Source organism: Pleurodeles waltl, chromosome 9 (assembly GCF_031143425.1).
Source record: "Pleurodeles waltl isolate 20211129_DDA chromosome 9, aPleWal1.hap1.20221129, whole genome shotgun sequence".
NCBI classification, from domain to species: Eukaryota; Metazoa; Chordata; class Amphibia; order Caudata; family Salamandridae; genus Pleurodeles; species Pleurodeles waltl.
Genome location: NC_090448.1, coordinates 206,649,092 through 206,721,180, shown reverse-complemented (window position 1 = coordinate 206,721,180; position 72,089 = coordinate 206,649,092).

The window sequence follows — 72,089 nt, the reverse complement described above, 5'->3', positions numbered from 1 at the left end:
GATTTAAAGAAGGGAGGCTGATCAGGAAGGCAAAGAAAAGCCGACAGTGCAGATAAATAACCCTTGACTGTGGCAACCGCACAACCCTTCTGTGCCAGGCAAATAGCAAATGACAATATGTAAGACAAACTAGCCTTTAAGGGATCAATTCTGTTCTCTCCACACCAGCATACAAATTTAGCCCAACGACTTGCATAGATCGATTTGGTGGAGTGTCGCCTGGCCGATAAAATAACATCCACCACTTCTGATGGGAGTGAAAAAGCACTCAGATTGCCCCGTTCAATCTCCAGGCATGAAGGTGCAGGCTCTGGAGGTGGAGGTGTAGAATCTGCCCCTGCGACTGCCAGAGGAGGTCCACCCTGTAAGGGAGACGGAGCGGAGGGCACTGAGAGAGTTGGAGAAGGTCTGAATACCACACCCTTCTTGGCCAATCCAGAGCTATTAAGATGACCTGGGCTCGGTCTTGGCGGATCTTCCTCAGAACTCGAGGAAACAAGGGTATGGGGGGAAACGTGTAAAGCAACTGACCCTTCCAGGACATCTGAAACGCATCCCCCAAAGCTCCTTGCACCGGATACTGGAGGCTGCAAAACAGCGGGCACTGCGCATTCTCTTGAGTTGCAAACAGATCTATCTGTGGATATCCCCACATCTGGAATATGTACAGGACCAGATCTGAATGAAGAGAACGTCCGCACGCACGTTCAGAGCCCCGGCCAAATGATGTGCTACAAAGCAGATCTTGTGATCCTGAAGCCAGGACCAGAGACGAAGAGCTTCTCTGCAGAGAATATAAGATCCCACTCCTCCCTGCTTGTTTATATACCACATTGCGGTAGTATTGTCCGTTAGGATCTGGACTGACTGACCGCGAATGGAAGGGAGGAAGGCCTTGAGAGCCAGACGTACTGCCCGCAATTCCAACAGATTGATGTGAAAACTCTGTTCCACTGGAGACCAAAGGCCTTTGACCTCCAGGTCCCCCAGATGAGCTCCCCACCCTAGAGTGGAAGCATCCGTTACTACTGTGGCCACTAGTGGTGGCAGCGAGAATGGCCTTCCTTGTGACAGGTTGTCGACCGCCGTCCCCCACTGAAGATCCACTGCAGCGTCTCTGGAGATCTTTATCGATTCCTCGAGATCTCCCTTGTGCTGAAACCACTGCCTGCGGACGCACCACTGAAGAGCCCTCATGTGCCAGCGTGCATGAGTGACCAGCAGTATGCAAGAAGCGAACAGACCGAGCAGACGAAAGACCTTGAGGACTGGAACTACCGCTCCATTTCGAAACATTGGAATCAACGCCTGGATGTCCTGAACCCACTGTGGCGGAGGAAAGGCCCGATTCAATGTTGTGTCCAATACTGCCCCTATGAACAGGAGACGTTGAGAGGGCTCCAGGTGAGATTTGGGCACATTGATTGAAAAACCCAGGTCGTACAACAACTGAGTTGTCGACTGGAGATGACGCCGCACGAGCTCCGGAGCCTTGGCTTTGATCAACCAATCATCCAGATAGGGAAATACCGCTATTCCCCTTCTTCTGAGCTCTGCCGCTACCACCGCCATCACCTTCGTGAAGACTCAAGGTGCTGAAGTAAGACCAAACGGGAGGACCGCAAACTGATAATGCTGCGATCCCACCACACACCGGAGATACTTCCTGTGCGATTTGAGGATTGGAATATGAAAATATGCGTCCTGCATATCGACAGACACCATCCAATCTCCTTTGTTCAACGCCAAAAGAACCTGTGAAAGGGTCAGCATTTTGAACTTTTCCTGCCTGAGGAACCAATTCAAAGCCTTCAAGTCCAGAATCGGTCTCAACCGACCATCCTTTTTGGGGATCAGGAAGTATCTTGAATAACAGCCCTGACCCCTCTCTTGCTCGGGAACCAACTCTATTGCGCCTTTTGCCAATAGGGACAACACTTCCTGTTGTAATAACAGAAGATGGTCTTCCGAACAGAAGGATGGGCGGGGAGGGAAGGGAGGAGGGAATTCCCAAAAGGGAAGAGCGTACCCTTTCTTCACAATATCGATGACCCAGGAGTCCGTTGTTATAACCTCCCACATCGGAAGAAAATGGGCAAGTCTCCCCCCTACTGGAGACAAGTGGACAGGGAGTGGAGGAGGACTACGGCTGCTTTCCTTGCTGCACCCCTCCCGAGGAAGAGGAAGAGGCAGAGTGCTGCTGGGTGGCTCCTCTTGTTCAGACTCTGCCCCTGCCCCTGAAAGATCTGTATGGCAGGGTGCTTGCAGCTTGTTGTGGCCCTTGAAATCTGCCACGAAAGGAGGAGCCACGTCCAAAACCCCTAAACCTCCTATAAGCTCTAAAGGAGGATGAGGCAGCTGACTGAAGCCCTAGCGACCTCGCTGTGGCTCTGCTCTCCTTAAATCGTTCTAGAGCAGAATCCGCCTTTGTTGCAAAGAGCTTCTCGCCATCAAAGGGCAGATCCAGGAGAGTCGCCTGTACATCTGATGAAAAGCCAGACGAACGCAGCCAAAATTGTCGTCTGGAAACTATGGTTGTGCCCATAGCTCTTGCCACTGAGTCTGAAGTGTCTAACCCAGACTGGATCACCTGGGTCGCTGCCGCCTGAGCGTCCGTCAGCAACTGCAACATTTCCTGGGACAAGTTCGGATGGCCTTTCGCTTCCTCCAAAAGGGCATGGATATAACGTCCCAAAATGCAGGTCGCGTTGGTTGACTTTAAGGCCATACTACATGAAGAAAAGGCCTTTTTGGCAGTATGGTCTATTTTCTCCGATTCCCTGTCCGCAGGTGTTTTCCGGGAAACAAGCCAGGAGAGGACCTGGATGAACAGGAGGCCTGAACTACTAAGCTCTCCGGTGTCGGTGCTTGGAGAGTAAAACAGGATCACTTGGTGCCGCCCGATAGCGTTGCACCACTGCTCTGTTGACAGCAGCTGTAGACACAGGTTTTCTCCAGATGTCTTTGATAGGATCTAGAAGAGCCTCATTAAAAGGCAAGAGAGGCTCTGCCCTCACTGATGTTGGATGCAATACCTCTGTCAACAGGTTCCTCTTTACCTTCGCAGCTGGAAGAGGGAGATCTAAGAAGTCCGCAGCCTTCCGAATTACCGCGTGGAAAGATGCAGCTTCCTCAGTGTACTCCCCAGTGGAAGCCAGATCCCACTCCGGGGAGGTATCTATGCCACTCGCAGTATCAAGTCCTTTAAAGTCACCGGAAGGCTCCAAAATCTCACCCTCTTCCAGGTGCTGTCTGCTGTATTCTTCCTCCTCCAGAAGGCGCAAAGCCAGACGTCTGGATCGAAGTCTAGATCTCCGTCGGCGTTGAACCTCGGATCCGTCCGATGCCGGACCCTCTGGCTCCACAGGAACCTTGACTGTGGATTGGATCCGAGGCGAATCCATCAGCGCCGTAGCAGGTGTAGTAGGTCTCCTAGGCGACGTCAAGGGCATTGGCGCCACTTAAGGTGCAGCAAACAAAAATGGCGTGAAAGGCGTCGATTTGTAAGACGCCGGAACGCCCAAATTAAAGGCCAAAGGGTCAGGCGGACCTGCTTGACCTCCACCCGGCACCATGGTAGAATTTTTTTTAAACATGGCGTTCAAAAATGCCGCAGGATCCGTTCCCGGAGTCGGGAAAGCCGGGTATTGCTGTTGCACCGGCGCCAGCATAGACCCCGTAGAAGGGCCAAGTAACTCCTGGCTAGGAGAACCCTCTGGCCTCTGAAGAGGCTCGACCTCAAAAACCGACCCGGGTGAAGTCGGGGTCATAGGAGGTGGAGGGGTGACGGTCGGGCTAATCTCCCACGTCAGACGGCGCCGAGCTGACGGAGATGCTGATCTGGACCTGGACCTGGACCATCCCTTACTCGATCGGCGCTGGGAGTTGTGACGGCGGTGAGAGTCACCATTGCGATGATGAGTCCTCGAGGATCTTGAAGAGGACTCCCTCCGATGACGCCTCTCCTTCTTTTTCTTGGAACAGGCCAAGAACAATTTTGCCTCCATTTCCTTGAGTGCCTTCGGGTTCATGCGCTGGCAGGAGCCGCATGACTCGACCTCATGGTCGGAACTAAGGCACCAGTGGCAATTCTCATGGGGATCGGTAACCGACATCCAACTCCTGCACTGGTTACATGGCTTAAAGCCGGATTTCCTTGGCTGTGACATTGTAACCGTCGATTCGAAACTGTAGCTCCCTGTGAGCCTCGAAGAAAAAACCTTACTCGGAGGCACGGAAAAAAGGGAACTGACGTCTGCACGTCAACGAGGGCTTCTTATTGCCTAGATGACGTCATACGGCGTTGCGTGGAGTCGGGCGATTGTGACGTCATCGTCGACGTGCAGAGCTAGAAGAAATTTCCGTTGAGGCTGGCGCAAGGGGAGAATTCTTCAGGTGAGGAATCCACAGGTAGGTCTATCCATCAGAAATGCCCTTACTCACCCACCCAACAGACACCCACCACCCACAAGCATACCTCCCACAAGCATGCATCCAAAACATCCACACCAACACCTCTTACAACCACTCCCTCTCCCTCCACATCCAAACCTTTTGTTCTGACTGTTCCTGTGTGTGTAAACAAAATCCTTTGTTCTGAGTTTTCCCTTTTCCCTACTCCGCTTCCATCATGAAACCCCTAAATGTTCTGTTTCCCTCCCCAAGGCCATCTCTTCCACCTCCAAGGACTCCTCTGCTCCTTTCAAGTACCCATACCCCTCCCCCCACCAAGAAGTCTACCCCTCCCAAGAAGACCAGCCCCGCCCCCAAGCCTAAAACAACCCCCACTCCCAAGCCAAATCCCAAACTCCCCTCCCAAATCTAAGCCTAAACCGCCCCCTCCGCAACTACCCCCGCAGATTATCCCTGAGGTGCATGCATGGCCCGTTGATGCCCCTACCTGTGGATGTTACATGGCAGTAAGAAATCAAGTTGGGGCACCAAATGGTGCCTTTGGTAATTTACAATTGCTTTGATATTGAACTGGCTAATGGCCTTATATTTATCTATTTCTTGCCTTAACTAATATTAAAATACCAACCTTTTGCTGTTTTTTTAGGATACATCCTTGTCCTGCATTTCCTTTCTGGGATTAAAGTTGTTCCTGGCTGACATTGGTTGTGTGCGAGTATTTGTGTGTGTGTGGTGCTTGTGTTAACTGTATTGTATGGGCAGTATGTGAGGGTGTGTGCAGTGCTTTTGTCCCCCAGGGATAGGGTGTGTGTTGTGTGATGGACATGTGTATGTAGAAGACATGTTGTTGTCAAGGTATTGTGTGGTGTTTGTGTTGACTTGTGTTTGTTGTTGTGGTGTGTGGCTTTGCTTTGTCTGTGTGCGTGTATTGTGCATGGAATGGTAGGTACGATGTGCTGTGTGTGTCTGATGTGTGTGTCGATTCACAAGTTGTATGGTTGGGTAATTGTGTGTGTTCATTCACTGTTGGTTGTAAATTGTGTTGTATGTGTGATGTGTCCCTGGGTAGTGTCTGCTGTGAGTGATTGGCAATGTGTTTATAACTGTGCAGTTGAGGTGTTGTTATGTTATATGGTATTGTGTGAGACTGGGCCTGTGCTGTGTTGACGTGTGTGTGTTTTTGACATGTAGTGTGTGTGTGTTTGTATGGTTGTCTTTGTTGTTGTATTTGAGTGTGCATGTCAGTGTACTGTTATGTGTGAGTGTAGCCCTCACACTCCCTTACCCATAGTATGTTATGTAAGTGTAGAAAATGTTACAATGTACAACAGTAACAGAAGATTCAGTAGTCTTTTGGCGAGCTGGAGAAGCGGGATGACGTCTAGCTGTGTTTCCATGGCGGCTCCGGACAAGTATGGCTTCCTAAAGGTGAGTGTCTCCCTTTCTACAGTTTGTTTCCCGCCAGGTTTCCGTGGTGGTGCGACTACGGCGGAAATCTTGGTGGTGTGCAGCCTCGTCATAGGTCCGATGGAAACATGGTCTCTGTCAGCCTGCTTGTGCCTTCATTCGTCCTTGGCGGTCTGACCACACTGGCGGTGCCGGCGGTGCTTTGGCTGTCTTGTGTGGGAAATACAACCAAAGTCAGAATTTGGCAGTCTTCTCCACCAGCCTGTTGGCCGTCTGACTGCCAACATGACGTTCATAGGACCGTACAGTTGTAATGATGCCCATAGTAAATATTAAGGGTATTTCTTCAGAAGACCTGTCCAACTTGATACAGCAACTGAAAGCTGACAAATATTTCTGATACACAATCAAGGCCTACATTTCAAAAACAAACATCTAGGTGTTCCAACAGATATGGTTTTAATTATTGTTGGAAAATGGGTTATTGGTAAGGGCAGGTAGGTACCTACACCTAGCAACAAGCCACTAACCTCCACCTAGGTACAGTTAGGTCTCAGTAAATTAATCCCAGCTCAACCCTTGGTAGCTTGGCAACGAGCGTCAAGGCTTAACTTAGGAGACAAAGTGTAAAGCATTCAAATATCACAAAACAGTAATCAAATAAAACACAGGAAACAGTTTAAAAATCCAAAACCAATTTATAAAAATAGTTTATATTTTTATCTTTAAAATGACACAAAAACGATTAAAATCGGTTCAGGGGAACCGGAGATATGAATTTTTAAAGAATTACTATTTTTCTAGCGCTTAGAAACAAAAAGCGCCAATCGAGTCATCTGGTTGCACCAGGACCGGGGCAAAGTCAAAGTTTCAGGCCGACCACGATGGAGCCCTGCTCGGCTACAGGTCGCGGGAGGCCTCGGTTAAAAAGTTACCTTATGACTTAGGGGGTCATTCTGACCCCGGCGGTCTTAGACCGCCGGGGCCAGGGTCGGCGGGAGCACCGCCGACAGGCCGGCGGTGCCCCGCAGGGCATTCTGACCGCGGCGGTAAAGCCGCGGTCAGACCGGCAACACTGGCGGTCTCCCGCCAGTGTACCGCCGCCCTTTTGAATCCTCCAAGGCGGCGCAGCTAGCTGCGCCGCCGAGGGGATTCCGACCCCCCCTACCGCCATCCAGTTCCCGGCGGTCCGCCCGCCGGGAACCGGATGGTGGTAGGGGGGGTCGCGGGGCCCCTGGGGGCCCCTGCAGTGCCCATGCCACTGGCATGGGCACTGCAGGGGCCCCCGTAAGAGGGCCCCTACGAGTATTTCACTGTCTGCTTGGCAGACAGTGAAATACGCGACGGGTGCAACAGCACCCGTCGCACCTTCCCACTCCGCCGGCTCGATTACGAGCCGGCATCCTCGTGGGAAGGGAGTTTTTCCCTGGGCTGGCGGGCGGTCTTTTGGCGACCGCCCGCCAGCCCAGGGAAAAACTTAGAATACCCTCCGCGGTCTTTCGACCGCGGAGCGGTATTTCGGAGGGGGGAACTCTGGCGGGCGGCCTCCGCCGCCCGTCAGGGTCAGAATGACCCCCTTAGTCTTTATTTTGAAGTTTTTCTTCACCGGGACGAACCTGCCAGTTGAATCCGACCTCCTGGAGCCCTTGTCCGGATACGCGATGTGGGTTTCCTCGGTGGAGACTTTTACCTTCGGACTTAGTCGTTTTTTCGAGATGAAAATCCTTCGACCGGGGTAAACCTGGATCTTAATCCGACGTCCATGGAGCCTTTCTCGGATACGATGGCTGGGAGGTCCCGGTCAACTTTTTACGTTCGGACTTAGTCTCTTTTTTGGATGTTTTTCTTTACCGGGACGAACCACGAAGTCAGGCCGGGTCGCGGTTGAGGCAAGCCGGCTAGAATTTCCGCGGCGGGTCGGTCCCTCTCTGGAGCTTTTTTCCAAAAATTCTCAAATCTTTTCCAAACTTCTGGGGCTTCACCCAGATGTTCTTTTAAGGTTCTTTTGGGGTCCACAGCTCACCCCAAGGGTCCAGAAGTTCTGTGATGGTCCTTGGGGGGTGCGGACTTCAACTCCCAGAATGCACCTGGCGCAAACTCCTTTTTGGCCACTGGACAGTGGTCAGCTGGTCGCTTTCTTCAGGAGTTGGTGCAGGGGACTCTGGTTTAGCAATTTTTCACCTGTAGCAAACAGGGAGTCCCTCCTTGAACCAGTTGAAGCCAGGCAAAGTCCTTCTTGTGGTGAAGCCCAAGTGTGCAGCTGGTGCAGTCCTTCTGAGTGCAGGGTCCAGGTGCAGGCCAGGGGTCCAGCAGGGCAGTCCTTCTTCTTCTTTAGTTCCTTTCTTGTTGATTTCTGGAGGGGATCTGAGGCGTGGGTGCAGGTCTGCCAGTTTTATCCTTGCTCCTGGGTGAAAAGCAGGGGGGCCCTGGTTCTCCAATCAGGGACAGGGTCGTCCCCCTGTGATGACCACTTCCTGGGAAGTGTGGCAAAAATCCATCCCAGAAGGCAACAGTCTCTAAAAATCCAACATGGATGAATCTGATTTTTGGAGGTTACATCTGGCTGAGCCCACCCACTGGTGTGGCTAAAAATCATAAACACACCCCTCTCCTGCCCTCTCCTAATCTAATCAAGGGGGCACCTAATTGTCTGGGGTTGCAGGATGTGGGGGTGTTGCTGGGTGCTGCAAATGTCCTTCTCTGCCTTTGAAGACCAGTTTGGCAGCCCTCCCCCTTCCTGCCTCACCATCTGCTGAGGGGAGATTCTCTCCCCCAAGCACATTCCTTTGTGTGAAGCCTGGCCACTTCACACCTCATCAAGGCAGCCTGGCAGAAGCTGCTGCAGGCTGGCCAATCAGAGCACAGCAGCAAAAACAATGCAGAGCTGAAATTGGCAACTTTTTAGGTAAAGTCTAAACTTTTTACCTGAACTAGTTATATTAAATCCAACAAATGGAAGTTGTAGGATTTATTACAACAATTAATTTGATACCAAATTCTTGGTATGCAACATTTAAGGAGACTTTAAAATTTAAAATAAAGTCTGCCCATTCTAGCCTATGAAGGCCATTTACTTCAATGAGGGAAAAACGAATTTGGCTGTTTTTACCTCACCAGGGCTTATAAATCTATTTTTATAAAGTCCCTGCTTATAGTTACATCGCACCCAGCCCTAGGGGCACATAGGGCACACCTTAGTGGTGACCTATATGTAAAAATAAGGTAGTTTAAGACTTTGGAAGTACCTTTAATTCCAAAGTCGAATTTGCATATAACTTTAATTTAAAAGCAGCCAGCAAGGCAGGCTTGCTTTTAAAATGACACTGGGCACCTCAGCAATGCACCTAGGTGTGCACCACCTATGCTGTGGTCCCTAAAGCTACATGCCCTACCATATACTAGGGACTTATAGGTAGGTTAACTTAGCCAATTATAATTAGCCTAATTTGCATATCCATTTTACACAGAGCACAGGCCCTGGGACTGGTTAGCAGTACCCAGGGCACCATCAAAGTCAGGAAAACACCAGCAAAAAGAGGAAAATGGGGGCAAAAAGTTATGGGGCCTCTGCAATCAGCCCTGTTTTCTCACACAACCCCCCCCCCAGCCCACACGCCCAGGAGACTCAGCCCAACCCTGGGAGAGTCTTCCTGGCTTGTTAGGCGAGGAAGACAGTGAAGAAAACTGTCTGTCCCTTTGCAGGGCCTACTCTGCCTTATATCCTCCTGTCAGGGTCACTCCCTATGGGTAGTGAAGCCATCCCAACAGTAAAAGGACCCAACTCAAACTGAAACTTTCCTCTAGGGGGGTCTTCCTCCTTTCTCTCTGCCAACTTGGGTAGTGAGGTGCCCACCTCCCCTACTCCAAACTTTGCTAGGGCAACACCTAGCTTACCCAAAGAGGTCACCCAACACTTGAGCAACCCCACCATGACCAATAGGGTCAGGGGGCCTACTTTGCTATTGGCTTTGGGGTCTGCCTCCCAGGCCAAGTACAGTGCTGCCAGGAAGGCTAGCACCCAGCAGAGGCTACTGACAGCTGTCAGTACCCAGAACCACACCCTAAGCTCTCCACTGACAGGTGGCTGAGCTGCTTTAAGGGCAACTTTGGGGTCCTGGCACCCCTCTTGCTGTCTAGAGTGGGGGGCTACCACCTCCTGTGGCAGACACCCTCCTTCCACTCTCCCTTCTGTCAGTGCAGGGGCAACACCTTGCATCTGGACAGCTGCCTGACTACTCAGGACTTCCTTGGGGTCAGGTGAGGCCTCACCAGTGCCAACTCTGGGCTCCCCCCCTACTGGGGCAGAAGGCCTTTGGCTCCCTGGAACTCTCTTTAAGAGTGGCCTACCCTTCCTTTTCTTCTTTCCTTTTCTTGGGGACCCCTGTCTCCTAACTGTAGGGACTGACTCCCCAGGACTTTGGGTTGGGGGGGCGCCTTGGGCGACCACCCCATCTGTGACCAGACTCACCTCTGGGAGGTCATTGCCCAGGATACAATCTAGGGGAAGGTCAGCACTGACTACCACCCTAATCCAGTCAAGGATACCCTCCCTCTCTAGGGGCACTATGGCTACAGGTTTGGAGGTGACCTCCCCTGTGGCTATCCTGACTTTCTTTGTCTTTCCTGGGACATACATGTCTGGGGTCACTAACCGGTCACTCACTATAGTGTGACTGGCACAGGTGTCTCTCAGGCCAGTGGTAGGGATCCCATTCACTTGAATGTGGTGGAAGTGCCTACTCCCACCCTCAGGGATCACCAGCTTACCATCTGGTCCTGTCTCCCAGCTCAATGCTAGGAGGACTTCATCATCTGAGGAATCCTCCTCTATGGCTACACTGGACAGCCCAGTGCTAACCACCTTCTTTGGACAGGCTGCATCTCCTCTGAAGTGACCTGTCTGCTGACAGTCAAAGCAAGCCCTACTGTCCAAGAGCTTTTTTAACCCTGGGTCTAACTGTCTCTGCTGGTCAGAGTGGGAGTGGGATTTACTCTCCTCCTTCTTAGGGTTCTGGGGTACAGAGGGAGTCTCTGTGGTGGGCTTACCACCTCCCTCCTTAGGTTTTTGGGGACCTGTCCCCCCCTTCTTGGAGTCTCCCCCCTGGGACTTGACAACCACCCTGGTTCTCAACCACTCATCAGCTGCCTCCCCTAGCTCTCTAGGGTTGGTCTGCTTAGAGTCCACTAGATGCTGGCGTAACCTTTCTTGGGTACAATTGGTCAAGATGTGCTCTCTCATGATCAGATTGTATAACCCCTCATAAGTATCTACTTTGTTACCAATAATCCAGCCCTCTAGTGCCTTTAGTGAAATGTCCACAAAGTCAACCCAAGACTGGGTACTGACCTTCTGGGTGTCCCTGAACTTCATTCTATATTGCTCTGGGGTCAGACCAAACTTCTTGGCTAAGCACCTCTTCATACTAGGGTATGAATCTGCCTCCTCCCCCCTTAAGGTCAGAAGCCTATCCCTCCCTGAGTTGGGGACCAACTCCCACAAAAGGGAACCCCAGTATTGAGGCCTAACCCTTCTCATTTGGAGTGCCCTCTCAAAGGCCCCCAGCCACTTATCTATGTCATCCCCCTCTACATAAGCAGGAACTACCCCCTTGGGTAACCTGGGGCAAACTCCCCCACCCATGGACACCTCAGCTTCTTTATCGCTGCTTCCATCTCTTTTCTCTTTGTATGCCCACTTTTTCTTTTCTAGGGCCAGCTTCTCTGCTTCCAAAGCTATGTATGCTAGCTGGGCCTCCAGCTCTCTTTCTCTGATGGATGGGTTCTCTCCTCCTGAAAGGACCCCCTTCCCACCACTAGCTTTGGATCTGCCCCTAGTGACTGTATTTACTGAGGACCGTTCTTCCTCATCCTCACTTAGGCTCAGATGCCTTCCCTCCCCTGAGTGGTTAGAGCTTGCATCCTCCCTTCTTTCTCCCTCCTCTGGAGCTTCTTCTGACTCTACCTCTTGGGCCTCAGCCCATGCTGTCAGGGATGTGATCAGGATTTGCTTCCTGAGATCAGTGGTTGCAGGCAACCCTCTTTCAATACACAACCCCCTAAGCTGGACTACTGTCAGTGTGGGTAGGCTAGCCAGATCAAGCTCCATGGTTCCCTGGTTTTGTGTCAACAAAAACTTTTTGCAAAAATTGGAAACAAGAATTTAGAAAAATTACAAAAATTCAATAATTGAAATTAATCCAAATTAAAAATTAAAAACAATTTTTGCACTAGGACAATTTAAAGGATTTTTAATTTGTTTTACCTAAAACTGTAACGTGATATTGAACACAAGTACAGGATCCCGTCGCTGCTTCCAATTATGTTGGAAAATGGGTTATTGGTAAGGGCAGGGAGGTACCTACACCTAGCAACAAGCCACTAACCTCCACCTAGGTACAGTTAGGTCTCAGTAAATTAATCCCAGCTCAACCCTTGGTAGCTTGGCAACGAGCGTCAAGGCTTAACTTAGGAGACAAAGTGTAAAGCATTCAAATATCACAAAACAGTAATCAAATAAAACACAGGAAACAGTTTAAAAATCCAAAACCAATTTATAAAAATAGTTTATATTTTTATCTTTAAAATGACACAAAGACGATTAAAATCGGTTCAGGGGAACCGGAGATAAGAATTTTTAAAGAATTACTATTTTTCTAGCGCTTAGAAACAAAAAGCGCCAATCGGGTCATCTGGTTGCACCAGGACCGGGGCAAAGTCAAAGTTTCAGGCCAACCGCGATGGAGCCCTGCTCGGCTACAGGTCGCGGGAGGCCTCGGTTAAAAAGTTACCTTCTGACTTAGTCTTTATTTTGAAGTTTTTCTTCACCGGGACGAACCTGCCAGTTGAATCCGACCTCCTGGAGCCCTTGTCCGGATACGCGATGTGGGTTTCCTCGGTGGAGACTTTTACCTTCGGACTTAGTCGTTTTTTCGAGATGAAAATCCTTCGACCGGGGTAAACCTGGATCTTGATCCGACGTCCATGGAGCCCTTCTCGGATACGATGGCTGGGAGGTCCCGGTCAACTTTTTACGTTCGGACTTAGTCTCTTTTTGGGATGTTTTTCTTTACCGGGATGAACCACGAAGTCAGGCCGGGTCGCGGTTGAGGCAAGCCGGCTAGAATTTCCGCGGCGGGTCGGTCCCTCTCTGGAGCTTTTTTCCAAAAATTCTCAAATCTTTTCCAAACTTCTGGGGCTTCACCCAGATGTTCTTTTAAGGTTCTTTTGGGGTCCACAGCTCACCCCAAGGGTCCAGAAGTTCTGTGATGGTCCTTGGGGGGTGCAGACTTCAACTCCCAGAATGCACCTGGCGCAAACTCCTTTTTGGCCACTGGACAGTGGTCAGCTGGTCGCTTTCTTCAGGAGTTGGTGCAGGGGACTCTGGTTTAGCAATTTTTCACCTGTAGCAAACAGGGAGTCCCTCCTTGAACCAGTTGAAGCCAGGCAAAGTCCTTCTTGTGGTGAAGCCCAAGTGTGCAGCTGGTGCAGTCCTTCTGAGTGCAGGGTCCAGGTGCAGGCCAGGGGTCCAGCAGGGCAGTCCTTCTTCTTCTTTAGTTCCTTTCTTGTTGATTTCTGGAGGGGATCTGAGGCGTGGGTGCAGGTCTGCCAGTTTTATCCTTGCTCCTGGGTGAAAAGCAGGGGGGCCCTGGTTCTCCAATCAGGGACAGGGTCGTCCCCCTGTGATGACCACTTCCTGGGAAGTGTGGCAAAAATCAATCCCAGAAGGCAACAGTCTCTAAAAATCCAACATGGATGAATCTGATTTTTGGAGGTTACATCTGGCTGAGCCCACCCACTGGTGTGGCTAAAAATCATAAACACACCCCTCTCCTGCCCTCTCCTAATCTAATCAAGGGGACACCTAATTGTCTGGGGTTGCAGGATGTGGGGGTGTTGCTGGGTGCTGCAAATGTCCTTCTCTGCCTTTGAAGACCAGTTTGGCAGCCCTACCCCTTCCTGCCTCACCATCTGCTGAGGGGAGATTCTCTCCCCCAAGCACATTCCTTTGTGTGAAGCCTGGCCACTTCACACCTCATCAAGGCAGCCTGGCAGAAGCTGCTGCAGGCTGGCCAATCAGAGCACAGCAGCAAAAACAATGCAGAGCTGAAATTGGCAACTTTTTAGGTAAAGTCTAAACTTTTTACCTGAACTAGTTATATTAAATCCAACAACTGGAAGTTGTAGGATTTATTACAACAATTAATTTGATACCAAATTCTTGGTATGCAACATTTAAGGAGACTTTAAAATTTAAAATAAAGTCTGCCCATTCTAGCCTATGAAGGCCATTTACTTCAATGAGGGAAAAACAAATTTGGCTGTTTTTACCTCACCAGGGCTTATAAATCTATTTTTATAAAGTCCCTGCTTATAGTTACATGGCACCCAGCCCTAGGGGCACATAGGGCACACCTTAGGGGTGACTTATATGTAAAAATAAGGTAGTTTAAGACTTTGGAAGTACCTTTAATTCCAAAGTCGAATTTGCATATAACTTTAATTTAAAAGCAGCCAGCAAGGCAGGCTTGCTTTTAAAATGACACTGGGCACCTCAGCAATGCTCCTAGGTGTGCACCACCTATGCTGTGGTCCCTAAACCTACATGCCCTACCATATACTAGGGACTTATAGGTAGGTTAACTTAGCCAATTATAATTAGCCTAATTTGCATATCCATTTTACACAGAGCACAGGCCCTGGGACTGGTTAGCAGTACCCAGGGCACCATCAAAGTCAGGAAAACACCAGCAAAAAGAGGAAAATGGGGGCAAAAAGTTATGGGGCCTCTGCAATCAGCCTTGTTTTCTCACAATTATTGAATGCCTCACTTACACATTGAAACTTCCCAGATATTCTCAAAATAAAGCAGAGCAGTCCCCTCCTCAAAAGTCAAACATGCACCCTAACATTTTGGTCAACTACGGACCAGCCCCAGTCCCTGTGTTGGGGAAGCTGTTGCCAGATGTTTCTCTAGCCAATTAACCACCTACATCAGTGACAACCACCTTCTGTTCATTCAGTTTTCCACACTACCTGCAGCTGTTAAACTACCACACTACAAATCATGTATGATGCTCACTGTACTGTATATTAGATGAGGGAAACTCTTGTTTACTGTCTACTCAACTCAGCAGCCTTCAATACAGCTGACGTGCTGAAATGAAGTCAAGAAGTAAGGGCCAGAAGTAGCAAAGGTTTTTACCCATTCTGTGTCTATGGGAAAAAGTGTTCGTACATATGGCCCTAAGAGACTTACAGCAATCCATAGCAGAATGAAACAAGAGATATAGCTGACGACAACTAAGCTCCCTCAATAGACACTCCAAAATGTATTGCAATTTAAAAAAAGATCAAAATCGACTAAAGGGTCATGCAAAAATTAATTCACAGGAAAAAAAACTGAATATGCAAAAAGGGGACCTTAGAAGAAATGCAAACACCAAAAAACCTCACCAAACTTTCCAAGAAAAACTGACAAAAGAATACACAGTACACTTTTATATAAGTGACTCCATTGGTTCAACCAAATGGCCAGTAAACTTTAAATGGCAAAAAAATGAAAAACGTGCGATTAATAAACACCACCAAGAATTCATCAGAGGATGACAAAGTCATAGACTCGCTGTGTGACGCACCAAGTTTTGCTATGTACAATATGCCCAGATATTCAGCAAAGGAAGGATGCCTTTCACTCAAAGATAAAGACAAACAGTAGCTACTTCACAAATTGGGGGATGGCACTGTCGAAATGAGTGATTTTCACATTGGAAAATAACTTAATTCAGGTCCAGGTTCCAGGAATGACTGCATCCTCGTAGGCACTGGTAAAACAAATTTGATCAAATTCATGCTGAAATCTGCCCCTCTTATAAACCCATTCCTAGAAAGCAGAAAACAAATGGTACAAAACATCTTCACAGATGCTAGGCAACATGCACAATCATTAGCATGAATACAAGCCCAAAAACAGAAATCTGGCATGCCTCACATAAATGACGTATTAGATAATCAGGAGCCCACCACGTTCCAACTTTGAAACATAGGAAGAAAAATGAGAGAGAAAACATCAGCACATACTCCTGTCTTTGAACATGGCTGACATGCTACTAAAACTAGGCGATGCAGACCTAATGAACTTAGTAAAACTACTATGAAATCCTGCTAATTTTGGAAACCTGGTCAATACCAGAATAAGAGATCTCTGGATATATGAACCACAGAAAATATGCTAAACTGATGCCTGCTACGGGGAATGGTGGGAGCTCCCAGATAGCCTGTCAAAATGACGATTGCTGTAACTTCAAGGCATGGGAAAAATGGTCAAATACATATTACTTTATTGGACACCTGCGAATCATGAACCATACACACAACAACAGAAAATGTAAGAGTTTGTAACTTTTCTCACTGGCATAAGAGAAGCAGTGTCCAAACCCATTAAAACAATGTTATGAGTAGTGCTTTGAACTGTAAGATGTGGGAAAGGGGAAATGATGTAGAAGGTACTCTGAAGCTGAAATCAGTATATGGCATCCCATCAATACAACAAAAATAGCCAAAAAATGATGCAAGGAGGAAAATACTTTAAAATTCTGTTTCAGTGAAGGCCTTTTCTCAGACCGAAACTCATCTCAAAATGAGTACCCCGAGATTCCAACATACAACACCCTTGGGGCTCCAATAGTGTTTGGTTAAATCCTCTTCCGGTATGAGGATTATCCTAAATTTAAAAATACATATTTACTAAGGAAAGTTGAAAGAGATCACAAAGCCTAATCCATAGATATTAAAGGCAACATATCTCAAGATCCCAAAGATAGCCAGTGCATGAACAGTGGCTGGAAATCCGGAAGGCAGATAAGATTAAAATGGAACCAGCTGATGGAGCCCAAAATCAAGGAATTGCAAAATAAAGCCAACACTGATGAACTGATTGCCAACAGACAGCAAGAATTAAACATCATATCATATCATGGGTATCATCATATCAGGAGCTTATGAACTCCCTTCATGAATTATAACACGTTTCTCCGAAAAAGAAAGAATTCCCAAACAAGGATAACACATATAGGATGGTTCGATGAAGAATGCAAACTAATAAAAGAAGGCCTGTAAACTCTACCACAGCCAGATCGGGCACCAGAAGAGATCTATAAAGCAAGATGCACCTACAAAGTGCTTATTACACAAAAGAAAGAAGAGGTCCTTCAAAACAAGTGGTTAACTTGGATACCAAACTCCTCTTCAAAATTCAGTTCATGTGATGAAAGTTACACTGAAGAACAGAACAATTTACACACTACAGGGAAAAAAGCAAAAATTGGCATGGCCACGAGAAACATATTCAAAAGTATTTTCATGGAGAAAAAACTGATACTAGTGATAAAAGATCTAGTCCCTGGTCGAAAAAAATATGAGTAGAGTTTTTCAAACAAGACCCTGAATGATGGCAAAGCATCCTAATAGCAACCATTATTGAGATTACAGTATCTAACTCATGCCCTTAACCAAGGCACAATAGTATAATTGTTTCATTATACCTTTGTATGAAAAGTATCCTAAAAGGAAACCTAAATCATAGAGGCCAATCAACCTGATAGGTATAAATGACAACATGTTCTCTAAACTGATATTAAAGGCCATAGATGACTGGGTACAAAATGAAACACAATTCAAGGTGTTTATAGAACCCCTGTCCACAACCAACCAAATATTCACTTTTCTACAGATCATACATATGTAGAGCACAGCAAAAAACATGCCTATCTTGATTTCACAACCTTTTTTGACCTAATATTAAGACACAGGCTGTGGAAAAAGTTGAATGCTATAGACCTGGACCCCTCTCGAATGTCCCTGATAGAAATGCTTTACTCCAATAGAACATAGCAGGTCATGTTAAAACAAAAAGGCCTCCTCAGCAAGACATTTGCAATCACAAGTAGACTGAAACAGGGATGTCTACTCATACCACTTTTATTTTCACTGTATGTAAGTTATATCTATTAGAGGTTTCCTGAAAGTAAGCATAGACATCTCTCAATCAAAGGCGTCCAAGTTCCTGCACCGTTATACACCAATGACTCCATCTTACTTGTGAACAGGGGCAGCTCCTCCACAGGAGGAGTGTCGCCCCCCGCTGAGCCAGCAGATGAAAAATAAAATAATAGCTTGCTATCATTTTATTTTTCATAATTTTTCATCTGCTGGCTCGGCCAGTGGCGTGTTCAGGGAGGGGTGGGGCTGGGCCACAGGAGATTGGAGGGCGAGGAGGAGAGAGTCCACTAAGTGCACATGTGTGTTAGGTCGGCGGTCTGAGGCTGGCCAAACACACATGCGCACTTAAGATTCTCCGGCCTGGCAATATACACAGCTGGGCTAGAGAAACAGCACAGACCCCTGGCTTGTATCTGAGTGGCAGTCCGAGCCACTGAGACCAATCCTGATGCTGCTTTCATGCTATGTTTAGCATGTAAGCAGCACCAGGATTGCTGGGGAGCTGAACTGGTGTCCCACAAGAGGAGCGAGTTGGCTGGAGGTGGCGGGAGACGGGAAGCGCAACGTAAATGCTGTTTTTTTTGTTTTTGTGAAACTTTGTTCCCCCCGTCGTTGACATATGCAGCAACCGCTGCTGCTCGTGAAAACCCCAAGGTACTTGCAATCACAATTAAATACAGTGGACAAGTACAGTCAAGAAAAATGGGATAAAAATAAATATAAGGACAACCAAAGAAATGTTTTTAACAAAGAACAAAATAATCTTTAAAACCTTTAAGCTTAGCGACTGAAACGATTTGAAGTGAACACATTCATTTAGCTGAGCCTATTTGCCAACAACCTCAATTGGAATGCATACAGTTCTACAGCATCAAAAAATTAAACATTTCCCTAAATGCCATATGTAGAATGTCACATGCTCATAGCAACTGCTTCTCATATGACATTGATCGCATTATACAGCCAAAGGTTCAGAACTAAATAACCTACGGAGCTGAACTCATGCTTTTGATAAAAAGACAGCAAAAATAGTGAGCCTTGAAATAAACTTATGGAACTCTATTGAGCTACCAACAGGTTTCTCCACCATCCCTTTGGAGTCTGACAACTACACCTTAATTCGGGATAGATGTGAAATTCCTGCAATAAAATATGGTATGAAAAATTTGAAAGTGGCAGGAGAAAACCTCGGTCACAAAACCTGAAAGAAGCATTTCACCCTCGAAAATAAGTAAAGGTTCTCTGCTGGATGAGGTAAAGAAGCCAATATACTAGTCCTAAATGCAGAAAATTATACTCTAAGGATCATGATAGCAAAACAATGCCTACAACAGTCAGCCTAAAGTTCACTAAATTACTAACAGAAAAAATGCTGAAATCCCTTGAGAACTTCCGCCCAATAGGCCAAGCAGGTCTTTTTGACGCCTTCCAGCATGATCAGTCCTACTTAGTGAAGCTATCCAACAGCAGAGAAAGAAAAACTTTGCTGTAGCCAAGGGCGGCAGGAAAGTACTGAATGCGCTCATAAAGAAAAGGATGCCAGTACCCTCTCGGACCTACGCCTGGGGACAATGTCAAGAACAGACTCTTTCTTTTTGCTGAATTACCCACTCTCGGGCAACACCAGATAATACATCTTTGAAGGCCCACTCAATCACGAGCAACTGGACAATGATGGAGAAAGTATCTTCTTTCTCCTTAAGTGAAAATCTCGACCCTAATGCATTATAGACTGTCACCCAGAGGAACAAGCATAGATGCTCCACATTCACATCAATAAATTGCATTAATATAAACAGAGGTCCGCAGTTAATTCTTATTACATTATGGCTTACAAACTGAGAAAACGAGACTTTTTCTCTGTAGTTAAATTGATTTAAGAGACTGCACTTGCATTAAATCACTGCAACATTTAAATGAATGTGGACACTTTATGCGATGCATAGCCAGTACACATGTGCTTACTCTTCACATTAGCTCCCTTTAATTGACCTTTTAATTTATTTAAAAAATACATAATCTTTTAAATTGATAAAATGTAAAACAAAATAAGAATAAAAAATCTCAATCAAAATATCTGACCAGCACATTTTCAAGCGAACGCCATCATAATCGCAATGACCCACCATTCTTATTGGAACAGAGGGTCTATGCCAGACTTTCCCAGAGTTTCAAAATGTTACTGAATGAGCCAGTTATTAATGCATAACACCTTTTCAATTCCCTTTCTCTCAGCATTTCTAATCTGCATTGATGGACTGTAGATATCTATCCAGTTTTCCATTTTTACAGAACTATTGACGTTGTTAAAAGTGTGATTATATATATTTTTTCTTATGGTTATTAGCTGAACCTAACTCGGGCGAATAGACAGTCAGAATTAACTGCAATTCGGCTCGAAACTCAAGGTTCCATACACTTTCACAGTAACAACGTATAGAGGTCCAGTACTCCACGAACATCCTAAATTCCCTTCCTTTCTCCACAGCATCGGAAACAACACGAAAAAAAATGAGAATGAATTCTATCCAAAGAAGCAGGTGTCTAACCATTTCATATTGTATGGGATCAAAATTTCTTCCTTTTAGAATAAAAAAATGATATACATTCATCACCCTCCAAGATTTTATAGTAATATCTAAGTCCTCTCAAATTTGCCATTTCTGGTGAACTCTGATGCTAACCTCTGTCTAATGTAGTTCAGTTAATCTGTTTTCCCAGCATTATATCAATCCACTTGTAGCCACCTAAATCAAATCTTCCACTAAAGCAGAATTTGTATCTTAACTTTAAAATCATGATCTCTCAAGAAATCAGCAACTTGATTAAAGGACCAGTGAATGGAGCTTTTAGCTATTCTAACCTCTGGTTCAATATCAATCCATTTTTTCCAGCCATCCGTTTTTAAAAAATCTCATGGTTATTTATAACCATTAATGTTCCATTTATCATGTCTCTATCCAACAGTGGCTGACCTTCTAATACGATATCTTACAATCTGTTGGAAGTGTGGAGCAAAGGGATATTATAATGGTGAAACGTTTGCTCTTTCCTTTTAAACTTCCAATACAATACAATACTTTGTAGCGTACGTTTTTCAGCAACTTAAGCGTGAAAAGTAGTGAATTTTGTATTTGTTTAACATTGACTCCAAGAATACATTATCTTGTAGTTTATCTAACCTTTGGTTAGTACGAAATCGATAAAAAGAATGTGCAAAACTCGCAAAGTAATTCTCTTACACATTTGGAAGTGCAAGGTCCCCTTCATTCACTGGTTTGAGTAGCAGGCACAAAGTCAAACTACGTGCTTTATTTGCCAAGATAAATGCTGGAAATAACCCATCCACCTCATTCACAAAAAATTATATTTAAGGAACAGGGCAACGCTACATATAAGAAGTGGAATAATGGTAAAACCTTCATCCATATTAATGCTATTTCGCCCATAATTGATAATGGGATATTGTTCCCTCTGGATAGTAAGGATTTAATTCTACCTACTAATGGGATATAATATAATTCAAGTTGTTTAACAATATGTACAGTAATTTAAATGCCCAGGTATGTTTTGGGTTTATAATGAACTAATGGCTGGAGGTTGATGAGTGACGTTTTGAATGTGCAAGTGCATAACAAAAGTTCTGTTTTTAACTTATTGATCTTGAAGCCTCCCAACATCTGAACTTGATTGAAAATAGGAAAGACTCTGTTGAAGTTTGATAGCAGGTTTTTAACAAAAGTAAAATGCCATCAGCATGATGTTTAATTTTAGTCATCCCATTAATCGGGGCCTGGATAACTTTATCCTATTGCTCAATAAATATAGCAAATATGATTAGGGAAAGTGAGCACCTTTGCTTAACATTACATACACCTATGTCTGTAGAATTCACCATTAATAAAGCCTGCACCTCTTCATATAGTTTAGATATTACTTTGTCAAATGCTGCAGGGAAATCAAAAACCTGCAAGATACAAATTAGGTTCTCCCAGTTAAAGATGTCACGTGCCTTCTGTGCATCCAATAAGAAGACGTGAGCTGGGGTCTTTATCCTGTTGAAAAAATTCAAAGCTTTGATTAAAAAAATAGAGGCTAATTGTGTACCTGCAACCACTTCGACTCTCGTTTATAAAACTGCCCACCAAGTGATTCATTTAATTCACAAGTAGTTTAATTTCTATTGTATAATCTGTGTTAGCGAAACAATTGGTGTGTACGGATTAAAATGTTCAGGGTTCTTTCCTTTTTTAAGGAAGCAGAATGCCCCAGCTTCATAGAATGATGGGAGAACATTCCTACCCTTCAGAATGTGATTTGCTAATCTCAACATCTGATGGTTTAAGGTGTGTGAGCACCTTGTAAAAACTTCCCTGGGAAACCCTCCTCTCCACAGGACTTTCCACTAGGTAGAGCTACCACTACTGCTTCACCTTCAGGTAATCTAAAAGGCATCATAAGGGCTTGTGCCTTGCTCAGGTCCAACCTTGTACTGTACTGAAATATTATCTATGAACTCTCTCAGGTGCTCCAGATCTACTTCCTGCTGAGAGCCATGTAATGTTGCCTACACATTTCATGAAAAGCTTTAGGATCTGTAGTGCATCTATTCTTCTAATTCTCAAAGGGTGCTCTGATCATATTTTGCCCCTTTTCTTCCATGTCTGCCAGCCTAAGAGTCTTCCAGCAAAATCACTCTCCTCACATGGCCCTTGCTCATAGGCACTAGTAGAACTGTAGACCTGCGCATAAAAATCATCCGGCATCTTTTGTTTTGCTTATCTGAGTGCCATTACATTAGAGAGAGTTTTATTTCTCACAAACCTTTCATATGACTCCTTTAAATGATACTCATCTCTTCTTTCTCTAAAGCCTTTATTTTTCAAGATCTGTCTACCGATTACCTGGGCTCTAGTGTCCCTTATCATTTGTGGATGGGCAGTGCCTTCATGAAATGGAAAATATTGATCTTTTTCGAGCTTTATGTCACAAACCCAGCCTTCTTCTTTCAATTTATGTTTGTTAAAAGGCCGTCTAGGTGTGGGGGTGCTTTTCCTAATTCTTGCAATATCCATCTCAATTAGCGAATGGTCAGAAAATCCAATAGCTGGATGACCTAACTTAAACAAAGTGTAGTCAACTGATGTAAGAAAATAAATCCAGCCTTTCAGTGGATTTAAATTTATGAGAGACACAAGAAAGTTCATGCTGGGATCGAACTTTAGCCCTTTTAAGGGATCAACTAAATTTATTTTTTTCCAATATTTGTGTATGATCTTACACACTTAGGCCCTCATTACAAACCTGGCATTAAATCCCGCTTTCCGCTGTGCTGAAGACTGCCAACATACCGTTGCGGCTGCGAAATTCCACTATAGGTGTTACGACTCACTGCTCAGAATCCGCCACAATACAGACACCCACACAAGTCCACCACACCAAAGGTCAGTGATAAACTGGCAATACTAAAACCCACACCGTCACGTCAACAAGAATAAGCCCACACTATCACAACCCACAAATCAACACAGTGGTCTTTCAACCGTAGTAATCCATTGGCGGTACACACCGCCGCGCTCAAAATACACACACATTTACAAAACACAACTACATTGGACAATTCAAAATATACACACACCTCACACACATACACACACCACACCCACACACCCAATCCAATATAAAGCACACACCCACATCACCCACAAACCCTTACAACAAAAAATTTGAAAGAAGGCCAGAGAGAGAGATTAGCTAACACAACACCAGCATCCACAGACACACAACACCATCACTTATACAACATCCATGCACCTCAAACAACACACACCAACACATCCCCTCACACATCACAACAGATAGCACCTCACACATCACCCACACCACATCATGGCACATCAAAGTCACCCTAGGTTTTCAGAGGAGGAGCTCAGGGTCATGGTGGAGGAAATCATCAGGGTAGAGCCCCAGCTATTACCTATTACAGATAACACCTCACACATCACCCACACCGCATTATGGCACATCAAAGTCACCCTAGGTTTTCAGAGGAGGAGCTCAGGGTCATGGTGGAGGAAATCATCCGGGTAGAGCCCCAGCTATTCGGATCACAGGTGCAGCAGACATCCATTGCTAGGAAGATGGAGCTTTGGTGGAGAATCGTCGACAGGGTCAACGCAGTGGGACAGCATCCAAGAACACCGAATGACATCAGAAAGAGGTGGAATGACCTACGGGGCAAGGTACGTTCCGTGGTATCCAGACACCAGATTGCTGTACAGAGGACTGGCGGTGGACCCCCTCCTCCTCCCCCACAACTAACAACATGGGAGGAGCAAGTCTTGGCAATACTGCATCCTGAGGGCCTCGCAGGAGTAGCAGGAGGACTGGACTCTTGTAAGTCATATCTTAATTACTTTATCCCCCCACCCCACGTGCATGCCATCACATACTCCCACCCTCACCCTCACACCCATCACCCCAACACCCCACAGATACCCCACTACCACAACCCACACGTCCCAAAACCAAGCCCTGTATGTAACACCAATGCATGGACACCCATCACCAAAGCATGTCCAGTAGAGAGACTCACTCATGCCCCAAAATCACCAATCACACAAGGGCCACAGCAATAATGCAAGCACAGGAGTAGAGGTTAACTCACCCATTGCACAAGATGGCACACACAGATACTAAGATTATGCATTCACACCCCAACAGGAGCCCTACCCAACGTCACCGGACAGGACGTGCCAGACATATCCAGTCCCCCCACAGAAGAGGCCCACAGTGATGACAGCAGCTCACCTGGATCAAGATGACCAGCCCGGCCCATCAGGGACCTCGGGACAGTCGGTTACCCTGACACAGTCACAAACCACCACTGAACCTCCCACTCAGGAAACACCTCCACAGCACCCACCCGGCAGGCCCATCCCTCTGTCCCCAGGACACATCAATCAGCAGTGTGTCCACCACTACAGGGAACCCAGGCAAACCCAATAACACAGGACGATCAGGGACCTGGGGGCAGTGGCAGTGGGCACACGGTTCAGGGGACAGAGGCACAGGATAACAGGGAAGCTGGGAGGACTGCTGTGCGACAGGGGGAGGACAGGCCCAGGGAACCCACTCTCCACAAGGCACTCTCCAACATCATGGGAGCTTACCACCATTCCCCGGAGACCATGGGCATGGTACTGGCCAAGTTTCAGGCCACCCAGCGGCTACAGGAGGAACACTACCTGGGTATCAGGGAGGACTTGAAGTCCATCAACACCACCCTGGTCACCATTGCAGGGGTGCTGGCAAACCTTGTCAACACCAGGAGGGACACAGTGGCACACCAACATGCCCCTGACACTAGCCTGGAAGATGAACAGCCCTCGAAATCCTTCGGCGCTAGTGGACAGGAGGCACCGCCACAGGAGCAACAGGCCACCCGCACCCCACCCCCTACAGAAGGAGAACCACCCCACAAACGGTCCCTGAGATCCAGGAACAAGACAGAGAACATTGCCAAGACCCCCGCCAGGAAATAAGACCCCCCTGAATGTCTCCCTTCTGTCCCACTTTGACACCCTGTCCACCTTAAACTGCCATTGCTCCACTTCCTATGCCCCATTGGACAATGCACCTGTGAAACAAATAGACTGAACTCTGCCATGGACATTCCTCCACCATCACCGCAGCCCATTTCACACACCCCTCCACTTATTTGCACAGAAATAAACACACTTGAATCACAAAACAATCTGGAGTCAGTCTTTGCTTTCACAAATGTGTAATTACAAAACCTCTGAAATATAGCAATGTCAATGCCAATGTACTTGTTCACATACCAATGTAACACAGCTGTAGGCCAGCAGTAAACATAGCAGAGGGCACAAAGTGGGACCCAGATCTGTGAAATGGAAAGGCAAAGTAACAAGTCAGGGTCCATACACTGAGTGAAAATGACAGTCTTATGCTAGTTCTAACAATAGTATGAGATGTGGGAAGCAGTTACATCTTCTTACCTGTGTCTCACTGGAAGTATTTCATGATTGTTTCAGTTGTCTACATCTTCTTCTTCTGCCTTCTCTTCTTCACTGTCCACAGGCTCCACAGCTGCCACAAGACCACTATCTGTCCCATTCTCCTGCAGAAAAGGCAACTGGCGTCGCAAAGCCAGGTTATGCAGCATACAGCAGGCGACGATTATCTGGCACACCTTCTTCGGTGAGTAGTACAGGAAGCCACCTGTAAGATGGAGGCACCGGAATCTGGTCTTCAGGAGGCCAAAGGTGCATTATATAAACCTCCTAGTTCGCCCATGTGCCTCATTGTAGCATTCCTCTGCTTTGTCCTGGGATTCCTCACTGGGGTCAGTAGCCATGACAGGTTGGGGTAACCAGAGTCACCTGCAAATGTCGAGGGACAACTGTTATACACACACTAACCCTTAGGGACAACCCCATACCCAGTGACAACTGTGTTGGGACCTTGGGCTCACATATTAGCTACACACGGTGCCTCTGGAGTTGCCCCATCACATAAGAGATGCTGCTATTCCTCAAAATGTAAGCGTCATGCACAGAGCCAGGATACTTGGCACTCACATGGGAGATGTACCATCTGCACATTCAGTGAATGGTAGCTTTTCCTGGTTTCCTGTTCATTCCTGTGGGGGGACACAAATGCCACATGTGTACCATCAATGGCACCAATGATGTTGGGGATATGTCCCAGGGCATAGAAGTCACCTTTTACTGTGGGCAAATCCTCCACCTCAGGGAAAACGATGTAGCAGCACATGTTGTTCAGCAGGGCAGACAACATTCTGGACAACAAGTTAGAGAACATTGGCTGGGACATCCCTGATGCCATGGCCACTGTTATTTGAAAAGACCCCCTGGGCAAGAAATGGAATAAAGACAGTACCTGCACTAGAGGTGGGATTCTTGTGGGATGGCGGATAGCTGAAATCAGGTCTGGCTCCAACTGGGCACACAGTTCCAGGTTGGTTGCACGGTCAAGTCTGTATGTGATAATGATGTGTCTCTCTTCCATTGTCGACAGGTCCACCAGGGGTCTCTACACCGGAGGATGCTGCCATCTCATCACCTACCCCAGCATACGTGCCCTATGGAGGAGAACAGCGAGCAGAGGGTCATCCAACACTTAGGTATCACAATGTGTTATTTGGTAAAAGGTTGGAAATTCGCAATCTGCCTTTATCTCTCCATATTCCAGGCCTAAATAGGTGTGACGCAGTTTTTTTCCCTGCCATGTGGCCCCCTGAAATGGCAGCTGCCTGACCTGTAAGGTGGGTCAAGGGGGAATGAGGTAACTGCGCTAGCGTTGTACACCGTCGCGGTAGGCGGTCGAAGAACGCGGCGCAATTCAGCATTGGTTAACATTGGGCCCTATGGGTCCCAGGAGCCAATGACGATGTACGCCGGTGGTGATGGTATGCACTTGATACCTGACCTTCAACAGGAGAGGACCTACACTGCAAGTGCTGCTGTGACCTGTGTCTGGAAGTGACGATGGCTACAGTGACTGGGGAAAGGGCCCATGCCTTCACTTCGGAGGAGTTGGAGAAATTGGTGGGTGTGGTCCTCCCCAGTACACGCAACTGTACGGTCCTCCAGACAAACAGGTGAGTACACTGTGAGCATGGTGGATGGCACATGATTGTATGGAGTGTCGTGGATGGAAGAGGGTGGGGAGGAGGACAGGCCAGCATGTCAGGATTGTGTGTGTATGTATGTCTGGGCCAGGGTGGGAGGTGTTTGGCAATGCGTGAGATGAAATGTACGGGATAGAAACATCCATTTTTACTTCACTTTTCCTCTAGGTCAGCACCCACCAGAAGAAGGGTATTTCGTGTGCCATCGCCAAGGACATCTGGACACTGGGGTCTACCATGGACGGAGCACACACTGCCGTGAAAGTTGGGAGGACCTGCGCCGCTGGAGCAAGAAGACAGCGGAGGCCCAGCTGGGGAATGCCTCCCAACGTGAAAGGGGTGCCTGTCGCACCATGACCCCCCTGATGTACTGGATCCTGACGGTGGCCTATCCGGAGTTGGATGGGCACTTGAGGGCATCACAGCAGCCACAAGGGGGTGAGTACACTCTAATTCAGCTGACTCAACGCGCTATATGAGGTGTCTGGGTGGTCGAAGTGGGCTGTGGGTTCCCCTAGGCCAGGGCGAACTTGGTAGGCTAGGTCCCTTGTTAGGCAGGCTCTGTGGCACCCCAACCCCACTACTGGTAATAGCCATCTACACCTAGTCAGGCTCTGTGACTTCCAGGTGTGCAGCAATTGGGCTTAGGCCTCGTCCCCCATGGGCATGTGAATGTGCTAAGAACTGTTAGTGCATGGCTTAGTGCATGGGGCTGCTCCCTGTGTGTTGTGTCCGCCAACGGTAGTGGTGTTGCATGCACTAAACATGTGTTTCTTCTGTTTCCCCCTCTTTTTGTTTTGTCTCCCTGTTCTTGCGTGAATTAGCATCATCTGGCGGAGGTGCAGTGGCACCAGAGCAGGAGGGAGCTGGAGGGTGAAGCAACCAGTGGGACAGAGGGCCAGGGGAGCTCCACGACGGGGACAGGAGCATACGCCAGCGACAACGACTCCTCCTCTGATGGGAGCTCCCTTGCGGTGGCGGCCACCTCTGTGCCCACTGCATCAACAGGGACAGCCGCCACCCCCCCTACCAGCACTTCCTTCCCAGCATCCCCTCATCGTGTGTCCTGTGCCCGCTCACCCAGGAGGGTGGGCATCTCCTTCGTCCCAGGCACCTCAGCCCCTGCCCCAGTCAGCCCTCCTGCCTTCAGGGAGGAGGCTATTGACCTCCTGAGATCCCTCACTGTTGGTCAATCTACCATTTTGAATGCCATCCAGGGTGTTGAGAGGCATTTGCAACAAACAAATGCATACCTGGAGGGCATTCATTCGGGGCAGGCGGCCCAACAGAGAGCATTTCAGGCTCTGGCCTCAGCAGTGAAGGCAGCCACTGTCCCTGTGTCCAGCCTCCCCCCTCCAACTTCCTCCACCCCGATCCAATCCCCTGTACCTCAGCCTATCCCAAGTACACCATCAGACCAGCATGCACACTCATCAACACACAAGAGTGGACATGGCAAACATAAGCACCACACATCCCACAAGCACTCACACAAGCACCATCCCCATGCAGACACAGCAACATCCACTGCCTCCACTGTGTCCCCCTCCTCCACTTCCTCCTCCTCCCTCCCTCCCTGTCTCGTCTCCACTCACACCTGCATGCACTACATCCACAGCCACTACCTCCATCACCAGCACGCCCATCACCAGACACCGCCCACGTGCAATCACCACCCCCACTGCCATTCACACATCCCCAGTGTCCTCTCCCAGTGTGTCTGTGAGCCCTCCTCCCAAAGTACACAAACGCAGGCACACACCCACCCAACAGCCATCCACCTCACAACAGCCCCCGGCCCATGCACCTTCACCCAAATTGAGCAAACATACACCTCCTACAACCACTACCTCTTCCTCCACTCCCAAACCCCCTCCATCTTCCCGTCCCAATGTGTCTAAGAAGCTTTTCCTGGCTAACATTGACCTCTTCCCTACACCTCCTCCCCCCGTCCTTCCCCTAGGGCCAGGCTTTCCAGGTCCCAGCCCAGCACCTCAGCCACCAAAATCCCCAGGCACAGTGGTGCCAGCAACTACGGTGTCATCGAGTGCGCCGCCCATCAGGGCTGCCAGTGTGCCACCTAGCAAGGCCAAGGACATTTCGCCACCTACCAAGGTGAAGAAGGTGCCCACATCCCAGAGGGAGAAGCTGCACCTACCTGCCACTAAGGGCTCCTCCAAAACAAAAGGGGACAGTGGTAATACATCTGCGGCACCATCAAAGGAGGGGAAGGGACACAAGCCGGAGAGCAGGTCAGGACAGGGCACGGTGGTTCCAACTGAGGGACTAGAGTCACCCCTTCTGTCAGCCACTACACCGACCTGTACGTCGGCGAAAATCGCCACCTGCACCGCCAAAGTCACCACCACCTGCACTGCCATGCATCGCCACCTGCACCGCCACCAGCACCGCCACCTGCACTGCCACCTGCACCGCCACCTGCACGTCTGCAGCCTCAGCAACAGTCCCCAGCATCTTCCCCAGTGGGCAGCCATTCGAGGCTGCAGGCGACGTCCTGCTGTGTCCCTCAACAGGTGCTGACACATGCGCCAGCACCTCTGCCACAGACACCGCCGCAAGCACCGCCACCAGCCCAGCGATGTGCTCAGACAGTGGCACCACAGCTGACATGGCTACCATCCCCAGTGGGCAGCCATCCAAGGCTGGAGGAGACTTCCTGGACCCTGCCCAGCTTCCATGAGACATGACTCTCATCACTGTTTGCACCTGCAGGTGGAAGGCGAAGCAGCAGCAGGGTGGGGTATGTCTCTGCCTCCATGGCGTATCTTGCTACCTGTTCCTAGGCAATCTCGTGGCACACACACCCATGTGAGGGAATGGGACCAGCCACACTGCATGTGGAGCACTCTGGGCACCAAGCCCCCTCCAGAACCAGTGGAGAATCACATCCACTACCTCAGTCCTTGGCAGGATGAAGCACTCTGGGCACCAAGCCCCCTCCAGAACCAGTGGAGAATCACATCCACTACCTCAGTCCTTGGCAGGATGAAGCACTCTGGGCACCAAGCCCCCTCCAGGACCAGTGGAGAATCACATCCACTACCTCAGTCCTTGGCAGGATGAAGCACTCTGGGCACAAAGCCTCTTCCAGAACCAGTGGGGAATCACATCCACTACCTCAGTCCTTGGCAGGATGAAGCACTCTGGGCACAAAGCCCCCTCCAGAACCAGTGGAGAATCACATCCACTGCCTCAGTCCTTGGCAGGATGAAGCACTCTGGGCACAAAGCCCCCTTCAGAACCTGTGGAGACTGTTATCCACTTGAGAGACTGTGGCTTTGCACTCCCCAGGATAAAGCAGTGGGCAAACCACCCACTGGAAAGACTTGAGAGACTGTGGCTTTGCACTCCCCAGGTAAAGCATTGGGCAAACCACCCACTGGAAAGACTTGAGAGACTGTGGCTTTGCAATCCCCAGGATACAGCAATAGGCATGGGGCCCCCTCGTGCAGCAGTGGAGTCGTGCGTTCATCCGGCTGAGGTGCCCCCCTCCTCTTCCCCCTGAGGTGCCTGTTTAATTTCGATCTGCTGCCCCTGCAGTGCTCTCTCCGTTTCGAGTTAGGTATCTTGTGTGGGCTTTGCCCATGCATTTTGGGACCACTGGTCCACGGATAATGATTGCAACACTATCCAGACTTGTGTAGTTGGTGTACATATTTGTATATACTGATTTTTGAACTTTCACTATCTGATTTTTCTTGATTACACTAGTTACAATCATTTCATTTTGTCCTTGCGTTCTTCCAGGGGAGGAGGGGGTGTAGATGTAATGTTGCTGCATATATTTGTGTGTATGGTGTTGTGGGTGAGGGTGGGGGTATTGCGTGTTGCGTTTGTGTGTCACTCTCTTTTCCCTACCCCTTGTTGTAGGTGCAGTACTCACCGTGGTAGTTGACGGCGTCTGTCCTGCTCCTGATACAGAAGGAGGAAGACCAGCATGGGCACGATGTATAACTCAGGCTCCATGGCATCCTGGTTCCTTGTTGGGTGTCGAGAGGTGAGTGGTTTCCCTTCTGTGTACTGTTTCCACCGTGCTTTTGATAGCATTGGTTCCATCCCGGAAAAGGTGGCAGATAGGCGTGTTGGAATACAGTGGGCTGTACTTTGTCCCCCACCTGTCTGTTGGCGGTGACCACCGCGCTGTTTATTTAACCACCGTGGTGATCGGAGTGTTAAAGTGGCTGTCTATGTTGGCGGTTTCCCCATGGTCGTGATTCCTTTTTTTTTCCCGCTGGCCTGTTGACAGTATTACCACTGCTTTAACACCGACCGCCAGGGTTTTAATGAGGACCTTTATGTTTATTCTTCCTGTGAGACACTGTGGAGGAGTTTAAGCTGAGGTTCTGAAGAAAATTAAAATCCCCCTGTAAATCAATCTACTAGGATCCGGAAGAACAGATTGAAATAATTATATTAGTAGAACCAGATTATTCTCGTCAGGGGCCTCTAATATTGCAACAGTAACTCTTTCATTCTCTATTTTTCTGTTGATCCATGCCCAACTCCCCTGCATGTTGGTCTGGAAGGCACACATATCCCACTTTAGAAATGTATAGATATAAAATGCTACTTCCCGATATGCTGCTGCTGAATAGGAGACACATTCAAACATTCCAAATGTGCCCAGTGCTTGAATATTACACATTTGTGACTATTATCCTGTTTAATGGGTCTCCTGTATCAAAACAAAATCTGGTGTGATGCCTTTTATCCATTCCTCAATAGCCTGGCCTTTACATCTATTATTCAAGCCATTTGTATAGAACAATATAATTCTCAGTGTATTAGAACCTAACATGCCTAACTAATTAGTTTATTTCATTTAAGAAGAGACAACCTCCTCTCTATCAACCTGTACGGTCTTGCAACCCTCATGGTACCACAGTCCAGGTATAGATCCAATGAGTGAAAAGTATTACTGAAGCGCAAACAAGTGCCAAAAAGTCTAAATGCTGACACGCATGAAGCGCTTTAGTAACTTCTATGTATTATAACTTTTCAGGGCAGGGTGCTACTTTGGCATGATAACACAAAATTTCCACTAAATTCTGTCAGCAGTATTCTGCACCTTCTCTCCACTCTCTCTTTCTGAAGCTCGCTGGAGGCATGCCAGGTTATTGCTGAAGGATGCAGCTGCCACCTACCACTGTTTTGAATTAATGTACGAAAATCAGACCGCCATCTCCCATCTTGCTGCTGCTAGACAGAGCTCCAGAGCCGCCGAGTCTAATAGTGCTGAACCAAATCTACACATGGGCAAGTGCAGTCTGAAACAAAGCCTCAGTGCTGCCACACTTAGGGACGATGAAAGAGCGGTGTGCAGACATGGGGAGCCCTTCAGGGTTGGACATCAACTGATAGAGAATGGGCTTTCCTCAGAGAAAGCTACATTACTCCAGGGAAGAATTCCAAAGCATTTATCGGAGGAAAAACGATTAAGCTATTGAGCTTCAGGGGTCTGTAAGGCAAATGACGTATCTATCATGATCATACAAGCAGCAGACCCGAAAGCTATAGCTCTGCATTAAGGTCAGGGATGCCTGTCGCTTTAAATGAGCTTGTGACAGTAAACATCCATAGCAGTGAAATAACTGATGACCCACACATTCAAAGAAATTAACTCTTTCTTGGATCAGCTCAGGCAGTGCAGAATGAGAGCCAGCAAGCATACAGGGAAACACCTTCCCCAAGGACATGGAAGCTGAAGCTCACACCAGTACAATGTTACAACCTTTTCTCTATCAAAATGCTTGGAATTCATCAGCTACTAAGTCCACTGAACTATTTCCTCTTAATACCAGACTAAATACAAGTCTTGTAGAAGAAACACAGACCAAAACTCCAAATTTACCACTGTGGAGGGGCATGGACAGGATCCCTCACAGATGCAGCCAGCATAAACCAGCCCTCACAAGACTCACTGAACAACTCACAGGGCCATCAGAAGAAACTCATGCTATTAAAGTGTAAAAAGCTAAAATTGCAGAAAATGTCAGTGTGAGTGACGAGAACTCCTATGAAAAACCTTAAGGGGAAATACTAAGGGAGATAAAAGGAATCAAACAATCACATTGAGGTTCTGATTAGCAAATATCTGACTGCCTGAGCAAGCTGGATGAGAAAATCACTCAAATATTAGATAGATTGAGGAAAGGGAGAATCAGATTTCTAAATGTGAAGATAAGCCAGCTGAAACCTCTGGGCTGGTAGATAAGCATGAAAGAGAGCTACAATCACTTTGGGATGGGTAGGAGAAGCTTGAGAACCATTCCAACAGAGCAAATTACAGGAAAATCTGAAACTGAGAAAGGATGCAGCTAGTGCTCTTGAATTTATGAATGTTTTCATTAAACAATGTGTTCTTCCATAATTCGAAGACACTGAGGGCCAGATGTAGCAAAAAAGCAAATTGCGACTTGCAATTTGCGAGTCTGTGCGACTCGCAAATTGCAAGTCGCAATTTGCTATGCAGAAAGGTGTCTCAGACACCTTCTGCAACTCGCAATGGGGTCGCAAAGACCCACCTCATTAATATTAATGAGGTGGGTCGCAATTTGCGACCCCATTGCGAGTATGGGCACTCACCGGGATGGTGGCCTGCTGGAGACAGCAGACCACCATGTCCGTGACTGCTTTTTAATAAAGCAGTTCTTTTTTTCTATCTGCAGCCCGTTTTCCTTAAAGGAAAACAAGCTGCACTTAGAAAAAAAACCGAAACCTTTTATTTCGGTATTTTTCAGAGCAGGCAGTGGTCCATAGGACCACTACCTGCTCTGAAAAATTATTTTTGTTTCCATTCACAAAGGGGAAGGGGTCCCATGGGGACCCCTTTCCGTTTGCGACTGGATTACCATCCACTTTAAGTGGATAGTAACTGCAATTTTATTGGTCGCAAATGAAATTGCATAGCATTGCGAGTCGCAAATAGGAAGGGAACACCCCTTCCTATTTGCGAGTCGGAAATGCATTTTGCGAGTCGGATCCGACTCGCAAAATGCATTTCTGCATACCGGAGAGGCTTTTACGCCTCGCAAATGGCGTTTTTCGCCGTTTGTGAGTCGCAAAACCCTTTTTACATCTGTCCCTAAGTCCCTTTCCGTTTCCCAACAAAAACTAAATTTCCCTGCAGAGTGATGGGAAACTTTGAAGACTTAAGAGTAAAAGAAAAGATTCTCATTAGGGGTATATATGACAAGTGATTTGATATAAATAATTAATTTTCGATAAAAATATTTTCTGATATGACTGCTGACTCCCTTTCACCTGGTAGTGTTGTGTAGCCATTTTAGCTATAGCTTCATGCACATTATTTTAAAACACCAGGCCAGGCCGCTGTGCACTCTAACCTAGATACATTTTATTTGGCTTTATTTTATTATTGTTACAATAGCCGCTTTTACGGTCTTGTTTTATTTTTTGTTTATCTAACTGTTTTTGCCCAGGCCAGCACTCTGTTATCAAACAAGACATTCTTGCTCACTCTGTGCTTCTTCCACAGCTACAGCACGGTACATTGCCGGTGAACGTGGTATAAGTTTAGTCTCCGACATTTGTAGAAAACACACATCCTTACGTAGGGACATTTTCTCAGACTATCAGCTGTGTTGTTATTAAAACACTTCCCTGTCCCTTACACTTTGGAGGGAGATTCCAGCCAGAGAACCACGACTGTATGCTGATTGCCGAATGCACCGCTACAGATGCTAACACAGACTACATGCCTTTGCTCAGGTATGGGGGATGATGTCTTCCCAGCGGAACCTGAAGGGCAGAATTAGAGCTTAACACGCTGTGCTCTATCATAGCCTAGGTAGGAGTTAGTCTATTGACCGTAGTGACAATATGATAGCATTATATTTATTCTTCATTCTCCTTCTCACAATTGTAATACTGTCATGCTATGTCGTCCTGGTTATTGCAGCTCATTCTTTGCTATCTAAGATGCAGTTGTTTTATTAAAATCATTAATGAAACATATACTGCCTCTGTTTGTCGTTTTATATATGAGACTAAGGTAAATGAGAGAAACAGATGAGACCTGAGTGACCACAGCTTCCCTGAGAAACCTATTATGTCATGCGCTCGGCTCCCCAGCCATCCCTGCCCTCAGGTAGGGATGAGGCACTGCTAGTTGGCCGGATCAAAACCCGGATTAGAGCGACAGGTGTCACCTGCCGTGGGTCAGACTCAGTGTCCCACGGCGCAGGCGATTCTGCCGCTCAAAGTCCAGTAGTCTCATTAGAATAATGAGATTCTACACAACAGCAGGAGCCCCGTCAATGGTTATTCAACCTGCAAAATTGAAAAATGTATATAAAGGGCAATTCAATGTATTTACATCCATTGAGAGGGCGCAGGTTGCTTTTGAAAGAAATATCCCAAGTTCAGCTGGGTCTGGAAGTGATGACACTGGTTGATAGGTGCAGGAGGAGACTCTGGGTGGAGAGGAGTGGGGGGCCTGGCCGATCAACAGAGTGCCGATAACCAGGTAGAGTTAGGGATCCACGAGATCCAAGCAGGAGAGGCCCCAGGAGGTTGTGGATGGGATAAGAGTTATAAAGGGTGGGGAATGCAGATTGCAAACAAGCATTTGTAATGCAATAGGTCTCACACTTGCTTGAGTTAGAGCTATTGGCATTGTAAATTCATAACTGAACTTCTCTTGCCACATAAATTGTTCAACCCTGCCTCATAATTGTATTTTTTCCTGCCATACAATTCCAGTGGCCCTGCATAGAACTAAACCACTTCCATTTACCTTCTTCCTCTATCTGCAGCAAAAAAATGAAAATGTTGCCATTTAGCATCCTAATTTAAATCTGCCATGCTAATTCCAATAGAATACCACTTTTACCATCAGAGTTGTTCGCTGTCTAACCCAATTACCCCCAAAAAATACACAAGACAGCCACAGAGGAGAAATAAACTTGAAGGGTCACCCAAACATATCAAGAGTGTTCAAACAGTCATTGTGTAATAAGGATGTTAAGATGTCCTGAATCATGGTCATTATTGGAATAAGGAGAGATTATTAAAACATATACAATTATCATATAAACTTATATCAGAAACAAACTTTTGGGATTAGACTGCAATGCTCACAACAGCTCCTAGAGGGCACCATAACAAAAATATCATTTGAAAGAAACATGGTCATGTAACCATATTGTTAGCCCCTAGAGAGCAGAACCCCATGAAGCAAACAGGAGAAAGTAAAGCACTGTAACCATATACTTAGTCCCTACAGGGTGTTTGAGGGCCTACTGCAATGATATTAGAAACAAGACCTTTAAAATAAAACATCGCCCAGCGGTAAAACAAAAGTTATAGACATGAGATCACTTAAAAGACACTGAATGGTGGGAGGAGTTATTATTTTGGGGTCCCTACTAATCTAGTGTGCGGACCCAGAGATTATATAGACCAGTGATACTCAAAGTACAGCCCGGGCCACATTCGTCCCTCATGACCGTTACATGCAGCCGTCTGACCAATAGCAGCACTGGGCAGCTGTTCACTCGACTCTAACATTAAAACAAGAAGAAATAAAAAGGGAAGGCTTTATTTAAAGTTTAATTTAAGTAAAAAAAGGAAGTAACTAGGTTGTCCTGCACCAAATAACCATCTTGCAGCAAAAGTGTAAAAATATGATAAGGTCTCTTCAAAATTCTAAAAGTGTATTTCATAAACATGCAGGACCCTTTCATCTTAGTACATCAGATTATATCAGATTATAGCAGTGCATTGATAAGTATTTTTAAGTACTATTTTTCAAACATGAATTTAGAAACAGTCATTCTTCCCACACACTGAAAACATTGCTAATAGTGAACTAAGAGGCACTCCAGTTGTTATGTGCACTCTTAGGGTGGTCTGGGTTCTTATTATTCATAAACACCATTATAGTTTATTAATCAAACACAGTAGATGGTTTTGCACAGCGTACATCCTAAAGTCAAGTATTTTCAAGGTCCTCTTATTATGTGGGAAAGTATAATAAAGCAATTGCCTAGGATCACGCAACCTGGTAAAGTGAGGAAGCTGGGATTGAACCCAGGTTTTCTGGTTTCACATGTTGCAATGCAGCTACCAGATGTACATGCTTTGCCTCCCCTATACCCACCTGACCAAAGACCACCACCCTGCCGACATCAATGCGGCCCTTGTCACATCACAGACCAAACTTTGTGGCTCCTGGGAAAATGTTTGTGAGTACCCATGATGTAGACAGAAAGTACGTTCTGAAGATGGTCCCATTGTCCTAGCTGAGTTATGAGCAAAATTGTTTTGTAAGAGCAATGGCCTGTAAAGCATTATGGGGCGATTATCACAAGGGCAGTGAATATTGTAGTATTGGCTCTCCCACTGTGCAGAGAGAACTGCTTTCACTTTGAGGATTTCTGTTTTAAATGAAGCATTTACCAATTCCAAGTGTTTTAAGGGGAGAGCCACAAGAAATTCTTCTGATTAGGTAACAATGAACAATGTGACCAGAGCTCCAATCCTGACGATTGAGTTCACGCTGTTGTGCCTGTTTGCGTTGTGAGCGCCATGACCGTCATGCAGCACGAAGGGGGGAGACGAAAGAAAGCAATTAGTTTGCCCATGCTGAAGTCTATCGGCAATCGTGCAATAATCCATGTAGCAGGGGCAGTCTGCAAGGCATGACCAAAACAGCCATAAGATGGGACAAATGTAAAGCATTTAACAATGACATCAAGTTATTTTTTAAATGCAAGCTGGGCAACAAATGAAAGTGACGGGCATAAAATGGGTGTGGTGAAAATGCTACAGTACCTACAACAGGTCAAATCGCTTGCGCGCTGAACCTAAAAATAGGAGGAAGAAGGAAAAAAGTTTGGGGATGATCCTACAAAAAGGCCCAGGTGCAACACCTTCAATAAATATTCACTTTCTATTCTGCAACAACAAGTCTTAACCTTTTGTCGTCTGTGGCTCCCCAATGAATTATTATTTAATTCCCAGGACCTCCACTGAGCCACTTTTGGAAGGCAGCGACCTCCGGCCTAAGAAATGTTCATGATTTGAACCACAAAACAATTCACAAAAATAAAGCAACAGGTATACACCAAACAAATGCTCAAATATTGAATCATTTTGTTTAATTTGTTTAATTCACAATCCAATATAGAACATGTTTCAAGTTTTCAAAGTTGCTTGTTTATTTGCATATACTTTTAAAATGTAAATGTATTAATTTTAATACTATTTAATTTGGTAAACCAGAAGCGAATCCCCTGAGTAGGCCTTCCTGATCCCAGGATTCCTCTGACCACTTGTTAAGAACCGCTGCTCATAAGAATCAGTCTAAATCTTCAATGTTCGCACACCCTTCTCTATCCAGCTACCTTGCTGAGGCTTATGAATAAATGCAAGCTCATCAGCTCTTGGTAGGCCTATGGTTGGACAGGCTGACAAGGCAGCACTTGCAAAAAATAAAAGCTGCTCCTATCGTGCTGCGATAAGACCGAAATTCGCCTGACCCTTTATTCAAGGAGTAGATGGGGGGGTCTAAACGAATTGGCCAACATAATTTTTCATATATATTTATGTAAAAGCTGTCTAGTTTTGCAGACAGTTCTGAAGGGAAGCTAATTATTCCAATTCCTCATTGTCTTCCACAATTCCCAGGAACAATTGACCATTTGAAAAAACGAGTACCATTGTATTGAATATTTCCACACTGCCATGGTTGCAAAGTAGTACTAGATGTGTTCCCACACCCTCTTTCAATTAAGGATTAGTGTCATGTGGTTTACACCCTGCTATATACGTAAAACAGCCAAGGCACAGGAGTTTCTACACTGCTGTTGGTTGGGTGGGTGTTTGTGTGCGTGACATATTTGTCATGCTCGTTTCCACAGTGTCTTGTGTGCAAGGCTCTACTTTCATATAACTTTCAACACTTCACTCCTTGTATATTGGTGCCGCTGGTACGCATTTTTCCACAAGACCCTCTTTGTAAAGCACTTCTGTGATGTGCATTACGCAATGCGCTGTATGTAAACCACCAGTATAATGTCATTTTATTTATTGGCTCACTGTATAGGAGCACCAAAGTCATGTAGTTTTCCACACTATCCAGTCCTACAGGTCGACCATGTTGCTGCATCCTAACCAGGGATATGTGTAAATAAATAAGGCGAAGGTGTTTGGCTCTGTAACAAATTATATGATAAGTAATTCCTGTTTTTAAGTCAGAATTTTTCCCACAGGAAACCATGCAGTAGTACATCCTATAACCTTGTTCAGGTTCAAGATTTTCCTCTGCTTGGAAGTGCTATCTATGAGGTTTACCATCACTGTGGGAAAGTATGGCCATCTCATAGTAGACAGACTCCACCATGTGTCCCATTTTATTGTATACTTAAAAATACTTCATGCCTGAGGTCAGACCCAAAACTGATTTGCTTCAGGAAACAGATTTGTTGAGTTCCAACTTCACATCAGTGTTTCAAATAAAGAATATTGCACACATGACACCCACCTTGCACCCGACTGAACTCTAACTTCCCTTAAACTCTTCTTTGCCCAAGATTTGTCAATTTTCACAGCACTTTAAAATAACCATAATGCAACGATTGGTACTGCTGGAAATAACCAAATACATATTCAAGGAAACAAAAATTAAAACGAGGATTTTCTGGATGCTTGTGTGCTTCCAGAATTTTCTGGATGCTAGAACAAATTGCACCTGACACCATTTTTGATGATGCTCACAGAATTCTTTTTTTTCTGTTTAGATTTGTGATAGTGACTCTCAGTAAAATTACATCCATTTTTACCATACAGTAGCAGACATGCATCTGAACCTCATAAACATCACTCAGCAGAATATAGAACAAGCAGTCAAGGGAAAAGCAAAGAGACACACCATCATGATAATTAATATTAAACTAATGATCTTGGAACAGGCACATTCTCACTGACTCCAAGCTTTCAGACATGTTGCCCACAATTTTCAAAGGCTGCAAAGGCATGAGGAAGGATCCAGTAGTTTCCTAATGAGACTCGTACATAGATCTAGCTGTATCAATGGCAATAGCATAAAAATAATACAATGAAGAACCTCATGATGGCTCACGTGTGTTTCTCTGCATTTCTCTCTGAAAAACTACTTCAGATCTAGAGCTATGGGGGGTTACTAGACTTAGGTCTATACAAGTTACAACAGCACATTGCATAATAAACAGCATGTCTCAAAGGCATGAAGAAGTTTGGCAGAACACACGCATCCTAAAGGAAGCACATAGGCTTCACTTCTGGGCCTGAATCATTTTCAAGACCAATTGAATCACGTTCAAGGCCACCAGACACTGCATTCCCACATACATAGCCAAGAAAATAACCATCTCAGATGGGAAATGCCACAACAGGAGCCAGGACATCATCCCTCTAACTAGAAAAGATCCAAGAGAAAAAAAAAGAAAAAAAAATAGAAGACTGGGTTACCCATCTATGCACCAAAGATCTGGAACATAAATCAAACCAAAATCAGACATGTTCAAAAACCCCTGAACTCAGAAGGAAGCCCAAGAGACACCTCTTTAAAGAACGTTACCTCCTAACGAGATGTTACCCCACACCACTGACAACACAACCTCCTTGCAAGACCTACCCCAACCACTCCTGAACATTCTGTTTCTCTTTAAGCAATCACACATTCTTTCTTAGGGGTCCTGCCACTATTCAGCTCTTCACTGCTCTCAAGCTAAGTTCCACAAATACATGCAAAGATTGCTTAATTTGTTGGCACATCTCCATCTTATAGTGAACTTGCCATTTTTCTCAGTCACAACACTTTGCCTCAATCAATCAATCAATCAATGTATTTGCAGAGCGCACTACTCACCCGTAAGGGTCTCAAGGCACTGAGGGGAGGAGGATGTGCTGCTACTGCTCGAATAGCCAGGTTTTGAAGCACTTCCTGAAAGTCAGCAGGTCTTTGGTCTGTCGTAGGGGCAAAGGAAGGGTGTTCCAGGTCTTGGCAGCGAGGTGGGAGAAGGATCTGCCTCTGGTGGTCGTTCTTCAGATACGGGGGATGGTGGCGAGAGCGAGGTTGGCTGAGCGGAGTTGGTGAGACAGGGTGTTGAAGGTGATTCATCTGTTGAGGTAGGCTGGGCAGGTGTTGTGGAGCGCCTTGTGTACGTGGGTGAGGAGCTTGAAGGTTATCCTTTTGTTGACGGGGAGCCAGTGTAGGTCTCTCAGATGGGGAGTGATATGGCTGTGGCGGGGGCATCGAGGATCAGACGCGCAGAGGAGTTTTGTATGCGTTGCAGTCATTTGAGGAGTTTGGCCGGGGCTCCTGCGTAGAGGGCATTTCTGTAAACTCATGCTTGCAGTTTCTGTTGTATTTCTATGTGTTTGTGATCATTCACTGTTACCTGTACTTTCTTAGCTCTAGCCAGGCTCCCTTTTCACAGGGAAAGATTCCTTCTAAGTTTGCAAATTTTCAAAGTTCATTCTCTCAGTTCAGCTCCTTGGGTTTTGTATAGTTCAGCTTTCTGACCTTACTAACTAGGTTAAAATACAGATCACCTTAGGAAATATAAAAACAACTTTTGAAACCACTGCTTTGTGTATGTTTTATTACGAGGCAAAGGAGCACCATATTCTTTGTTTAGTTCTTACCTAAAATGCTGATTTGTACTTGTGCCGCATATTTTCTTTGGCTTTAGTAATAATGTTCTCATATTGAGACACACTTGCCCTCCATTTGCTTTCTCAAACTGAGCATAACCCTATGGTGTCCTATGCCAACTATGGTTCTGTGTGTGTCATGTTTCTGCAAGCACAAAACTAGGCAACTGTGTAGGCAAGCGATCTCAGCAACACAAGCATGTGGGAGCATCCAAGTCCCAACAGTGCAAATAGGAGGGACCAGCAAATCCACTAGGACCCCTGCAGCGCAACCAAGAGAGCCAAACAAGCCACTTAATTCTATATCTGAATTAAAGGAGTATCTTGATGAGCTTGGTACTTGGAACACAAGTGGGGATGGACAGTGCTCAGGATCATGGTTGGGGGTCGCAGATCGCAAGGTGGTTTGGGTAGCACCAGTTTGAATAGTGCCCTGCTCAATTTCACATTAATCCAGGTATTCAGGAACAGAAAGGATGTTATTGTCAGGATAACAAAAAAACTATATGATAAAAAATAGTAGGTCACTGAAATCGCACAAGTCTCCAACTCCTGAAGACATGATGAATAGAAAGGATATACGTGGAGCAGTGTTGCACTCACTGAATAGCGGAAAGTGTTTGCAAGACTTTGTTGCACTCACTGAATAGCCAAAAGTGTTTGCAAGACTGGCTTTGTGACAAGTCCTCTCAAAAGGTGGTGCTGCTGCTCAGCACACCCCCCTTACATATTGTCTGGTTCTGTGTGTGCATGTGTGCACACTTGCGTATTTCCAATGTGACACCTTGAGGCCACTTCACAGCACTTACGATGCTATCAACACAAAAAACACATAGCACAGTTTGCTTTTCAGAGTGGCTATAGAACAGCTCTGCAGCGCCGACAATGCCAGCAGTGGGCAGAGAGAGACATAGAAAGTGCTCCAAACAAAGTAAGTTTGGGAACATACAGACAAAGAAGCAGGACCTAAGCTTGAGTGATTCCTGGCAGAAACCTGAAGGTCAGTTAATGAGGTACAGGTATCTCCCAGTAGCCGGAAGTGAACATTTCTTGTTTCAATAGCTGCATCCCCCTCCCACACATGGGTCTGTCAATAGGCAATGAGGCATTTTCTAGAAAAGACAGTGAAGCCCTCCCCCAAGGGTTCATGCAAACTCGGTTTTCCCCCGACGTGAAACAAACAAGCATTTAAAATGCACTGGGTCTCGCATTTGCTCGAATTAGAGGTATTAGCATTGTAAACTGTTAACCGGACTTTTCTTGCCACATAAACTGAAAATGAAAAGTAAAACAGTTTCACATAAGCGAGCCGATGGCCGCCATGAGCGCGAAGCAGACACGCAAAAGGAAACAGAAGTTCGCTCACACTCAAACGTATCGGCAAATGTGCAATTATCCATGTAACTGGCAAAAATGCAGGTATCCATGTAACGGGCAAAAGTGCAATTATCCATGTAACAGGGTTGATGTCATGCAAAGCGCATGCTACTGCCCAGCGAGATCGCACTGCCTTCGAAATAAAAAGAAAAAGTCCATATATACTATGGAAAGTTGAAATAGATCACAATGCCTAATTCATAGATATTAAAGGCAATATAGCTCAAGATCTCAAACATAGCCAGTGCCTGAAAAGTGGCTGGAAATCCGGAAGACAGATAAGATTAAAATGGAACCAGCATATGGAGTGCAAAATCAAGGAAAAAAAACACTAATGAGTTGATTGCCAACATACAGCAAGAATTAAACACCAGAAGATGGGTATCATCATATCAGGAGCTTCTGAACTCCCTTCATGAATTATAAAACGTTTCTCCAAAAAGAAGAACTCCCAAACAAAGATAACAAATATAGGATGGTTCGAGGAAGGATGCAAGCTAATAAAAGAAGGCCTGAAAACTCTACTACAGCCAGATCGGGCACCAGAAGAGATCTATAAAGCAAGATGCACCTACAAAGTGCTTATTACACAAAAGAAAGAAGAGGTCCTTCAAAACAAGTGGTTAACTTGGATACCAAACTCCTCTTCAAAATTCAGTTCATGTGATGAAAGTTACACAGAAGAAAAGAACAATATACACACTAAAGGGAAAAAAGCAAAAATTGACATGGCCACGAGAAACATATTCAAAAGTATTTTTATGGAGAAAAAACTGATATTAATGATAAAAGATCAAGGGCCAGATGTACTAAACTTTTTGCACGTCGCAAACAGCGAATTTTGCTGTTTGCGACGTGCAAAAAGCACATCGCGATGCCCAAACCCCATTTTGCGATTCGGTAACCTGGTTACCGAATCGCAAAACAGGATTGGGAGTTGCAATTAGGAAGGGGTGTTCCCTTCCTAATTGCGAGTCGCAGCACAATGTTGTATTGTTTTGTGACCGCGAACACGGTTGCAAAACAATCGCAGTTAGCACACTTTTCAAATGGGTGCTAACCCATTTGCAAAAGGGAAGGGGTCCCCATGGGACCCCTTCCCCTTTGTGAATGGCATGAAAAACAATTTTCTAGAGCAGGCAGTGGTCCTATGGATCACTGCCTGTTCTGAAAAACTGAAACAAAAAGTTAAATTTTTTAGTTTTGTAATGCATCTTATTTTCCTTTAAGGAAAATGGGCTGCATTACAAAAAAAAAACTGCTTTTTTAAAAACCAGTCACAGACATGGTGGTCTGCTGTCTCCAGCTGGCCACCATCCCTGTGAGTGCCGCGAGTCTCAAGAGGGTTGCAAATTGTGGCCCACCTCGTGAATATACATGAGGTGGGCCTTTGCGATCCCCTTGCGAGTCGCAGATGGTGTCAGGGACACCATCCTACATTCCGATATGCGACTCGCAAATTGCGACTCGCTCTGACTCGCAATTTGCAAATCGAAACCTACCTACATCTGGCCCCAAGTCCCTGGCCCAAAAAAAATATGAGTAGAGTTTTTCAAACAAGACCCTGAATGATGGCAAAGCATCCTAATAGCAACCATTATTGAGATTACAGTAATTAACTCATGCCCTTAATCAAGGCACAACAGTATAATTGTTCCATTATACCTTTGTATGAACAGGAACCTAAAAAGAAACCTAAATCATACAGGCTGATCAGCCTGATAGGTACAGATGACAACATGTTCTCTAAACTGATATTAAGGGCCATAGATGACTGGGTATAAAATGAAACCCAATTCAAGGGGTGGGGGGTTTATACAACCTCTTTCCACAACCGACCAAATATTCACTTTTCTACAGATCATACATGTGTAGAGCACAGCAAAAAACATGCCTATCTAGATTTCACAGCCTTTTTTGACTTAATATTAAGACACAGGCTGTGGAAAAGGTTGAATGCTATAGACCTGGAGCCCTCTTGAATGTCCCTGACAGAAATGCTTTACTCCGATACAACATAGCAGGTCATGTTAAAACCAAAAAGGCCTCCTCAGCAAGTCATTTGCAACCACAAGTAGAGTGAAACAGGGATGTCTACTCGTACCACTTTTATTTTCACTGTATGTAAGTTATATCTATTAGAGAATTCTGAAAGCAAGCATAGATGTCTCTACAATCAAAGGCATCCAAGTTCCTGCCCCGTTATACACCAATTACTCCATTTTACTCGTCAACAGGGACAGCTCCTCCGCAGTGGCGGAGGGGCATCGCCCCCCGGCTGAGCTAGCAGATAAAAAAAAAAACAGTAGCTTGCTATTGTTTTATTTTTCATAATTTTTCATCTGCTGGCTCAGCCAGTAACGTGTACAGGGAGGAGTGGGGCTGGGCCACAGGAGATGGGAGGAGGGAGGCGAAGAAAGTCCACTAAGGGCGCATGTTTGTTTGGCCGGCCGTCTGAGGCCAAACAACCACACATGCGCACTTAGGTTTCTCCAGCCTGGCAGTATACACAGCTGGGCTGGAGAAACAGCACAGAACCCTGGCATGTGTCTGAGTGGCAGTCCGAGCCACTGAGACCAATCCTGATGCTACTTTCATGCTATGTTTAGCATGCAAGCAGCACCAGGATTGCTGGGGAGCCTGAACTGACACCACAAGAGGAGCGAGCTGGCTGGAGGCGGCAGGAGACCGGTGACGCAACCGAAACAGTAAGTGTTTTTTTTTTGTTTTTAAACTTTGTTTCCCCCATCGTTGTCCCCGCCACCCCTCTTGACATCTGCGGTGACTGCCGCTGCTCGTGAAAACCCCAAAGTACTTGCAATGACAATTAAATGCACTGGACAAGTAGAGTCAAGAAAAATGGGGTAAAAATAAATACAGGGACAACCAAAGCAATGGTTTCAACAAAGATCAAAATAATCTGTAAAACCTTTAAGCTTAGCAACCAAAAAGATTGGAAGTGAACACTTTCACTTAGCTGAGCCTATCTATTTGCCAACAACCTCAATTGGAATGCATAAGGTTCACAGCATCAAAAAATCAAAAGTATCTCTAAATGCTATGTGCAGAATGTCATATGCCCATGGCAACTGCTTCTCACATAACATTGATCGCATTATGCAGGCAAAGGTTCAGAGCTAAATAACCTACGGAGCTGAATTCATGCTATGGATAAAAAGACAGCAAAATAGGTAGCCATGAAAGAAACTTATGGACCTCTATAGAGCTGCCAACAGGTTTCTCCACCATCCCTTTGGAGCCTGACATCACCTACACTTCAATTCATGATAGATGTGAAATTGCTGCAATAAAATATGGTATGGAAAAATTTGAAAGTGGCAGGAGAAAGCCTCGTACACAAAACGGGAAAAAGCATTTCACCCTCGAAAATAAATAAAGGTTCTCTGCTGGATGAGGGAAAGAAGCCAATACACTAGTCGTAAGTGCGGAAAATGCTACTCTAAGGATCATGATAGCAAAACAGATGACCATGACGATCAGCCTAAAGTTCACTAAATTGCTAACAGAAAGAAATGCTGAAAACCCTTGAGAACTTCCGCCCAATAGGCCTAGCAGGTCTTTTTGACCACTTCCAGCATGATCAGTCCTACTTAGTGAAGCTATCCAAACAGCAGAGAAAGACAAATGTTTCCTGTAGCCAAGGGTGGTATTATAGCACTGAATGCGCTCCTAAAGAAGAGGATGCCTGGACCCTCTCAGACCCTCTCAGACCTACGCCAGTGGCAATGTCAAGAACATACCCTTTTTTTGCTGAATTGGGCAACACCAGATAATACACCTTTAAAGGCCCACTCAATCATGAGCAACTGAACAATGATGGAGAAAGTATCTTCTTTCTCCTTAGTGAAAATGTCGACCCTAATGCATCATAGATTGTCACCCAGAGGAACAAGCATAGATGCTCCACATTCACATCAATCAATTAAATCAATATAACCAGAGTTCAGTGGTTCATTCTGATTACATTATGGCTTACAAACTGAGAAAAAGAGATTTTTTCTTGCATGTCTGCCATCCTAAGAGTCTTCCAGCAAATTCACTCTCCTCACATTGCCCTTGCTTATAGACACTAGTAGAAAGGTAGACCTGCTCATAAAAATCATCCTGAATCTTCTATTTTGCTTCTCTGAGTGCCATTACATTAAGGGGAGTTGTATATCTCACAAACCTTTCATATGACTCCTTTAAATTATACTCATCTCTTATTTCTCTATTGCCTTTATTTTTCAGGATCTGTCTATTGATTACTTGGGCTTTAATATTTGCCTTGCAAGGCATCCATTATTATTTGTGGATGGGTAGTGCCCTCATGAAATGGAAAATATTGATCTCTTTCACGCTTTATGCCACAAACCCAGCCTTCATCTTCCAATTTCATGTTCGTTAAAAGGCCGTCTAGGTGTGGGGGTGCTTTTCCTAATACTTGTAATATCCATCTCAAATAGCGAATGGTCAGAAAATCCAATAGCTGGATCATCAAACTTAAACAAAGTGTAGTAAACTGATGTTAGAAAAAAAAAAACAGCCTTCCAGTGGATTTAAATGTATGAGAGAGAAAAGAAAGTTCACGCTGGGATGGAAATGTAGCCATTCAGGGATCAATTAATTTTTTTTTTCTGAGATTTGTGTATGATCTTACACACTTTGGCCCTCATTACAACATTGGCGGTAAAAGCCGCTTACCGCCGTGCAGAAGACCGCCAACACACCGCCGTGGCCGCAGAATTCCGCCACAGCTATTATGACCCACATCTCGGAATCCGCCAAAATTCAGACACCCACACAAGTCCGCCACACCAAAGGTCAGTGATAAACTGGCGAAAACAAATCCTCCACCGTCACGCCAACAGAAATACGCCCACACTATCATGACACACTAATCCACGCAGCGGTCTTTCAACCGCGGTATTCCATTGGCGGTACACACCGCCGCGCTCAAAATACACACACTCCTACAAAACACAGCCACATTGGACGATTCAAAATACACACACCTGAGACACATACACACACCACTCCCACACACCCATTACAATATAAAACACACACCCACATCACCCACAACCCCATACGACCAAAAATACAGAAAGAAGACCAGAGAGAGACACCACCAGCAAGTACAACAGCATACACAGGCACATAACACCATAACCCACACAACTTCCACGCACCTCACACAACACACCACTACATATCACCACACTTATCACCACACACTCCACCCCACACATCACCTACACCACCCCATGGCACGGCAAAGACACCCCAGGTTCTCGGAGGAGGAGCTCAGGGTCATGGTGGAGGAAATCGGCCAGGTAGAGCCACAGCTATTCGGAGCACAGGTGCAGCACACCTCAATTGCAAGGAAGATGGAGCTATGGCGAAGAATAGTGGACAGGGTCAACACAGTGGGACAGCACCCAAGAAATCGGGAGGACATCAGGAAAAGGTGGAACGACCTACGGGGAAAGGTGCGTTCCGTGGTCTCAAGACACCACCTGGCGGTTCAGCAGACTGGCAGCGGAACTCCACCTCCTCACCCACAACTAACAACATCGGAGGAGCAGGTCTTGGCTATTCTGCATCCTGAGGGCCTCGCAGGAGTAGGTGAAGGAATGGACTCTGGTAAGTCAAAGCTTTACTAATATATCCCCCACCCTACCTGCATGCTATCACATACCCCCACCCTCACCCTCACCCCCATCACACCAACTCCTCACAAATGTACCAATATCACAAACCACCCATCCCAACACCAAGCCTTGCATGCAACAACAAAGCATGGACACCGATCACTAAAGCATGCACACTGCACATAGCCATACCCCCCCCAAACCATCATCACACAAGCTCCCACACAGGACTGCCAGCACTGGGGTACACAGTCACCCACCCATTGCACACCATGGCACACACAGATGCAATAATCATGCCTTTCCACCCCTGCAGGACCCCTATCCAACGTCACCAGACAGGAGGGTCCAGACATGTCCACTCCACCCACAGAAGAGGCCCACAGTGATGACAGCAGCTCTGTCCAACTGGATCTAGATGACCAGCCCGGACCATCGTGGGCCTCTGGACAGTCGGTTCCCCTCACACAGGCACAGGCCACCACAGACCTTCCCCCCTCTGGAAACACCAGCACAGCACCAACCCAGCGGGCCCATACCTCCGTCCCCAGGACACGTCAATCAGCTGTGTGTCCACCACTACAGGGAACCCAGGCTAACCCCCCACCTCAACAACAACAGGGATCTGGGGGCAGTGGCAGTGGGCACACGGTCCAGGGGACGGAGGCCCAGGAACACAGGGGAACTGGGAGGGCTGCCGTCCGACGGGGCGGACAGGCTAAGGGAACCCACTCTCCACGAGGCCCTCTTCTCCATCATGGGAGCATACCACCACTCCCAGGAGACGATGGCAACGGTACTGGCAAAGTTCCAGGAGACCCAGCGCATGCAGGAGGAACAGTATTTGGGCTTCAGGGAGGAACACAGAACCATCAGCTCCACCCTGGGCACCATCGTAGGGGTGCTGAAGGAAGTACTCAACACCAGGAGGGACACTGTTGCACAACAAGGGGCCCCTGACACTAGCATGGACGATGAACTGCCCACCACCTCCGCCGGCGCTAGTGGACAGGACGCCCCGCCACAGGACCACCACACCAGCACCCCACCCCCTGCAGACAAAGAACCACCCCGCAAGCGGTCCCTGAGATCCAGGAACAAGACAGAGAGCAATGCCAAGACGCCCGCCAAGAAATGAGACCACCCTGATTGTCATCCTACTGTCCCACTTTGTCACCCTGTCCATAATTAAACTGCCCCAGCTCCACTTCCTATGCCCATATGGGCAATGCACCTGTGAAACTAATAGACTGGACTCTGCCATGGACACTCCTCCGCCATCACCCCTCACCAATTAACTTCCCCCTCCAATATTTTGCATTGAAATAAACACACCTAAAGCACAAAATGATCTGGAGTCTGTCTGTGATTTCGAAATAGTGTATTAGCAATTTCAGTGACAAAATGTGTTTGAAATAGTAATGTCAACATACCTATGTCACACAGCTCTAGTCCATGAGGAATGTAAGCAGATGACACACAGTGGGACCCATATCTATGAAACCGTAAGGGAAAGTGGCAACTCAGTGACCATACACTGGGTGAAAACGACAGACAGGATAGAGGTAGTAGTGTAAAAGTACATGTAGTAGGCAGAATTGTATTCTCACCTGTGTTTCACTGGAAATATTGCTGGATCACTGAGTCCCTGTTCTGCATGTCTTCTTCCTCTGCTTCATCCTCATCACTGTCCACAGGCTCCACAGCTGCCACAACACCGCCATCTGGACCATCCTCCTGCAGAAAAGGCACCTGTCATCGCAAAGCCAAGTTGTGAAGCATACAGCAGGCCACGATGATCTGGCACACCTTCTTTGGTGAGTAGAATAGGGATCCACCTGTCATGTGGAGGCACCTGAACCTGGCCTTCAGGAGGCCGAAGGTCCGCTCGATCACCATCCTAGTTCGCCCAGGGGCTTCATTGTAGCGTTCCTCTGCCCTTGTCCTGGGATTCCTCACTGGGGTCAGTAGCCATGACAGGTTGGGGTACCCTGAGTCACCTGCAAATGGTGAGGGACAACTGTTAGACACACACTAACCTGTAGGGATAACCCCAGACAACCATTCCCCCTGTCTTGCTTCCAGGGGCTCACCTAATAGCCACACACGGTGCCTCTGGAGTTGACCCATCACATAAGGGATGCTGCTATTCCGCAGGATGTAGGCGTCATGCACTGAGCCAGGGAACATGGCATTCACTTGGGAGATGTACTGGTCGGCCAAACATACCATCTGTACATTCATGGAATGATAACTCTTTCGGTTTCTGTACACCTGTTCACTCCTGTGGGGGGGGGACCAAAGCCACATGGGTCCCATCAATGGCACCTATGATGTTGGGGATATGTCCCAGGGGTCCTGTGGGATGGCGGATTGCTGACATCAGGTCTGGCTCCAACTGGGTACACAGTTCCTGGATTGTGGCACAGTCAAACCTGTAGGTGATTATCAAATGTCGCTCCTCCATTGTCGACAGGTCCACCAACGGTCGGTACACCGGAGGATGCCGCCATCTCCTCACATGTCCCAGCGGACGGTGCCTATGAAGGACAACAGCGAGCACACAGTCAAACAACTAGGAGGTACGTAGCCACAGTTTACCCAGAACACCAGGCCTGTATGTGTATTGAGGCTAGGCCTAGGTATGTGTGACACAGTTGAAAATCAGGCCATGTGGGCCCCTGAAATGGCGGCTGCCTGACCTCTAAAGTGGGACAATGGGATGTGAGGTAACTGCGCTGATGTTGTACACTGTCGCGGCAGGCGGTCGGAGACCGCAGCGCAATGCTGCATTGGTTAACATTGGACCCTATGGGTCCCAGGAGACAATGACGATGTACGCCAGCGGTGATGGTACGCACCGCCGCAAACATGACCGCCGCGGACGTGACCGCCATTTTCTATCACTTCAATCACTCAATACCTGATCTTTGACAGGAGGGGACCTACACTGCAAGTGCTGCTGTGACCTCAGTCTGGAAGAGACAATGGCTCCTGCGTCTGGGGAAAGGGTCCCTGCCTTCACATCGGAGGAGTTGGAGAAGCTCGTTGATGGGGTCCTCCCCCAGTACACGCCACTCTACGGTCCTCCAGACAAACAGGTAAGTACACAGGGAGCATGTTCTATGGGCTATGCCTGTGTGGAGAGGGCTGGATGTAAGAAGGAAGGGGGCAGAGTGCTGCGTGCATGTAAGACAGTGAGTGCATGTGCCACGTGGCAAGGGTAGGGATGGGGGCCACTCACTTTGACAGTGCAGTTGGTAATGACTTCTCTTCTTCCCCTGTACATTTCATGTAGGTCAGCGCCCACCAGAAGAAAGATATTTGGCGTGCCATCGCCAAGGACGTCTGGACCCTGGGGGTCTACCACAGACGGAGCACCCACTGCCGGAAAAGATGGGAGGACATTCGCCGCTGGAGCAAGAAGACAGCGGAGGCTCAGCTGGGGATGGCCTCCCAACGTGGGTGGGGTGCCCGTCGAACCATGACCCCCCTGATGTTTAGGATCCTGGTGGTGGCCTACCCGGAGTTGGATGGGCGCTTGAGGGCATCACAGCAGACACAAGGGGGTGAGTACACTCTCATTCAGCTGACTTTGTGAGAAGTGGAGTTGTCTGGATGGGGGAGGAGGGCTGTGGGTTTCCCTAGGCAAGGGCGAGTTCCATAGGCTAGGCCCCTCCATAAGGCATGGCCCTATGGCCCCCCACCCCACCTCTGTAGAGTGCCAAGTACAGGTATTCATGCCCCTGTGTCATCTATGTGTGCAGATGTCGTACATAGCCTTGTAGGCCATTTCCCAGGAATTGCACTGTGGATCCCAAGAGCGCAGCCAACGGTAGCGGTAATCCATGCACTCAACATGTCTTTCTTCTGTCTCCGCCCCCCTTTTTTTGGTCGTCCTGTTCTTGTGTGCATTAGCATCATCAGGCGGAGGAGCAGTGACACCGGAGCAAGAGGGAGCTGCATCCCACATGGCCCTGGAGGGTGAGACTACGGAGTCTGAATTCACCAGTGGGACAGAGGGCGAGGGGATCTCCACGGCGGGGACAGGAGCTGACACCAGCGACATGGACTCGTCCTCTGATGGGAGCTCCCTTGTGGTGGCGGCAACATCTGTGCCCCCCGCATCTACAGGTACAGCTGCCACCCCCCCCTACCAGCACCGCCCTTCCAGCAGCCCCTCAGCCTTTGCCTCGTGCCCACTGACCCTGGAGGGTGGGCATCACCTTCGCCCCAGGCACCTCAGGCGCTGCCCTAGTCACCCCTGCTGCCCTCAGTGAGGAGGCCATTGACCTCCACAGGTCCCTCACTTTTGGGCAGTCTACCATTTTGAATGCCATCCAGGGTGTAGAAAGGCAGTTGCAACAAACTAATGCATTCTTGGAGGGCATTCATTCTGGTCAGGCGGCCCTTCACTGAGCTTTTCAAACTCTGGCCTCAGCACTGAGGGCAGCCATTGACCCCGTGTCTAGCCTCCCCCCTCCAACTTCCTCCACCCATACCCAATCCCCTGTACCTCTGCCTATCTCGAGCACGCCATCAGACCAGCCTGCACACACCTCACCACACAAGGGAAGCTCAGGCAAACATAAGCACCACACATCCCACAGGCACTCACGCAAGCAACACACACATGCAGACACACCAACATCCACTGCCTCCACTGTGTCCCCCTCGTCGTCGTCTCCCTCCTCCCTCCCAGTCTCGTCTACACTCACACCTGCATGCACTACCTCTACAGCCACTACGTCCCTCACCAGCACACCCACCAGCACACCCCGCTCACGTCCACTCACCACCCCCACTACCATTCACACGTCCCCTGTGTCTGTGACGCCCCCTCCCAAGATACACAAACGCAGGCACACACCCACCCAACAGCCATCCACCTCACGACAGCCTCCAGGGCATGCACCTGCTCCCAAAGTCACCAAACGTACACCTCCTACAACCACCACCTCTTCCTCCACTCCCAAGCCCCCTCCAGCTACCCGTCCCAGTGTCTCCAAAAAACTTTTCCTGTCCAGCCTTGACCTTTTTCCCACACCTCCCCCACCCCGTCCATCTCATAGGTCCCGAATTAGCACCTCAGCCACATCTACGGGACCAGTGGTGCCTGTTGTCACAGGTATGTGGAGTGCACCGGCCACCAGGAAAGCCATTGTTGCACGGAGACACAGCACAGCCAGTCCCCCCCTGTGAAGCATCAGAAGTTGGCCAGTGCCCGGCGGGAGAGGGGGAAGATTCCAGCCACCAAAGCCACTCCCAGGGGTCCCGGTGGGAGTGTGGACTCAGCTGTTACACCTCCCAAGTTGGGGAAGGGCCACAAGAAACCCGGCAAGTCTGGGAAGAGCTGCATGGCGGAGAAGACCGCCATCATCCCCGCTGCCCAGGAGGGCCCCGTCAGCCCCAACCCAGCTGCCCAGGAGGGCCCCACCAGCCCTAGCCCAGCTACCCAGGAGGGCCCCGCCAGCCCCAGCCAAGCTGCCCACGAGGGCCCCGCTAGTCCCAGCCCAGCTGCCCAGGAGGGCCCACCAGCACAAGCCCTGCTGGGCCATGAAGGACCGCCAGCACAAGCCCGCTGGGCCATGAAGGACCACCAGCACAAGCCCCGCTGGGCCAGGCACCGCCAACTCAAGCACAACTGAACAGGGCACCGCCAACTCAAGCACCGCTGAACAGGGCACCACCAACTCAAGCACCGCTGAACAGGGTACCACCAACTCACGCACGGCTGAACAAGGCACTGCCAACTCACGCACCGCTGAACAGGGCACCGCCAACTCAAGGACCGCTGAACAGGGCAACGCCAACTCAAGCACCGCTGAACAGGACACCGCCAACTCAAGCACCGCTGAACAGGGCACCGCCAAATCAAGCACCGCTAGCCCATGAGCGGCAGGGGCACTGAAGCAACTGGGTCCGTCACGGGGGGAGTGATGCACTCTGGGCACCAGTCCCCCTCCAGAACCAGTGGAGACATGCATCCACTACCTCTGTCCTTCACAGGATAAAGCACTCTGGGCACCAGTCCCTCTCCAGAACCAGTGGAGACATGCATCCACTACCTCTGTCCTTCACAGGATGAAGCACTCTGGACACCAGTCCCCCTCCAGAACCAGTGGAGACTGTTATCCACTTGAGAGACTGTGGCTTTGCACTCCACAGGATGAAGCAGTGGGCAGCCCACCCACTGTAGAGACTCGAGAGACTGTGGCTTTGCACTCCCCAGGATGCAGCAGTGGGCAACCCACCCACTGTAGAGACTTGAGAGGCTGTGGCTTTGCACTCCCCAGGATATGGCAGTGGACAACCCACCCACTGTAGAGACTTGAGAGACTGTGGCTTTGCACTCCCCAGGCTATGGCAGTGGGCAACCAACCCACTGTAGAGACTTGAGAGACTGTGGCTTTGCGCTCCCAGGATATGGCAGTGGGCAACCCACCCACTGTAGAGACTTGAGAGACTGTGGCTTTGCACTCCCCAGGATGCAGCAGTGGGCAACCCACCCACTGTAGAAACTTGAGAGACTGTGGCTTTGTACTCCACAGGATGGACCAGTGGGCAACCCACCCACTGTAGAGACTTGTGAGACTGTGGCTTTAAACTCCCCAGGATTGAACAGTGGGCATTGAGCCCCCTCGTGGATCTGGCGTCGTGCACTCAACCGGCTGAGGTGTCCCCCTACCCTTCCCCCTGAGGTGCCTGTTGTATTTCTATATGATGCCCCTGCAGTGTTCTCTCTGTTTTGATCGGGTATTGAGTGTGGGCCTCGCCTATGCATTTTGGGCCCAGTGGTCCACGGCCTATAAATGGTGCAGTACCCCTCCAGAACCAGTGGAGACTGTTATCCACTTGAGAGACTGTTGCTTTGCACTCCCCAGGATGAAGCAGTGGGCAACCCACCCACTGTAGAGACTTGAGAGACTGTGGCTTTGCACTCCCCAGGATATGGCAGTGGGCAACCCCCCACTGTAGAGACTTGAGAGACTGTGGCTTTGCACTCCCCAGGATACGGCAGTGGGCAACCCACCCACTGTAGAGACTTGAGAGACTGTGGCTTTGCACTCCCCAGGATACGGCAGTGGGCAACCCACCCACTGTAGAGACTTGAGAGACTGTGGCTTTGTGCTCCCCAGGATGGACCGGTGGGCAACCCACCCACTGTAGAGACTTGTGAGACTGTGGCTTTGCACTCCCCAGGATTGAACAGTGGACATTGAGCCCCCTCGTGGATCTGGCGTCGTGCACTCATCCGGCTGAGGTGCCCCCCCTTCACTTCCCCCTGAGGTGCCTGTTGTATTTCTATCTGATGCCCCTGAAGTGTTCTCTCTGTTTTCATCGGGTATCGAGTGTGGGCCTCGCCCATGCATTTTGGGCCCAGTGGTCCACGGACTATAAATGGTGCAGTACCACTCCAGAACCAGTGGAGACTGTTATCCACTTGGGAGACTGTGGCTTTGCACTCCCCAGGATGAAGCAGTGGGCAACCCACCCACTGTAGAGACTTGAGAGACTGTGGCTTTGCACTCCCCAGGATGCAGCAGTGGGCAACCCACCCACTGTAGAGACTTGAGAGACTGTGGCTTTGCACTCCCCAGGATATGGCAGTGGGCAACCCACCCACTGTAGAGACTTGAGAGACTGTGGCTTTGCACTCCCCAGGATACGGCAGTGGGCAACCCACCCACTGTAGAGACTTGAGAGACTGTGGCTTTGCACTCCCCAGGATGCAGCAGTGGGCAACCCACCCACTGTAGAGACTTGAGAGACTGTGGCTTTTCGCTCCCCAGGATGGACCAGTGGGCAACACACCCACTGTAGAGACTTGTGAGACTGTGGCTTCCCACTCCCCAGGTTCGAACAGTGGGCATTGAGCCCCCTCGTGGATCTGGTGTCGTGCACTCATCCGGCTGAGGTGCTCCCCTTCCGTTTCCCCTGAGGTGCTTGTTGTATTTCTATCTGATGCCCCTGCAGTGTTCTCTCTGTTTTGATCGGGTATCGAGTGTGGGCCTCGCCCATGCATTTTGGGCCCAGTGGTCCACGTACTATAAATGGTGCAATACCTGGACTTGTATTATTGGTGTATATATTTGTTTATAGTGTATATATATGTTTGCGTACTGGATTTTAATATATTACAATGGTTACACTCATTTCCTTTTGTCTTTGCATTTTTCCTGGGGGCTTGGGGGTGTAACTGTAATGTATCATGCTGTATTAGTGTGTGTGTTGTAGTGGGTGAGGGTGTGGATGGGGGTGTTGCGTGTGTGTGTCTCTGTTTTTTGCCTCCCCCTCCCCTGTGTCGCAGGTGCAGTACTCACCGTGGTCTTCGCCGCTGGCGTTCGTGCTCCTGGTAGAGGAGCAGGAAGACTATCGCAGGTAGAATTTGGAGTTCCGGCTCCATGGTGTCCTCGTTCCTCGTGGGGTATGTAGAGGTGAGCGTTTTCCCTTCGAAATTCCTGTTTTCGCCGTGTTTTTATCCGCGGTGGCGGATTGGCCTGTCATAATAGTGTGGGCGGTACATGTTCTCCCGCCTGTCTGTTGGTGGTGACCGCTGCGCTGTTTGTTTGTACCGCTGTGGCGGTCAGAGTGTTTAAGTGGCTGTCTTTGTTGGCGGTTTCCGCCACGGTCGTAATTGCAATTTTTTTACCGCCGGCCTGTTGGTGGTCTTACCGCCGCTTTAACACCGTCCGCCAGGGTTGTAATGACCACCTTTATGTTTATTCTTCCTGTGAGACACTGTGAAGGAGATTAAGCTGAGATTCTGAAGAAAATTAAAGTCCCCCCCCCCCCGAAAATCAATCTACCAGGAATCGTAAGAACAGATTGAAATAATTATATTAGAAGAACCAGATTATTCTCAACAGGGGCCTATATTGTTGCAACAGTAACTCTTTCATCCTCTATTTGTCTGTTGATCCATGCCCATCTCCACTGCATGTTGGTCTGGAAGGCACACAAATCACACTTTAGAAATGTATTGATATAAAATGCTACTTCCCCATATGCTGCTGCTGAATAGCAGACACATTCAAACATTCCAAATGTGCCCAGTGCTTGAATATTACACATTTGTGACTATTATCCTGTTTAATGTGGGTCTCCTGTATTAAAATAAAATCTGGTGTGATGCCTTTTATCCATTTCTCATTAGCCTGGCATTTACATCTATTATTCAAGGCATTTGCATTGAACTATTTAATTCTCAATGTATTAGAACCTAACATGCCTAATTATGTAGTGTATTTAATTTAAGAAGGGAGAACCTCCTATCAACCTGCATGGTCTTGAATCCCTCATGGTACCACAGTCCAGGTCTCTATCCAATGAGTGAAAAGTATTAATGAAGCGCAATCCGGTGCCAAAAAATCTAAATGCTGAAATGCATAAAGCGCTTTAGTAATTCCTATGCCTTTTAACTCTTTAGTGCAGGGTGCTACTTTCGCATGAAAACACAGAATTTCTGCTGAATGCTGTCAGCATTTTTCTGCATCTTCGCTCCACCCTCTCTGTCTGAAGCTCGCTGGAGGCATGCCAGGTTATTGCTAAAGGGTGCAGCTGCCACCTATCACCGTTTTGAATGAATGTGCGAAAATCAGACCGCCATCTCCTATCTTGCTGTTGCTAGACACAGCTCCAGAGCCACAGAGTCTGCCAGTGCCGGACCAAATCTACACAAGGGCAAGTGCAGTCTGAAACAAAGCCTCAGTGCTGCCAAACTTCAGGACGATGGAAGAGTGGTGGGCAGACATAGAGAGCCCTTGAGGTTTGGACATCAATTGATAGAGAATGGCCTTGCCTTAGAGAAAGCTGCATTATGCCAGGGAAGAATTGCAGAGCATTAAATGGAGGCAATACTATTAAGTTATTGAGTTTCAGGGGTCTGTAAGGTAGGCACCGCGCCAGGCAAATTACACATCTATCATGAACAAGCTTGGAGATCATGCAAGCAGCAGACCCGAAAGCTATAGCTCTGCATGAAAGACTGGAGATGCCTGTGGCTTTAAATGAGCTTGTGACAGTAGACATCAATATCAGTGATGTAACTGATGACCCACACATTCAGAGAAATTAACTCTTTCTTGGATCAGCTCAGGCAGCGCAGAATGAGAGCCAGCAAGCGTACAGGGAAGCACCTTCCCCAAAGACATGGAAGCTGAAGCTCACACCAGTACAATGTCACAGCCATTTCTGTCTCAGAATGCTCGGAATCCATCAACTACTAAGTCCACTGAACTATTCCCTCTTAATACCAGACCAAATACAAGTCTTGTAGAAGAAACGCAGAGCAAACCTTCCAAATTTACCTCTGTGGAGGGGCATGGACAGGTTCCCTCACAAATGCAGCCAGCATAAACCAGCCCTCACAAGACACACTGAACAACTCACAGGGCCATCAAAAGAAACTCATGCTATTGAAGTGTTACAAGCTAAAATGTCAGAAAATGTCAGTGTGAGTGACGAGCCCTCCTATGAAAAATCTTTGGGGAAATACTAAGGGAGCTAAAAGGAATCAAAAAATCACATTGAAGTTCTGATTAGCAAATATCTGACTGCCTGAGCAAGCTGGATGAGAAAATCACTCAAATATTAGATAGAGTTGAGGAAAGGGAACATCAGCTTTCTAACTGTGAAGATAAGCCAGCTGAAACTTCTGGGCTGGTAGATAAGCATGAAAGAGAGCTACAATCACTTCGGGACGGGTAGGAGAAGCTTGAGAATCATTCCAACAGAGCCAATTTAAACATTACAGGAAAATTTGAAACTGAGAAAGGATACAGCTAGTGCTATTGAATCTATGAATGATTTCATTAAACAATATGTTCTTCCAGAATTCGACCAGGACTTAGCTATAGTGGGTGCACACTGAGTCCCTTTCTGTCTCCCAACAAAAACTACATTTCTCTCCAGAGTGATGGTGAACTTTGAAGACTCAAGAGTTAAAGAAATGATTCTCATTAGTGGTATATATGACAAGTGGTTTGATATAAATAAGGACTTTTCATTAAAAATATTTTCTAATATGACTGCTGCCTCCCTTTCACCTGGCAGGAGCCCAGGCAACGGTTATTCAACCTGCAAAATTGAAAATGTTATATAAAGGGCAATTTAATGTATTTACATCCATTGAGGGGGCGCGGGCTGTTTTTGAAAGAAATATCCCAAGTTCAGCTGGGTCTAAAAGTGATGACACTGGTTGATAGGTGCAGGGGGAGACTCTGGGTGGAGAGGAGTGGAGGGCCTGGCAGATTAACAGAGTGCTGATAACCAGGTAGAGTTGGGGATCCACGAGATCCAAGCAGGTGAGGCCCCAGGAGGTTGTGCATGGGATAAGAGTTATAAAGGGTGGGGAATGAAGATTGCAAACAAGCATTTGTAATGTAATAGGTATCACACTTCCTTGAGCTAGAGCTATTGGCATTGTAAATTCATAACTGCACTTTTCTTGCCACATAAACTGGTCAACCTGCCTCATAATTTTAATTTTTCCTGCCATATATTTCCAGTGGCCCTGCATATATCTAAACCTCTTCCATTTACCTTCTTCTTCTATCTGCAGCAAAAAATGAAAATGTTGCCACTTAGCATCCTAATTTAAATCTGCCATGCTAATTTCAATAGAATACCACTTTTACCATCCCACCAACAGAGTTGCTGGCTGGCTGACACAATTACCCCAAAAAAAGACACAAACAGCCATAGAGGAGAAATGAACTAGAAGGGTCCCCCAAACATATCAAGAGTGTTCAAACAGTCATTGTGTAATAAGGATGTTAAGTTGTCCTGAATCATGGTCACAATTGGAATAAGGAGAGATTATTAAAACATATACAAATATCATATAAACCTATATCAGAAATAAACTTTTGGCATTAGACTGTAATGTCAGAACAACTCCTAGAGGGCACCATAACAAAAATATCATTTGTAAGAAGCATGGGGCCATATGTGCAAACACTTTTTCCCATAGACACAGAATGAGTGAGTTCCTTTCGTGCATCTGGCCCATGGTCATGTAACCTTATTGTTAGCCCATAGAGGGCATAACCCCATGAAGCAAACAGGAGAAAGGAATGCATTGTAACCATATATTTAGCTCTTAGAGGGCATTTTAGGGCGAACTGCAATTATATTACAAACAAGACCTTTAAAATAAAACTTCGCCCAGCTGTAAAACAAAAGTTGAGAACTCTTAAAAGACAGTGAATGGTGGGAGGGGTTATTTTTTGAGGGTCCCCACTAACCTAGTGTGGGGACCCAGAGATGATATAGACCGGTGATACTCAAAGTACAGCCCGGGGGCCACATGCGTCCATCATGACAGCTATCTGATCAACAGCAGCACTGGGCAGCTGTTCACTCAACTCAGCATTATGAAATAAACAGGCAAGTCTTTATTTAAAGGTTAATTTAAGTCAAAGAAAAGAAGTAACTAGATTGTCCGGCACCAAATAACTTTCGGAACATCTATATTTTCAATACCTTGCAACAAAAGTGTACAAATATGATAAGGTCTCTTCAAAATTCAAAAAGTGTACTTCATTAACATGCAGAACCATTTAACCTTAGTACATCAGATTATATCAGTTCATTGATACGTATTTTTAAGTACTAGTGTTCACACATGAATTTAGAAACACTCATACTTTCACGCACACAGGAAACATTGCTAATAGTGAACTAAGAGGCACTTCAGTTGTTATGTGCACTCTTAGGGTGGTCTGGGTCCTATTATTCATGAACACCATTTCGGTTTATTAAATCAAACACAGTAGAAGGTTTTGCACAGCGTACATCCTAAAGTAAAGTATTTTCAAGGTCCTCTTTTTATGTGATAATTTTAAAAAAGTGGGAAAGTATAATAAAACAATTGTCTAGGATCACGCAACTTGGTACAGTGAGGAAGCTGGGATTGAAAACAGGTTTTCTGGTTTCACATGTTGCAATTTAACCACCAGATGTATATGCTTTATCTCCCCTATACCCACCTGACCAAAGACCACCACCCTGCCGACATCAATGCGGATCTTGTCACATCACATATCAAACTATGTAGCTCCTGGGAAAATGTTTGTGAGTACCCATGATGTAGACAGAACCTGTGTTCTGAAGGTGGTCCCATTGTCCTAGGACTAACAGGCTGAGTTATGAGCAAAAATGTTTTGTAAAAGCAATGGCCTGCAAAGCATTTTGGGGTGATTTTCCCAAGTGCAGTGAATATTGTAGTATTGGCTGTCCCACTGTGCAGGGAGAGCCACTTTCGCTTTGAGGATTTCTGTTTTACATGAAGCATTTACCAATTTCAAGTGTTTTAAGGGGAGAGATACAAGAAATTACTCTGATTAGGTAACTGTAAACAATATGACCAGTGCTCCAATACCGTCGATTTAGTTCACGCTATTGTGCATATTTGCGCTGTGAGCACCATGGCCACCATGCAGCACGAAGGTGGGGGACAAAAAAAAACAATTAGTTTGCCCATGCTGAAGTCTATCGGCAATCGTGCAATAATCCATGTAACAGGGGCAGTCTGGAAGGCGTGACAAAAACAGCCACAAGGCAGGACAAACGTAAAGCATTTACCAATTACATGAAGTTATTTTTGAAAGGCAAGCCGGGCAACAAATGAAAGCGATGGGCATGAGATGGGCGTGATGAAAAGCCTGCAATACATACAACAGGTCAAATTGCTTGCACACTGAGCCTAAAAATAGGAGGAAGAAGGCAAAATGTTTGGGGATGATCCTGCAAAAAGGGCTAGGTGCAACACCTTCAATAAATATTCACTTTCTATTCTACAGCAGCAGCTCTTAACCTTTTGACATCTATTGAACCCCACTGAATCTTTACTGAAATGCAAGGACCTCCACAGACCCAGTATTGGAAGGCAGCAACCCCCAGCCTAAGAAATGTTCATGATTTGAACCACAAAACTATTCACAAAAATACAGCAACTGGTATACACCAAACAAATGCTCAAATGTTGAATCTTTTTGTTTAATTTGTTTAACTTACAATCCAATACAGAACATTTTTCAAGTTTTCAAAGTTGCTTTTTTATTTGTATATACTTTATAAATGTAAATGTATTAATTTTAATATTATTTAATTTGGTAAACCAGAAGCGAATCCCCTGAGTAGGCCTCCATGATCCCAGGATTCCTCTGATCACTTGTTAAGAACCGCTTCTTTACAGCAAAGGTCTTACCAACATAAGAATCAGTCTAAATCTTCAGCGTGCGCACACCCTGCTCTATCCAGCCACCTTACTGAGGCGTATGAATAAATGTAAGCTCATCAGCTCTTGGTTGGCCTAGAGCAAACTGGTCTGACCCTCTCTCCAAGGAGTATATGGCGGTCACCCCCCAGAATATTTTTGTGAATAACGAATTGGCCAACATAATTTTTCATATATATTTATGTAAAAGCTGTCTATTTTTGCAGGCAGTTCTGAAGGGAAGCTAATTATTCCAATTCCTCAAGGTCTTCCACAATTCCCAGGAACAATTGTCCATTTGAAAAAAACGAGCACCATTGTATTGAATATTTCCACGCTGCCATGGTTGCAAAGTTGTACTAGATGTGTTCCCACACCCTCTTTCAATTAAAGATTAGTGTCATGTGGTTTACACCCTGCTATATACGTAAAACAGCCAAGGCACAGGAGTTTCTACACTGCTGTTGGTTGGGTGGGTGTTTGTGTGCGTGACATATTTGTCATGCTCGTTTCCACAGTGTCTTGTGTGCAAGGCTCTACTTTCATATAACTTTCAACGCTTCCCTCCTTGTATATTGGTGCCGCTGGTACGCATTTTTCCACTAGTCCCACTTTGTAAAGCACTTCTGTGATGTGCATTACGCAATGTGCTGAATGTAAACCACCATTATAATGCCATTTTATTTATTGGCTCACTGTATAGGAGCACCAAAGTCATGTAGTTTTCCACACTATCCAGTCCTACAGGTCGACCATGTTGCTGCATCATAAGCAGGGATATGTGTAAATATATAAGACGAAGGTGTTTGGCTTTGTAACAACTTACATGATAAAGTATATCCAGTTTTTAAGTCAGGATTTCCCCCACAGGAAACCATGCAGCACTAAATCCTATAACCTTGTTCAGGTTCAAGATTTTCCTCTGCTTGATAATGCTATCTACGAGGTTTACCATCACTGTGGTAAAGTTTGGCCATCTCATAGTAGACAAACTCCACCATGTATCCCATTTTATTGTATACTTAAAAATCTTCATGCCTGGGGTCAGACCCAAACCAGATTTGCTTCAGGAAACAGATTTGTTGAGCTCCAACTTCAGATCAGTGCTTCACATAAAGAATATTGCACACATGACACCCACCTTGCACCCGACTGAACCCTAACTTCCCTTAAACTCTTCTTTGCCCAAGCTTTGTCAATTTTCACAGCACTCTAAAATAACCATAATGCAATGGTCAGTATTGCTGCAAATAACCAAATACATATTCAAGGAAATAAAAACGAAAACAAGGATTTTATGGATGATTTTGTGCTTCTAGAATTTTCTGGATGCAAGAACAAATTGCACCTGACACAATTTTTGATGGTGCTCACTGAATTCTTTTTCTTTTTAGATCTGTGATAGTGACTCAGTAAAATTACATCCAGTTTCACTATAGAATAACAGACATGCTTCTGAACCTCACAAACATCACTTCAGCCAAGGGAAAAGCAAAGAGACACACCATCATGATAATTCATAGTAAACTAATGATCTTGGAACAGGCACATCTCACTGACTCCAAGCTTTCAGACATGTTGCCCACAATTTTCAAAGGGCGTAAAGGTTTATGAGCTGAGTGTATATATTAATTCGACCACTAGAGATGACAAATATTTAATAAATGCATCAGGAAATGCACAGGTTGGAATATAAGGAAGGCTCCAGTAGTTTCCTAATGAGAATCGTACATAGATCTAGCTGTAGCAATGGCAATGGCATAAAGAATAATGAAAAGAAGAAACTCATGATGGCTCACGTGTTTTATCTGCATTTCTCTCAGCAAAACTACTTCAGATCTAGAGCTATGGGGGGATACTAGACATAGGTCTGTACAAGTTACAACAGCACATTGCGTAATAAACAGCACGTCTCAAAGGCATGAAGAAGCTCAACAGAACAGGTGCATACCAAAGGAAGCGCAGAGGCTTCACCTCTAGGCCTGCATCATTTTCAAGACCAATTGGATCACGTCCAGGCCATCAGACGCCGCATTCTCACATACATAGCCAAGAAATTAACCACCTCAGATGGGAAATGTCACAACAGGAGCCAGGGCACCATCCCTCTAACTAGAAAACATCCAAGAAAGAAAAAAAGAAAAAAAATGAAGACTGGGTTCTCCATCCATGCACCAAAGATCCAACATTGGGCGGAGAGATTTGTAAAAAGTGCTCCAAACAAAGGAAGTTTGGAAACATACAGACAAAGAAGCGAGAACTAAGCTCGGGTGATGCATTGCAGGAACCTGAAGGTGGGTTCATGAGGTACGGCTGTCTCCCAGTAGCCGGAAGTGAAAATTTATTGTTTCAATAGCTGCATTCCTCTCCCACACATGGGTCTTTCTGTTGGCAATGAGGTGTTTTCTAGAAAAGACAGAGAAGCCCTCCGGCACGAGTTCATGCAAACTCAGTTATCTCCCGCCGTAAAACAAACCAGCATTTGCAATGCAATGGGTCCCGCGTTTACTCGAATTAGAGTTATTAGCGTTGTAAACTGCTAACTGGACTTTTCTTGCAGCATAAACTGAAAATGAGAAAAACAGTTTCACATAAGTGAGCTGACAGCCACCATGATTGTGAAGCAGACACACAAAAGGAAACAGATGTTCTCTTGCAGTCAAACGTATTGACAAAAGTGCAATTATCCATATAACTGGCAAAAGTGCAATTATCCATGTAACAGTGTCGATGTCATGCAAAGTGCATGCTATTGCTAGCGAGATCGCGCTGCCTACGAAATAAAAAGAAAAAGTAGTCCAGAACCCATACGGAAAACATCTAGCCCTGTATGTTTTCAGTAGTTGGTCGGTGCGCTCGAGGAGGGCTAAACAATGGAAAAGTCATGACGTATGCGTGCCTTTCAATAATGAAATCAAGTGAATTTAAAAAAAGGCAAGCCCGCGAACCAACCAAACTGATGGGCATGGTTAAAAGCCCACAGAGAGATTACAACAGGTACAAAACGCTTTGCTTGCTTGACATTAAAAAGTTGTTCCTCAACATGAAGGGTATCGGCAATGGTGAAATTATCCATGTAACACGGACAGTCTGCTAGGTGGTAACAAAACCACCCCAAGGTGGGACAAACATAAAGCATTCACCAATGACATCAAGGGATTATTGCAAGGCAAGTCAAGGAACTAATGAAAGTTATGGGCGTGAGGAGGGTGTGGTTTAACCCCTTCTTTGCCCAGGACGTAATGGTTACGTCCTGAGGCACAGTGTTCGGGTGCCCAGGACGTAACCATTACGTCCTGGGCACAGAGCCCAGAGGGAGGGCTAGCAGGGATGGAAGGGGAAGCCCTTCCCCTTCCACCCCCAACCTCCCCTGCCCCCCCGTGATGACAGCGCGCGATCACACGCTGATTGTCACAGATGCCTCCTCCCATGCGATCGGAAGAGAAATGCTTTGCATTACTCTCCCGATCACGTGGAGGAGGCCGGAGAGGCTTCAAAGGGAAGGAAATTAATTTCCTTCCCTTTGAAGTCTCTTTGAACATTTCAAAAGCCGGATTGTAAAGCAATCCGGCTTTTGAAATGCCCACTAGACACCAGGGATTTATTTTCCAAAAGGAAACTGGCATGAGGGGAGCGACCCCTTGGGCAACGGTCGCTCCCAGGGGGGGGGCATTTTTTTAAGGCCTTTTCTGCCCCCCCCAGGGGCACATCGGCCTATTATTGGGCCAATCTGCCCCGGGGGGGGGGAGGGCAGAAACCTCTAGGCACCAGGGATAATTTGTTTTTGTTTTTAGAGGTGGGGAGCGACCCCTTAGGCAAGGGTCGCTCCCATAGGGGGCAATTATATTTAGGCCATTTCTGCCCCCTTGGGGGCAGATTGTCCTATTTTTATGAGGCCAATCTGCCCCCAAGGGGGACAGAAACCACTAGACACCAGGGAGTTTTGTTTTTTTTCGTGAATTTCACGCAAGGGGAGCAACCCCTTAGGCAAGGGTTGCTCCCCTCGGGGGCTAATTTATTTTACGGCAGATCAGCCTATTTTAATTAGGCCGAAACCACTAGGCACCAGGGATTTTTTTGTTGTTGTTATTTTACAGATCGGGAGTGACCCCTTAGGCAAGGGTCGCTCCCCTGAAGGGCAAATTGTATTTAGACCGATCTTCCGATTTTAGGTCAATCTGCCCACAAGGGGGGCAGAAACAACAAGGCACCAGGGATCTTTTTTTTTGCGCCAATGTCACGCAAGGGGAATGACCCCGTAGGCAAGGGTCACTCCCTGGAGGGGTTGGGGGGGCGGGGGAGCAAATTTATTTTAGCCCATATCTTCCCCCCCTGGGGGAAGATCGGCCTATTGTTATTAGGCCGATCTGCCCCCAAGGGGAGGCAAAAACCTCTAGGCGCCAGGGCTAATTTTTTTTTTGTGTTTCTTTTTTCTTTGTTTGTTTTTTTAGAGATGGGGAGCAACCCATTAGGCAAGGGTTGCTCCCCTGGGGGGCAAATTGTATTTAGACCATTTCTGCCCCCCTTGGGGGCAGATCAGCTGAGTTTAGGTCAATCTGCCCCCAAGGGGCGAAAAAACAACTAGGCACCAGGGATCTTTTTTTTTGCGCCAATGTCACGCAAGGGGAGCGACACCGTAGGCAAGGGTCACTCCCTGGAGAGGTTGGGGGGCGGGGGAGCAACAGCGGGGGAGCGACACCGTAGGCAAGGGTCGCTCCCCGTGGGGGTTGGGGGGCAAACTTATTTTAGGCCATTCCTTCCCCCCCTGGGAGCAGAACGGCCTATTGTTATTAGGCCGATCTGCACCCGGGGGGGCAGAAACCACTAGGCGCCAGGGCTAATTTTTGTTTTGTGTTTTTTTTTGTTTGTTAGTTTTTTTAGAGATGGGGAGTGGCCCATTAGGCAAGGGTCGCTCCCCTGGGGGGCAAATTGTATTTAGACCATTTGCTGATTTTTGTTAGGCCAATCTGCCCCCATGGGGGCAGAAACCACTTAGGCACCAGGGATTGGTGTGTGTGTATATGTGTGTTTTCTTTAGGGGGGCAACCCCTTGGGTAAGGGTCACTCCCCATGGGGGCACATTACTGTTGGCCATATCTGCCCCCCGTTGGGGGCAGATGGGCCTATTTTTGGAAGGCCCATCTGCCCCCAAGGGGGGGGGGGGCAGAAAGCCCACCTGAGGCCAGGGAAGTTTTTTTTTCAAAAATAAGAGGGTGGGGGTATGGCCATACCCCTACCCCAAATAAATGGGGCCAAAGTTGTTCTGCCCACCAGTGGGCAGATGGGGCAAATACCCCTGATCCACACCCCGGAAAGTCTACTAGATGCCAGGAATTTAAAAAAAATATATATATATTGGGGTGGTGGCTACCAACCGGTATGGGCCTGGTTACGCCCCCACCTCAACTGAAGGGGGTAACAGTCTTTCAGCTCTCCCCCGCACTCTAAAACGTCTTATCCCACAGCAAGCAAGAAAACATTTGATTATATTGGGTTTTAGTTTTACATTTGGGCTATGAGAACTTGGCTTACTCTCAAAATCGCCCCACTTGGAATGGTAAGGGCTGCACTTTATGGACTTTGGGACACTGCCATGTAGAAAAATCCACAAGACCTAGACACATCTGAAAACTAAACATCTGGGTGATTCCAGGGTGGTGTGTTTCACATGCACCGCACCATTTCTGTATCCACAATCCCCTGCAAACCTCCAACTTTGCTGGAAATCACACATTTTTCCCTCGGGTGTCTAGTTTTCAGAAATATCTGGGTTTGGTAGGTTTCCCTAGAAGGCTGCTGAGCCCAGGACCAAAAACACAGGTGCCCCCCTGCAAATACAGGTAGTTTTGTATTTGATCATTTTGATGTCTCCATATAGTGTTTTGGGGCATTTCCTTTTGTGGGCGCTAGGCCTACCCACACAAGTAAGGTACCATTTTTATCCGGAGACTTGGGGGAGCGCTGGGTGGAAGGAAATTTGTGGCTCCTCTCAGATTCCAGAACTTTCTGTCACAGAAATGAGAGGAAAAAGTGTTTTTTGGCCAAATTTTGAGGTTTGCAAAGGATTCTGGGTAACAGAACCTGGTCAGAGCCCCACAAGTCACCCCCATCTTGGATTCCTCTAGGTGTCTAGTTTTCAAAAATGCGCTGGTTTGCTAGGTTTTCCCAAGTGCCAGCTGAGCTAGAGGCCAAAATTCACAGGTAGGCACTTTGTAAAAAACACCTCTGTTTTCTGTGAAAAAATGTGATGTGTCCGAGTTGTGTTTTGGGCCATTTCCTTTCGTGGGCGCTAGGCCCACAAGTGAGGTACCATTTTTATCAGGAGACTTGGGGGAACACAGAATAGCAAAACAAGTGTTATTGCCCCTTGTCTTTCTCTACATTTTTTCCTTCCAAATGTAAGGCAGTGTGTAAAAAAGACGTCTATTTGAGAAATGCCCTGTAATTCACATGCTAGTATGGGCACCCCAGAATTCAGAGATGTGCAAATAACCACTGCTTCTCAACACCTTATCTTGTGGTCATTTCGGAAATACAAAGGTTTTCTTGATACCTATTTTTCACTTTTTATATTTCAGCAAATGAATTGCAGTATACCCGGTATATAATAAAAACCCATTGCAAGGTGCAGCTCATTTATTGGCTCTGGGTACCTAGAGATCTTGATGAACCTACAAGCCCTATATATCCCCACAACCAGAAGAGTCCAGCTGACGTAACGGTATATTGCTTTAAAAAATCTGACATCACAGGAAAAAGTTACAGAGTATAACGTGGAGAAAAATGGCTGTTTTTTTACCTCAATTTCAATGTTTTTTTTATTTCAGCTGTTATTTTCTGTAGGAAACACTTGTAGGATCTACACAAATGAGCCCTTGTTGAATTCAGAATTTTGTCTACTTTTCAGAAATGTTTAGCCTTCTGGGATCCAGCATTGGTTTCTCACCCATTGTGGTCACTAACTGGAAGGAGGCTGAAAGCACAAAAAATAGTAAAAATGGGGTATGTCCCAGTAAAATGTCAAAATTGTATTGAAAAATTGGGTTTTCCAATTCAAGTCTGCCTGTTCCTGAAAGCTGGGATGATGGTAAACTTGCCACCGCAAACCCTTTGTTGATGCCATTTTCAGGGAAAAAACCACGAGCTGCCTCTGCAGCCCTTAAACAAAATTTTCACTGTATTTTGGCTAATTTCTTGGTCTCCTTCAGGGGGAACCCACAAAGTCTGGGTACCTCTAGAATCCCTAGGATGTTGGAAAAAAAGGACGCAAATTTGGCATGGGTAGCTTATGTGAACAAAAAGTTATGAGGGCCTAAGTGCGAACTGCCCCAAATGGCCAAAAAAAAGGCTCAGCACTGGAGGGGGAAAAGGCCCGGCACCGAAGGGCTTAAGTCTAAAGATAAAAAACAAGACAATGAGAAAAGCAGCGCTTGCACGCTGCTACGCTCGGTCTAAAAATGGAAGTCCGAGCGACTCTCAGTGCAAAGTACCAAGATTTAGACATTCTTCCCTTTGAGCTTTCCAGCATAACAGGGAAGAATTAAATCATAACGATTTTTCCATTTTCTGTGTTTAATTCGTATTTACATTTGTATTTCTGTGTGGAAAAGGCAGTTTGAATGCCGCCATCACCTGTTTAATAAAAAAATAAAAAAATAAATACAATTGTCAAATGCATGATGCCCAGAACTCTTGAAAATCACCCAGACTTCTTTTTTTTAATTCATTCTGGTTTGGTTAGTAAAAATGAGTGACTGCACCTTTGGAACGTAGAAGGTGCCATGTGAAGTCCATGAGGTGTTTACACTTGTGCAAACCCTGTTTAACCTTTAACTACTAAGCTTGTTCTTTGGGGGTTCAACAATTTTCCTTCAGCACTACGCCCCTCATTAAGACTTCGACAGATGGAAAATGCCATCTGCCAAAGTCCCACAGTCAGGTTAACACCAGTGCGGTCCCCTTTCCGCAGCCCCTATTAAGAGTTTCCCACTGGGTCAGCAGGAAACAGGGCACAACATTGACCTCAAAATAGAGCCAGCAGCATTGTTGCAGTGCATAGGGTGCAACAGCACCAGTCACGCTTTTCACTGTCTGCAAAGCAGAGAGTGAAAAAAAGCGCAACGGGGCTGGCCCTGGGGACCACTGCACTGCCCATGCCAAGTCCTACCACCATGTAAAAGCTGGCAGAGAAGGGACTCGTAATCCCCAGGGCAGTGCTGCTTGCAGGGCTGCCCTGGCGGAAAAGGACCCCCAGCACTGCCAGCCCTCTGGTGGAGGAGAAGAGGTGGAGCTGGCGGTCCGACCGTGGCGCAACCACCATGGTGGCAGTCCGACCGACAGGGTCATAATGACGGGTTATGTGTTTACACACATTTATTCCTAAAAACCTCTATAAGGTCATCCTTCTCCTTTGATCCTACTTCTGGAAACGTCTTCAGTAGATGCATACTGAAATTTTGATGCTAATCCCTCAAGGAAAGTAGTTGCGCAGTCGGCAAATTTCCACCTTCATTCTCTGGAGAAAATCAAGTTAAAATTCTACCAAGCTGAACAAGCTGTCCAACCTGCAACTAGACTTCGACAATGCAATTCTGGTGAGAGTATCACAGTCATATCTCACCCTTAAAAAGGTTGTTCTCCATTGAACAGCAACATTTCTTCT